This window comes from Myodes glareolus, chromosome 1, assembly GCF_982192425.1.
Source record: "Myodes glareolus chromosome 1, mMyoGla1.1, whole genome shotgun sequence".
Classification (NCBI taxonomy): domain Eukaryota; kingdom Metazoa; phylum Chordata; class Mammalia; order Rodentia; family Cricetidae; genus Myodes; species Myodes glareolus.
The window spans coordinates 111181854-111253942 of record NC_142026.1 but is presented as its reverse complement, the minus strand read 5'-3'; the positions used below and the strand labels follow the sequence as shown (position 1 = coordinate 111253942).

Here is a 72089-nt window from a genome sequence, read left to right as displayed (position 1 = left end):
TGTAATTCCTTGTCTAGGGTTGAGCCCCCGCGACATTTCTCCCTCCATGTTAGCCTGGCTTTTGGTATTGTCCTTGTTAGCTAGGCAGCCATGGTGATGACAGTTGATGAGTGTAGTTTCTCTGTCCTTTCTACAAGACACAATCTCACAGCAAACATTCTGTGCCTCTGGCTCTTACAATCTTTCCACCCGTCTTCTGCCATGATCCTTGAACCTTAGGTGCAGGAGTTGTGCTCTGGATATATCAGCTCAGAACGAACACCATCACTTCTCTATTTGTCAAGGCAACTTAGATATGGTTCCTTGTTGTAAAGAGCAAATAAAATTCACAGAGACCGTGCATGTTTCATCTTCAGGCAAGGCTACAGTAGGGCTCAGCCTTAACTCTTTCCTACCATCTAACCCCCTTTTACCTTTCCCAGGTTATAACAGAACTTGACTCTTTTTAGCTTTTTTTTTTTAATCAGACTGATGGCCTGTGCCAGGGTCCTAGGACTTCCCGTGCAAGGGAGAGATGAGGAGGAGGGGGGGGGGCACATGACTAGGAGGACTGGGAAAATTGTGGTTAGAGAGTTTGACATGAGCTAGACTATGTGAACCTCACGCCTTAGCAATAGAGTTAGAATTTGATTCTAAACATTATGGGACTTAGGTATTTAGGAACTAGTATGATGTGGCGGGAGTCATTTTGGAAGCACGAAGAATCTCAGCATCTTGACTCATACACGCTTGAGTCACCAAACCTAAGGCCACAGTCACCATATTTCAATGACATTGTTATTTAAATAACCGATAATTGTTTACCTCAGTCTCTGTCATTCTCAAAATTCTAAGTGATACACCTTCACACTGTCACCTGCCATTCATTTCATAAAGCAGGGATGGGGTGTGATGTGGTGTTCCACTTGCTCATTTCCTATACCTGGCCACTAGGTGGAGCAGTCCTCTTGACTTCTGACTGAAAGATAGCAGCGTGGCCTTTTCAGGCTGAAGCAAGAAGAAAGCCTCTGGTTAAAAGTCATGAAATCCAAGGAACCCGCAGTCGCAGGTGTGAGGCAGCTGCCCAGGATAGCGCTCCAGCATCACAGGGCTTCGTGTGAGCCAGAAATAAACCTTTCTATGCTAGGCTCTAGAGGTACTGTCTTTTTACTTCAGCAATGTATAACCTATTCCTGATTGGGGACCTGTAGCTGGTCTCAGGGCTTTGGGAAAACTTTGAAATAGGATGCCAAATACTGTGAACACATTATGTGTGTTTTGTGAGGGGAGTGGATACATATGTTCAATGTGAGTATGATGTAAAAATCATTTTAAAAATCATCGACAGGATAAACTTACATGTTCTCTTAAGTGTAGCATTTATTAATTGAATTCTTTTGTGATATTTCTTCTTGCTTGTCTTAAATTTCTTCTTGTTTTTAATTTATTTTTAACTTCTCATTAAATATTTGTTATATATCATAATAATTCTATAAAGACATTTCATTCAAATATATCACACATTTCAACCATATTAATCTTCTCACACCCTTCCCTTTACCCTCTTTCCATTAATACTCTAAACTCATTTCTATTTTTATGTTATATATATATGTAGTTAAGTGCGCATTATAAATGCACATGTGTGTATGATGCTCTATGTCTATGTAAAAGCTGGAATCCACAAATGAGAGGAAATATATGATATCTGTCTTTCTGAGTTTGAGTTATTTCCCTTAATATGAAGATCTGTAGTTGATGATGATCCAATTAAATTAAATTCTTCATTATGGCGAAATCAAACTCCATTGGGCATATGAAAAGTTATCTTTATCCATTCATTTGTTGGCAGAGGCTGAGTCCATGACTTGGTGATTGCAAACAAAACCACAAAAAACATGGATGTGCGATATTATCTTGTGTTCTGACTCAAAGTGCTTCGGGCGTGCACCTAGAAGTGGCATGGGAGACCTAGAAGGCCTAGAAGGCCAATGGGAGGTCTGCGCTCTCTCCCCTTCTTGAGAAACCACCATTCTAATTTCCAGTACGGCTAGAGTAGATAGTATTCCCGAAGCATTGTGTGAAGGGTTTCCCTTTCTCCACATCCTCACCCGCAACTAATGCTGTTTATGATCTTAGTTTTCATTATTCTGGATGGAATAAGACAGAATGAACCTCAACGTAGCTTAAACTTGAATTTCACAGATGGTTAAGGATGTTGAACTAATTTTCCATATATTCTAATTTTTCATATACTTATTGACCAATTTCACTTCATCTCTTGAGAATCATCTGTCTATTTCATTAGCCTATTTCTTGGCCGGTTGGTCTGTTTTGTTTCATTTTTTAGTATTTAGGTTATTTGTTTCTTTATATAGTCTAGGTTTTAGACCTGTGTCAGAGTGGAGAGATAGTAATGATTTTTCTCCTGTGCTGTAGACTGTTAAATTTTTATTTTATTTTACTTATTGATTCAGAGAAAAGAATTTGAGCTTATTTATTTAAGACATATTTGCAATGAGCAACATTGCTTCCTGCCAGAGATGTGGCTAACAAAAGTAGGAATGTTATTACCTGTTTCAGGGCATTCAGCACGAATTTCATGATGGTGCACGCATGAAGTTCATGTTTGGTCAAAAACAAAAAGGTAAAACAATGACTGTTTGAATGCTTGCTGTGAATTTATATCTTACATGGCTACTGAAACTCACAAAGTCCTCATTGCAGTTAAACTTCTTTAAAGAAAACTAGAGCCTTCACTTAGAGAGATTCTCATTAATGAACAAATCATAATCCATGCACCTAAGCAGACCAGTGTGACATAGGGTTCCATGTGTCACATGTATCCAACTTTCAGCCAGAAGAGCATCCACATAATCACAGCACCTCTACTCCAGGAAGTCTAGTGGCTTCTGTCTCTTACTTTAGGAGAGGAAATCATGGGCTAGGAGGACAATAACTTGCCGACAATCACTACAGCCTAATAAAGGCGATGCTATTTGTAGCTGTCTTCCTGTATTCTGCGACATCTCACAAAACTGAGTCAATTATATTGGGCAACAATGTCCCTTTTGTTTAAGTTGTAGTTGAAAGATCCAAAGAAAGCAAGAACTGGGGGAAGCCTATTCATGCATGAAATGAAATGTTTAGCAGGCTGCTAGGGTCAGCCTAGAAGCTTTGTAAAGAAAAGAGGAAACCATCAGAGGGAATCTTCGATGCTTTCAGAGAATATACCAGGATTAAGGGAAAATTATGGATTAAAAGAAGGAATGGATAGAGGAAATTAAATGTAAGGAGTGTTGCATGCTCAATTCTACAGTAAAAAGCTAATAAAAACTTAACATTTATTGGTCCAGTTAATATTTTCAGAGAAATGGCATGCAAGGTGCACATCCGAACAAGACTAGAAGATGCTAACTCACTCTGTCTAGTGTGAGGGCCATTATTCTTTCCCATTAAGGGTCTTCCTAGACTCTTTAAAGACTCAATCCATTAGAAAATTAAACGTACCTGTAAGTTCCTCAGTGCCTTTGTTTATATTTGCTCAGAGAACAAGTTCATAGTGGCTGAGCTGTTTCTGAACACCTGGCCACTCATAATAACCTTAATAGCTTTCTTAAACCATGGATAAAATAAAGCATAGATCAAAGGATTCATGGCTGAGTTGTAATAAGCACACCAGACACAGATCTCATATATGTAGGCAGGGGTGATGAATCCCATAAAAGCATCGATTAATGAATCAATGCTATATGGCAACCATGAGATCATGAATGCTATCACGGTAATTCCCAGTGTTTTGGCTGCTTTTCTCTCTCTCTTTGCAACTCTGGCTTTGTAATTCTCTGAGGATGATTCTGTTTTGCTACCAATATTTTCTATCTTTTTAGCCTGTTGCCTAGCTACCAGAAAAATATTACCATACAGAATTATCATAACAAGCGTTGGTATAAAAAAGGAAAGAAAATCTATTAGCACCCAGTTCTGATTTACAACTACCTGACACCCTCCTACACAGTTGAGGGCATTGGATAATTCTTCCAGGCCATTGTCATAGACGCCTGTGTAGAACACAGCACCACTGTACACCAGGGGCAGAATCCAGGAGATGCTGATGCAAATTCCGGACACAGACACCGTGAACTTGGTGGGATAGACCAGAGGGTCAGTGACAGCGATGTACCTGTCGATGGAGATGAAGCACAGGTGGAAGAGAGAAGCATAACAAAATGCCACATCACAGCAGGTGTGGAAAGTGCAGAAGCTTCTCCCAAAATACCAGCAGCTCTCGATGGATCTGACCATGCTGAAGGGCATCACAGAGACGCCCACCCAGAAGTCAGCGCAGGCCAGAGAGGCGATGAGGAAATTGGTAGGAGAGTGCAGCTGCTTGAAATGAAGGATGGAGATTATCACCAGGAGGTTTCCAAACACTGCCAACACAGCGCCAATGCCGAAGACGGCATAGAGGATGACCCGGGGCCCAGGCGAATAGGGAGTTTTCACACAGGACCCGTTTACGTTCTCATAGCAGAGCTGTAGGACTGCTGGCGCAGATGAGTTACTATCCATGCTGCCGCTGTCTGCATGGGCAGCAGGTCTGCATTCGATTCTCCGGAGTCAGGAATTCTGATTTTCACTACTGTAGAGGGAAGAAGTACGCATCAATCCAGTAGAATGACAGAGGCTATTATGAGATGCTAAGTCTAATAACATTTTTCATTTTTAATCCTCCTGGCAACTGTAAACATTCTTTGGAACAAAATAAGATCCAATAAATTAGATATGGTCGGAAATTGTTAAAGCTGAATTTCAATTAACAAATGATCCTTTTTTTCTTAACTGACTAAATTTTCTTTGATTCCTAAATGTTTTTATGTTTTATTTTTACCTCTAGTGTTTCTCTGGCAGCAGTCGTAACAGTGGATGCAGATGTAACTGGTGGATCGCCTGTAGATTTACTTCTATGTTACACGTCTTCAACTACTGCCTAAAGGATGTGGTCCTTCAGCTAAATAGACACCCCCCATCAAGGGGAAATCCCTTGATGGAATCCCAATAGGGCAAGGTGTGACCCAATAAGATTATATTCAACAGTGATTAATAGCAAAGTTGGTCTACAAAGCAAGTCTTTTCGACATTAATTATTATTATGTATGTTAGTTATAACTCTTTTTCCTTTGCTTACAGACTTGAACCATGACCTCCTTCTCAGTCATTACTTAGTCATGTTCCTGGGGTTTAAAAAAGATATGACGGGGCCACAAGGTTTAAAGGTCAACTTGGCTCTTTATAGCCTGATAAGAGTCATTTATGCATCTACCACGGCTACCAAGCAGCAAGATAACAAGCTATGGGGAAATAATAACGCTGAAGAGAGATGTATTATAAGAAGACTCAAAAAAAGACTGTAGAGCATTTAGACGCAGCAGCTTTTCTCAGGGATGACTGAGAAGATGAAGTCTGCGCTCAAGCCATTGCTACCCAGGATCTGTGTGCAAAGACTCTTCATGCATTCGATAGAACTGCAGCGAGAACTCTGGCTGTGTTGTCCTCTGTGGTCACTGCCCGTTCTGCCCATGTTCCTGGAGAGATTTCATTTTACAAAGAACAATGGACAGGGCGTGAGAACTCTGAAACAGGTTTTGTGCTCATAGTCTCCAGCATGGCCGAGCACTGCAGACTAAGGAAAAACATTTTTCAGCCTTCCTGATGAAGGGTTCAAGTCTCTAGCAGTAGAAAGATGGAGACATGCAGGCATTTATAAGCTTGCAGGGGACATTAGAAAGAGTGAGAGATATTTCTTATCCATCCTACTGGCTACCTGATCACAGATCAATAAAATCCATACTCTTACTCAGATATCTTTCAGGTTCCTCCTAACATCTTCTTAATGTCTGATTTTATAAAATAGTTTCAATTGTTTATGCCAGGTTTTCCCAATTTATGTTCTATAGACTTTGTAAACAATTCTATATGTTGTGTGGCACCAAGTGCCCAACCAGTAATAGCCACACCCACTGCCTGGTTGTGAATGTCTCTAAACATTGTTATATATCCTCATGAGGCAAACTGATCTCTTCTTTCCATTAAAATATATGTTCTAGTAAATAAAAGCCTTTCCATTGGCATCTTTGCCATTGCAAAGAGAAATAACTTTATAGCTCCTTCTATCATTCTGAGATTTATATTAATTAATTCATCGATTATGAAAATGGTATAAAGCATGGGTATAAAGTAGTGGAAAATGCATGCCCTTTCTATGATCAGAGAAACTGAGCTCTTGAAGATGAAACCACACTGAAACATACGTGGAGAGCTGGGCTTGTGAGGATCGCACCAGAAGGGAAAAGACAATGCATACAATATGGGAAGCATAAGGACAGGCAGATCCAGGCCCAGGAATCCTAAAAAAAAAGGGCTTGCAAAGACCTGCTCCAGTATTTGTATGATTCTAGCTATTCTATTTTTTTTAATGTAATCTAAGTTCAGCAGAGCAATCTAGCCTAACTTGTGCCTTCATGTTTACTAACTCAGTAACACGTCTCCCAATGCTGAGGTGAGATGTAGTTGGAGGTTTGTCCCAAGTCCTATAAAATTCTTGCACTAACATGACTTTTCTAATGTTGTCCTCCCCAAACCATCTTTAGTAAATAGTTGGGCAATGTTAGGAAGAAGTCCTGATTCTCATGGGTTTATGACTCTAATGCCCTAGAAAGGATGCTAAGGCAAACTTTTGGTTCTTACATCAGATGAAGTTTTCCTTCTCATTTCTGTACTTGATCTTTAGTTTGGTCCTCCAAGACATCCCTAATGAGAGCATCCCCCAGTGACTGAATGTGTGAACTCCTCCTCATTATGACCAAAGTAAGAGAAGGATGTGACAACGACGGCCTGTGGTCACGCAGAGCACAAAGTCGGAGGAGTGTTAATGAGACGTGGTGTTTTATTCTTGTCTCTGTGGATTAGAGGCTGGCGGTAACCAAACACCTGGCAGGCTGAAGTTTACTCTGTAACTGAAGAGCACTGGGCATTGACTACGTGCAGCCAGCTTGTCTGCTAATGGTCTCAGAAGCTCAAGATGTTAGTGCACTACTGAATCAACTTGGTTTTCTCCATCACCACCAAGGGTTGACGAGTGTTTCTCTAAGTGTGAGTTAACTGCTTGCGGGTAGGAGGAGGAGAGTGAGAAAGTGCAAGAAAACACTTTTTTTTTCTTCAAGTGCAGTTTAGCGAGTGTTTCCTTTTTCATCTGCTAGTCATACCTCAGGTGCCACACATGCTTGTCTAGTCACTCTGAGCAGTAAAAGTTTCAATTTTAGGACTTCCGCCAGGGCTTCAGCCCACACTTACTTGAGTGTGTCTTCCCTCAAAGGGCCTGGTTTTAGGCAAAGAATATAAAAAATAAATTCTTGTTACACAAAAATAGATAAATAAAAATAATAGAAAAACAAACAAACAAACCAAGGTCTCTGAGTATTTCTGACTGACCTAGTACTTCCCAAGTGCTGGGAAGGCATGGGCTACCACATTTGGCAAAAATTTCAATTATAGTTTAGCCGCAACATTACTTCTAAGCTTGAAATGTCTGTACTAGAAACAACATTTATGACTATTTTTATTTTATAGTGTTTGAAAAACTACATAAAAGTCAGTTATGTAATCATATACACATTATCTAAAATGCGTCATCCATCCCTGCCCCATCTGTTTGCCCTGAATACACTCTTACTCACTACACAAACTAAACTGGCCTCACACTCACAGAGACCTGTCCTTCTCCATCCAAGTGCTGAGGTTAAAGCAGGTACCACCACAACGAACAGCATACACACACACACACACACACACACTCACACACACGCTTGCATAGTACATTATAAAGTATGAGAGATATTTCTTATTCATCCTATTGGCTGCCTGATCACAAATCAATGAAATCAATACTCTTATTCAGGTATCTTTCAGTTTTTTCCTTCAAATCATTGGGCTTTATGTGGAGAACAATCTTCTTCCCTGCTTGATCTTCATCCATGGTGATATATGTGAGGTCTATGCTCTTAATACAGGTCTCAAGCAAATCAAGGACATTTTAAAAGTACCCCCCAAATCAAAGTAGTGAAAAGAGAGGGGAAAAGATTCAATGAATCTTGAATGAAGTCAGCTGTGTTTCTACCTTTCAGCTAAATCACACTGGTCTCATGGTACAAACATTAACTATTCAGTAAGCTCTGCCATAGGCACTCTACTGCCTTGATTTTGGGAGTATGGTTACTTTCATTTGAACCCTTCATATTTACTCCTCAGACCTTGCAGAATGTATCATGCACAGTTAAATGAAGAAGTTAGGGGAAGGGACAAGCCCGGATGCTCCTCCTTTTCAGGCCATTTAAAACTTAAGAACCATTGTCTTCTAGAGAGTGGCAGCATAAGGCTTCTCCCTCCATTATTCCACCTTTCCTACTACCAGTGTGCTCAGTTTCAACTTAATTGCCCAAAATGAGTAAAAAGTGGGTCATCAAGGCCATTGAATAAAGAAGCCTAAAGGAGAATGAGGCTTCAATCACTTTATACATATGTTCTTCAGTAGCGTGATGGACAGAATGAACTCGAGCGCACAAGTCCATGTGGTTTCTTTTCATGTTCAGACTCTAAATGAGAGGTCTGTTGGAATGTTCCATCCACACCGGGGATCTCTTGTGAACATACATTCTCCAGAGAAATCACACAGGAACCCAATGACAGAACCTCCAACTCTAGGTTTTTGCCACACTGGCGGCAGATCCCATCAAGAACACCATTTGACACAAAGAAAATCATTAATCCACTCTCAAAAATCTCTTTTAATTGATTTTCTATTCTGGGGTGTGAATGGGGCTGTATTAAAAAAGGGAGAGGGGAAGAAAGAAAGAATGAAAAACAAAACAAATGAACTTTACCTCTGCTATTGTGGACCACAAGAGGTTAGGAACAAGGGCAGAAAATAACAGTGTTTAATAAATATGCTATTAAAGTTATAATAACAATTAGAATGGACTTTGGAATGAACTTTTGAATCTACAAGTTGAGTATCAAGCTGTAGGACCTTTCCATATAGTCATAAAAACTGGGGGGAAAAGATTGACTGGAGCAACCTTCCACTTATGAATTGATGTAATGGTAATGATATTTTATATCCATAATGTATCAAGTTCAAACTGTCCCATAAGTAGAGATGTGTTCACACTTCCTAGTTAGAAGGAGGAAAGACTAGCTCTGAAGACTCAGAGATCATTCACTGTGGATTTCCTGAATATTAAAAAGAATGGCAGATTACATGCCAGGATAGCTCATTCAATTTTAAGATCAAACAGTGAACTATTGTATAATATTATTAAAGTCAGTCTCCAATTCCACTCTTAAATTTATCATGTGTTTGATCACCACACAATAAAAAATAAATAATGTGTTGATGCAATCATCCTTAAAATGTAACAGCTTTACTTCTGGGTCAGTATTCAGATTTGACGTTCACACACTAAGATACCCTTGTGCCAGGACGTAGACAAAGACTTGGTTTGAAAGGATACACTTTCACACTGTTCATTCGATTTCTGAATCACAGAGAAGTTTGGAGCACACACAGGGAGAATCTGGGTGAGTGTACCAAAGTCTTGTATGGGAATTCACAATAGTAGGTATTTATAAAGTAAATTACTCTGGCCATTTTCTGTTTAAACATTTCAACCTTTAGCATTTCCGGCAGTGGAAATGTTACACACCATCTGAAGATTGCCCGTCAATCCACTTGAGCACATGGTTTTACTGGTGTTATTTCTAAAATCTTCTCAGAATGCCCTCCCCAGTGTGTGTAGATGAGAGAAAGCGTATGAATCAAACCGATTGAAAAACCAAAGAAAAGAATCACACAGTCTAGCACACACAGCAGGAAGTGGTTCCAGGACCAAGAGCTATCTTTCCTCACCTCTCAGTGGAGCCAGAGAAAAATTCTACACCCTAGGAAGAGCCTTCAGAGAGAAGGATGGAGTGATTACAAGACAATCAATTCTACACAAAGCTTTATCTGGATTAAAGAAATGCTTGAGCATCAAAAAGTGTCTACCAATACAGAAGGATTAACATTATGCATTCTTTTTCGTTAGTAGAAGTTAAAATAAGGAGATTAGAATTTACTAGGGATTGGGATAGGTGCTGGGAGTTGTATCACTAAAATGATTTTATTTGATTAATGCATGCTTTGTAGATGTGCAGAAATATGACAGTGAATCTCCAATAGGCAGAACAAAAATATGTTAATAAAATCATTAGCATGTCTACCAGAAGAAAGACAACAAACAAATAGGTACTAATCACAGATAAGTATGAAATAAAATTGTGGGACCCAACCGTGATAAGCTTAATAGGAACAGACCACCCAAAGGAAGTTCTTAACTTCCAAACATTATTACCTGCCAGTGTAGGACCTTGCTAGCCAAGATAGAGGCCTGAGTCTCAGTAGTTTACCCTGAGGCAATACCTGGTTTCAGGAAAGGACCACAAACTGAGATTACCCAGACAGCAGTCAGGGACAGACCATTCAAAGGAAATTCTTAACATTCCAACCCTTGTAGATAGAATCAGCTGCCAGCACACATTCACCAGGGCACCCCTAAACAAATGTCAGCCAGTCAGGGATCCTAAACCTTAGAAATCCCTCATCCCCCACCTTTACTACTATAAAAATCCAAGTCTAACTGAGCTGGAGTCTCTCTGATCACTCTAATATGTTGGACACAGAGAGTCTGAGTTTGCAAACTTGTATAGAATAAATGCTCTTTGCTTTTACATATGGGACTAGGTGTCCTTGTTGGTTTTGGGGGATACTGATGGAGGAGGGTCATCTGTCAATGTGTTACTTTCATTGGTTAATAAAGAGACTGCCTTGGCCTTTTTGACAGAACAGCCCTTAGGTGGGTGGAGTAGACAGAACAGAATTGTGGGAGAAAGAAAGCAGAGGCAGGCAGACGCTATAGCTCTCCTCTCCAAGATGGACGCAGGTTAAGATCCTTCCCGGTAAGCCACCACCTCATGGTGCTACACAGATTATTAGAAATGGGTTAATCAAGATGTGAGAGTTAGCCAGTAGAGGCTACAGATAATGGGCCAGGCAGTGTTTAAAAGAATACAGTTTCCATGTAATTATTTTGGGTAAAGCTAGCCAGGAGCCAGGTGGCGGGATGCAGCCCAGTGTTCCTTCTACAAATGACACCCAGTGTCGTAATGAACTCCACATAAAACCTGAGACGGCTTAAAAAAAGGGAAAGTGAGTTTAACACAGCTTTTTGCTGTTTGTTAGGGTGTGCCCTAGAGAGATTTCCTGATTCAGCAACATCAGCAAAAAACAAAACAAAACAAAACAAAAAGCCTTGTCGTTTTAAAACACAGCTTCCTGGGTCCTGTTGCTGGTGCAAACTCCGGCTACAGAGCATTTCTGGACCCGGACGTTTGTGTACCCACTTGGGGTCAGGAATAAAGTAGCTGAGACCATGCTCATGGCTCGGCTCTTCCCGCCTGAGTAAGCAGTGGGATCAGGTCTTCTAGAACATGGTGGTTTTGAAATACCAGTTTCTGGGCTGTGACGCCATAGTGATCTCTGTCTGGCTCCTGTGGGAGACAGAGCTTTTGAATGGAACATTTGGAGTAAAGTGCTATGATTTGTTTGATGGCAATGTGTACTGCTGTGTTCCTGGAACTGTGCTCGGCTCAGGGGTACCAAATGGCTGAGGCAGGAGTGGCTCAGCTCAGCCGTGCTGAACTGTGCTGGTCTCAGGCAGAAACTATCGTAATTATCCTAATAACAGCGCAGTTAAGGTGTAGACTGGACAGGACGCAGGTGGTACCATATTACCTCTACATGGTGCAACTTAAGTTTTTAAGAAGTGCTTAGCATTTTAAGAAGTGCTCCTGGATAGTAAAGAATTACAGATACTCAATAGGACATATTCAGACATAAAAGACCTTTAAATGGGTCACAGTGTTGGATGATTGTACATAGGCTTAGGAGAGAGAAGAAAAAAAATATAGAGAATAAAGTTAATGCCTTAAAAAAAAGGTAAAGTCTTTAAAGAGACAGAGTACAGATAGTTATAGATTAAAATATATAAAGAAAAATAAGCCACGTAAAAATGGAAAATGCACAGAGAGTTTGGATTCTGTATATTGTGTTTTCTTTAAAATTTTTGACTGTGAAGGAGCTAAATACAGAGAGACATTTCATTATATGGGCTGCCAAGCTAAACCAGAATGGATATAAGGGTATTATGACTTCAGAATTTGGATCTAAGGATATGATGCTTTGGAAAGGAGGTTCTTCTTTTGTTTTCACAGAGGATGAGACCCTGTGGATTGCTTCTATCCCAATATGGTATAATAGACCACACCCTCCTGAAAGGTTGCTGTGAACACCCTCAAAAAATTACTTCACTCAACTGCTTACTGAGATGAACCTAGCACACAGGTTTTACCAGGAAAGACCTGAATAACAACACCCCTAAACAGCAGGAAGAAATTTGGAGAGAAATAACTTCGCCCATATTCCCAAATATTGTTTATAAATGTTCTTTTACATTTAAAGGGGGAGATGATATAGATATGAATAATTTCCAGTGGTATGGATGGGGAGGCAGAGACAGACAGATCTCTGTGAGTTCAAGGACAGCCTCATCTACAGAGTTATTCCAGGACAAAGATATACTGAGAACCTGTGCCAAAAAGTAAAAGTAAAAGTAAAAGAAATAGAGGTTAAAATAAAGCCACATAAAGATGGAAAATACACAGAGAATCTTGATACTGTATGCTATTCTGCTCTCTTTGAATTGTTTGAATGCTGAGGAAGGAGCAACAGCTGCTAAAAGATACTTGTTTATAAATGCTGCTGAACTAATCCAAGAGAGATATATTGAAAATACCTTGATTTCAAAATTTGGATCTAAGGTTATGATGCTTTGGAAAAGTTCTTCTTTTGTTTTCACAGAGGATGAGACCCTGTGGATTGCTTCTATCCCAATATGGTATGATAGACCCCGTCCTCCCGAAAGGTTGCTAAGAACTCCCTCAAGAAATTACTTTGCTCAACTGCCGACTGAGATGAACCTAGCACATAGTTTATACCATGAAAGACCTGATTAACAGCACCCCTATACAGCAGGACGAAGTTCGGAGAGAAATAACTACGTCCATATTCCCAAATATTGCTTATAAGTGTTCTTTTACATTTAAAGAGGGATATGATATAGATATAAATAATTTGCATTGGTATGGATTTTAAGGTCAATTTTGTTATATGTATATATATTTCTGATCTTGATTGAGGTATTGTGAGTGTATAGTTCATTTAAAAATGCAATGTATAATTAAAATATAGGTTGTTAATGGATAATCATCGATAATAGTCAAGCTTGTAGTAATGTTAGTTTGATTTTCTAGATGTGCATAGATATATTTAAGATGGGCATTCTTCATATCTTTCAAAGACTACAGAACATGGCATTTAATGTTTTAATAACTTAGGGCTTTTCATGACAATGAGACACGTCTGCTCCTGGCAGCACCAATCTACTTCAAGAGGAAGATGGGCATCGAAGAGGCTCCTTATAGAGTTGGTTAGCCATTTGGGCAAGAAACTGCTCTTGCCTGGACTGTTGTATAAACTGGACACAGAGAACCCGCAGAGAGAGGACTGCTGAACTTGCCTAAAGGTGAGATGATCTTTCGGGGTTCCTGATTCATGAAAGAGTCTGTGAGACATTCTGCAGGACACAGCAGATAGTGAGTGAACTGCCTTTGAAATTTCCTGCTTCATGGAAATGTCTGCTGGATACTATGGGCCTGTAGGCTGAAGATAGATGCCCCAACGGTACAGAGGAACTTTGGGTGACTGTCCAGGCAGCAAGATGTCTCTGTCATTTCTAGAGTTTTGGAAGTTGCTTATTTCTTGCTTACTTAGGTAGTATTATATCCTTCTGGAGTCTTTGATGGAGTTGAAGAATAAATAGATAGTTATAGTTTTCCTTAATTATGATAAAAGATAAATAGATATAAATATAACTGTAATTCTTGCTTGATAACTGTTTTGTTATATGTAATTTTACTATGTTAAAGTTAAAGCCTTTCATTTTTGTTTAAACAGAAAAAGGGGAAATGATGGAGGAGGGTCATCTGTCCATATGATACTTTCATTGGTTAATAGAGAGACTGCCTTGGCCTTTTTGATAGGACAGCAGCTTAGATAGGCAGAGTAAACAGAGCAGAATGCTGGGAGGAAGAAGGCAGTGAGGTAGTTGCTATGACTCTCCTCTCCAAGACAGATGCAGGTTAGGATCTTTCCTGGTAAGCCACGATCTCGTGGTGCTACACAGATTATTAGAAATGGGTTAATCAAGATGTGAGAGTTAGCCAATAAGAGGCTACAGATAATGGGCCAGGCAGTGTTTAAAAGAATACAGTTTCTGTGTAATTATTTCAGGTAAAGCTATCTGGGAGCCAGGAGGCAGGACGCAGCCCGCTGCTCCTTCTACAGGATACTTCGCAGATCTGGGCATAACAAAATCACATAGACTTCTTGGAAAAGAGATCAAACGATGAAATTCATCTTCATTATATCGGCTATTAGAAGGAAATAAAGAAATGTTTCCAGGCCAGGGAGAGAACCAGTAGACAGGAGCTCTTGCTCTGAGAGCTCGAGGACCTGACCTCAAACCTCCAGAACCCATGCAAAAGACCTTTTACATGGACATGCATGTCTTCAACACCAGTGTTGGGAAGCAATGACAGGTGAACCCTAAGAACAGGCACCTCAGCAAGATCAATCCAAATGGTGAGCTTCTAGTTCAGTGTGAGCTCTCATCTCAAGACAACACTGATAGAGACAAAGGAGAACACTGGGTTCCCTTTCCTGCCTTCTGAGTGTGTGCAGCTGTGTACTCCCATGCATACACCACTCACGTGCACACACACACACACACACACACACACACACACACACACACACTAAAAAACAGATATGTTTTCAAAATTCAGAGAGACTTGGTATAATTATTGTCAAGTTGGGAGCATAGGCCCCGGCTACTGGCATCTATCCCAGCCCCCGGCCTGGTCTGGACTCCAAATTCCAGCAGGCCAGGTCCTGACCCCTCCCTGGGGGTTGGGTCAGGACCACTCCCTAGGGTATTTAAGTGATCCCCCAAAAGAGGAACACATGGTCTCCCTTTCTTTCTTCTGGGAGGGGGTGTCTTGTTTCCATGGCTTCCTGTTTCCCCCTTGGGGCCACCCTAGAGTGCAGATCTCCCATTAAACCTGGATATTTTTAAATTTGGCTTGATTGGGAATTTTGCCTCAGTAGGGAGTTAATGTTAGGAAATATTCCTAACATTTTGGAGGTTCCGCTGAGCTAGGGCAGACCCTTTCCACTTGGCAGGCCACGTGTTGAAAGACCCCTAGTCTACAGTTTGAACTCTCTACGCCATGCTTAAAACTGGCTTCTGGGCTACAGCGGCTGCGTCTTGGTGAGTCCCTTTTTTTTGTATATGCTATAGGGTTTTGGGGGTACCCATTTGTACTTATTTTTGTTGTTTTCGGAGTCCTGCTGAAGTCATGAGCTCACGCCAGGAATTTGAGTCCGAGGCTGCAGTCAATTCCACGAGATTGGGCTTGGCTGAGGTGGAGATCTGTCTGTCCTGGGACACTGGGCATTCAATCTTTTGGACCTAAGAGCCAATTTGGAGGACGTGCTGAAATGGACTTAGGCCACGTGGTTGGACATAGACTCCAAATGGGCATTTACAGTTCAAAGCCTGGTCTGTTGTTGCCCCTATAAGCCTCTTACAAAAATCTTTTAAAATTGAGCCTGTCTGATACAAATAAACAGAGCTTACAAATATATGTCCATGGTTTTTGGCCACTGAGCTCTCGCCACCACCCCCCCCCCCCCCCGCCCCCTTCCCTTAGTAGCCAGTGTCTCACAGCACCAGAGGCACTGGCCCCTCCCCCACTCCCTCAAGCCCGTACTTCCCAATCCCCCTCCTGCAGAGCAACATTCTTTCCCCTCCCTTTCCCAATCTGGAGGTTCACGGTCAACTTCCACCTCCCCCTTTCTCTCCTACCTCACCGGTCTACTCCTGGACCCCCTCTGTGCACTGGGCTAGCCCCTCCCCTGCTCCCTTTTCTCTTCTAAATCTCTCTCAGGTAGAAAAGTGGCTAGGTTCCTTTTCTACTAATTATTCTGCTTCCTTAGTCAGTACCAGATATTAGGAAAGAGTTAACAAAAAGGTGAGGATGGTCCCCAAACTCCTATACGGGAATTGATGAAAATGGCCTTTAAAGTTTTTAATGTCCGAGAGGAATCAGCTGAGTCTTTCCGACAGACAAAGCTACAACAATCTACAGGCCCAGGCCTTAGCAACTGCCCTAAAGTCACAGGAAGGGGGACAAGGGAAGTCAACCACAGGGCTCTATCAAGTGCGGCCTAAATGGTCATGTGGCGCGATACTGTACTACACCTACTCTGAGGTTGTGCCCTATCTGCGTTTCCAGACTTCAGAAAAACAGCAGATGCGGTGGCTCAGGGTCATGGAGCTGGTGTCAGAAGCTCTCAACATCTCCTGGACAATGGGACCCATCAAACAACAACTAACCAAACTCTCCACTGAATTCAGGTTATCTTGACCCCTCACCTCAGGGCTACTGCATGTTCCCCTATGGGCCTGAGCCCTTTATGGCAGGTCCTTTCTCTTTAACCATCACCTACCAGTTCAAACTCCTCCACTGGCAGGGTACCTACCCTACCTCTCCCTTTTAAGGTCCCTTCTCCATTCACACGCTGACAGTTGTCTCCCTGCCCCAACACCTGTGGATCCTAATGCCCCTAAACCTGCCCCGCTCTCCCCAGAGGACAGAGTATTCCTCAAACAGTTAACTCCTAGGTCTCTTGAACCTCGATGGACAGGACCTCACCACCCCCTCAGCTGCCAAGCTCTTGGGACACCCATGCTGGTACCATTTCTCCAGGCTCAAACGGTCGCCTACTCAAGACACTTGGTCTGTCCAGCAGACAGGACCTTCCACCCTCTGGTTTTTCAGGATGCCACAATGAAGGGCCTACCTGCTCCTCATTCTGGCACACTCATCTTTAGTGATAATAATTTTTTCCACTAGACACCTGCCTTCTCACTCCCCATCCCCCAAGGAACAGCTGCCTGCCTTCTCCGGGATGACAGTTCATGGGATGCATTTCCAGCCACACCTCTTGCTAAACGTGGATACCTGGCTCTCCCCTTCCCCACGCCGCCCTGTGCCCGCAGGAATTAGCCAGAATTGAGTCTTCGCCCTTTGTTTCCAAAGAGCGCCTAAGTGCTTGTCATAATTACCATTCCAATTTTCTGTGACCCCTATATCTGAAAAGTCTGGAATGTCAAGTTGGAAGCATAGACCCCTGCCCCTCGCATCAATCCCAGCCCCCAGGCCTGGTCCTGACCCCTCCCTGGGGATAGGGTCAGGACCACTTCCTAGCGTCTTTAAGTGATACCCCAAAAGAGGAACATGTGGTCTCCCTTTCTTTCTTCCAGGGGTCATGTTTCCGCGGCTTCCCGGTTCCCCCTTGGGGCCACCCAAGAGCACAGAACTCCCATTAAACCTGGATATTTTTAAATTTGGCTTATTTTGATTTAGCTTGATTGGGAATTTTGCATCGACAGGGAGCTAATGTTAGGAAATATTCCTAACAATTATAACAGAAACACAATAAGTATTTTATAAGCAAATAAAGAATAAATATAATTATAATATTTTTTATATTTTATTAGAGTAGAGAATAGATAGCCATGGATCTATAGAACTAGGCTGGTACAATTTTATAATGCTAGCTAAGGAAATGCTTAGAAAGGAGAGGTTGTGCTGTGACCAGAGGGGAGCATTGGCTGTTGCTAAAGACTATTCTTGGCCTTGTGAGTGTCCAGAAGCATGTCTGACATACCATACACCTTTCCAAGACGGAATCTCAACATCAAAACCACATCCTATATGAAAAGGATGCCTCATATCCTCTTAAATAGGCTTTTGTGTCTAATATTTTGTGTTTGCCGTAGTGGCATGTTGATTGACAAGGAAAATGAATGTGGAAAGAAGTCTTGGTTTGCTAATGTTTTTGCCACCCTTGAATTAACAATACACAACCTACATTTACAAGGTCTAGGAAATTCATGTCCATGACGTTTCCAACTCAAATGTCAGGTTAATCTGCAGTACAACCACCCCAGTGTCTAACAGCCACCTCAGTGTATAAGGATCCTAGTCACTGAGTCATAGTCGCTTACTGTGAGCATGCACATTCTCATTCTTAAATACTTCTGGATTTCTGGATTTAAAAGATGGATATAAAAATATTCCTGAATTTAAAGGAAAAATATGTTTATTCAGGAAAAATCCATTGACTAATCCTTCCATTCCATACAGAGTGGAAGGTCCTTGCTGGAGGCATGCAGATGAACAGGGAAAGTAAGCAAATATGTGTGACTCATTTGAAAGCAGAATGTCACTCGATTGACAGGTCCTAAAACCTGGGCTACTATGCAAGAAGGCTCGCAGAATCGCTTTAGCCTTAAACTTTCCTACGTAGAAAGCTTGCCAAGGTGCTGTCAAATACATAAGCCACGGAAGGGGTATGCAATTCACAAACGTGACCACACTGTTCTTCCAAATAGCAAATAGCAAACTAGTACCAACGAGGAGTGTAGTTTCTGATTTGTTATCTCGTGTACTCTGAGGGTGAACCAATGAGCTTGAGTGTGCTAGTCTGGTTGGGAGGTAGAGAACATTTAGCAGTAACCTCACATCCTTTGACTCTGAGGATGTGAGCGCTTCTTTCCGGATTGAAGCTTTGTGAATGGAGGTTATTCGTTATGCAGTCAGTTTTCTTTATAATTGCCAGCAATTGAACTAGCATTATTAATAATAACTTTCATGACTGAGACTGCACTTTGTGACTTACAATTCTGAATAACACTGTGCATCTATGTTTTCATCTTATACTTACATTCCTCTTTTGCGTTTACATTTTATTTTAAATATACAGAAGAATGAAGATGTGCTATGCCCAGGGGTTGAACTAACATGAATGTAGAAATTCCATAGTTTAGAATACATACATATGTGTACATATTTGATTAAAAACATAGAGATATGATAGAAATAGAATATATCTTCATATATATGCACACACACAACATACATACACACATACACAAAGTTTTCTCAAGAATACTACAGGGAGAGGCTTACTAATCCATGAAATAGAGGGAAACTAAGAACTAAGCAGAGTAAAAACACAATGATAAAAGGCAGAATGTGCCAGAATCCCCTCATTTTTGGGATTCTGTCCTGTTAAAACCTTTACAATTGAAATTCAGGGTTATATTAATCAGGGAACAATTGTAGCTGAATTTATGTGTTCGTGCCCCAGCTGACATATAATTCATCACTTTACAGGAGCATTTCAGGGCACTCAGCTCCCCCATGATGCTTTTCTGTTAAACTCTTGTCAATCCCCAAATGAATCAAGAATCTACTCAGGAAACAAGTTGGTGGCTGAGGAATTCTCTCTCAAGATTCTGCCAGTGACAATCAGTTTGATGGCTTTTCGAAACCAAGGATAAAAGAAAGCATAAATCAAAGGGTTCATGGCTGAGTTGTAGTAAGCGATCCACACTAGGATTTCATACACATACGTGGGAGTGATGAACCCTAGGAAGGCATCAATGATGGAGTCAATGAAGTATGGCAGCCAAGACAGGAGAAAAGCTGCCACTGCGATCCCCAGGGTTTTGGCTGCTTTCCTCTCCCTCCTGGCCACTCTGTCTTTGTAGCTGTCTGATGCCTTGGCAGTCTGGTCGCTCATTCTCTCAATCTTCTGAGCCTGCTGTTTAGCAATGAGGAAGATCTTAGAGTAGACAGTTATCATTACAAGTGTGGGGATAAAAAATAATAGAAAATTGATGAAGACCCAGCTCTGATTCACTGCGATTTGACAGCCACCCACACAGGTGAGGGCAGTCACTAGATCCTCCAGGCCAGCTTCATTTGCCCCTGTGTAAAGGAGAGAAAAGCTATAGGTGATAGACAGGAGCCAGGAGAAGGCGATGCACTTGCCAGAAACAGAAGCCGTGAACCTGGTGGGGTAGGTGAGGGGGTCACTGACAGCAATATATCTATCCACAGAGATGAAGCACAAGTGGAAGATAGAAGAATAACAGAATGATCCTTCAAAACAAGAGTGAAATTTACAATAAGTGTCCCCAAAGTACCAGCAGCTCTCCACAGACCTCACTGTGCTGAAGGGCATCACGGTCAATCCCACCAAGAAGTCAGCACAGGCCAGGGATGCTATCAGAAAGTTGGCAGGGGAGTGCAGTTGCCTGAAATGGAGAATTGACATCATCACCAGGAGGTTTCCACACACAGCCAGCAGAGCTCCAAAGCCAAAGACTGCATAGAGGATGAGGCGAGGACCTGGGGAGTATGGGCTCCTGACACAGGATCCGTTCAGGTTCTCATAGCACAGCAGCACAGTTGTGGGAGGCACTGGAGCTTCACTCATGATTCTGACTTGATCCCAGTCAAAACTGTAATCATCTGTAGCCATTTATGCTATTCTAAAAATCCTCAGAAAAAATTCAGAGCTTATAGTTGTCACAGTTTCTGTTTTCCTGCACATATATGCACCAGGTTTTGACATCAATTCAGATTTTCATTCTCTAAAATTATCTCCTTCCTAATTCAGAGTCAACCTTCCCTATTACACGAATTCTCTTTAAGTCTATTTTAAATATTTTCTCTGCTTAATCTATTCTCACATCTCAAAGCATGAGTCTATTCTGTGACACACATTTAAATTCCACCTTTTATTAGCAATCCCATTGTTTTGATTAGCCTATGGCAATGCCCTTAGCACTTTTAACCCTCAGGAAAGCAGTCTAATGATGCCAAATAGAGCTTGTCCCATGTCCCTCGGATTGAATCCCCATGGTGTAAGGGTAGGCAGGTAGCAGCTTGTTAGTAAGTATGTTGTTTATGCCACAACCAAACTTTCGTCCTTTTAATTTGCTGGTGGCAGCTGACCTTTATGTATGATGTAGGTGAATGTGTTAGCTGCCGGAACAGAACTTTGCATGGAATTTGATGCTTTGTTCAATTATTTGAGCTCGCTTTTCCCCTCGTGAGAAATTTTATCAATAGACCTCATGTTGAAAGGTATAAAAATCCCTTCATAAAGGTTTTTTTTTTTTTTTCTCCCTTCAGGCATTGATCTGTCTTAGAGAAATGTGGTGCAGAATTTTGAAACCCCTAGTTGTTCTTCAGGTTAACTTTAATATTTCTGAATTGGGAAAGTGAGGTCAGGGAAAGCAGCAAAAGGCGATTACAACAAATAGAAGTTTCTTCTCCGTGTCCTTAGTTTGGTTTAATGGATTCTTTGGAAATGTAATGTATTAATCAAATGTGGAAGAAGTGGCAGGAAGTGGCCCAGTATACAAAGTGCTGGCAGTACACATGTCAGGGTGTGAGCTTGGATCCTCAGAAGCCTAATAAATGCCTGGTAGACATGGCTGCCCACCTGTAATTCCAGAGCTCAGAAGGAAGTCACAGTTGATTCCCATAGCAAGTGGGCTAGTAGAATGGTAGCATTGAAAACTATGGGTTCAACTGAAAGACGTCCCTCAAAGAAGAAAGAGAGAGGACCTGGAAAAGACTCTCAGTGTCACCTACAGGCTTCCACATGCACATGCATACATGTGGACATTCCTACAGGCTTCCACATGCACATGCATACATGTGGACATTCCTACAGGGTTCTACATGCACATGCACACATGTGGACATTCCTACAGGCTTCCACATGCACATGCACACATGTGGACATTCCTACAGGCTTCTACATGCACATGCACACATGTGGACATTCCTACAGGCTTCTACATGCACACATGTGGACATTCCACATTTACATGTGGACACCGTAAATATAATGATAAACAATTTTTCACTCTGTTTAGTTACAAACTCTCCATTTTATTATTGGAGATACTTTGCCTACAGATTAGGATTTTAGGAGCATTGTTTAGTTTTAACTTTATGAATTTTAGATGCCATAGCTTTTACTATACATCTCAGGGATGATGTGCAATTTATACAGGTCATAATTTTAAACAATTATTCATTTTCTTACTTTACATTTCTATGACAAGTACCCCAAAATCTGTTTATATTTTGTAATGTTAATATTTTGTTCGAGATTCGGTTTTCTTAAGCCAAGCTAAGCATAGGTGCAGTTTTTTTTAAATTTTTTTATTTATTAAAAATTTCCACCTCCTCTCCGCCTCCCTTTTCCCTCCCTCTCCCTCCCTCTCTAGTCTTAAGAGCAGTCAGGGTTCCCTGCCCCGTGGGAAGTCCAAGGTCCTCCCCCCTCCATCCAGGTCTATAAAGGTGAGCATCCAAACAAACCAGGCTCCCATGAAGTCAGTCCATGCAGTAGAATAAAAATCCAGTGCCATTGTCCTTGACTTCTCAGTCAGTCTTCATTGTCAGCCACGTTCAGAGTGTCCATTTTGAACACATGCTCCAACACTCCCAGTCCAGCTGGCTAGGTGTAGTATTTTTGACAGGTGCCTTAATATAATTTAGTAAGCTCTCAATTACTACTTGAAAGTGGACCATTAAAACACCATTTTCTGCTTAGTTTTTGTGGGTTCCAGGGAGAGCAGATGCTACAGAGTAAGAATCTTTGACGGCACCCCCACTCAGCTCAGCATGTCCCTTTCCTTGCTAATTCCCCAACTATCTCAGCCATTTTTGTTCTGTGTCCCTTGAGCTTCCCTTCTTTGCTGCCTGTGTCAGGGTTGGAGTGCAGACAAGCTATTGTTCATCACGTGCAGCCCCAGTCAGAAATTTTACCCTGCGTCACACAATTTTTATTTTGTTTTATTTTACAGATTGATTTTTTTCTCTTCATTTAGCCCATTAGACATTGTAACTTTGATTTTGATATCTCCTTTGTCTCATAGCTCCCTTCTTTAGGCCATCTTTTCAGAGCATTCAGATACACCAAAGGAAAACACACAAAACTAAAAATGAAATAAATCTTTAAAAGAAATGGTTTAAGCCAGATGTTGTGGCACATTTGGCTTAAAGGAAAGAAGGAAGGGAGGGAGGGAGCGAGGGAGGAAGGGAGGGAGAGAGGGAGAGAGAGAGAGAGAAAGAAAGAAAGAGAAACAAGTAATCAATCAATCAATGAGTGAACTGAACTGATATTTCTCAGAAGTTTAAATATAAATGGCTAATAATTACCCAAGAAAAGTGCACATTCTGAAACATCAGGGTAGTTCAAACCACAGCTAAATGAGAAACCTGTTACCCAAGGAGAATGGTTAGTACAAAAAAGAAAGAAAATAATAATAAAATAAAATAACTAATGCTGGAAAAACTGTAGAGAAAAGTGGATCCTTACAAACGCTTGGTGAGAAAATAGACTGTAAGAGTCATGGGAATCAGTGAGAAATCTCTTTAAAAGCTAATGAATGGGACTAAATGTGTTTAGCAAGCCAGACAGTTGAGAACGATGCCAGGGATCCGCACGGTGGAAGGAGAGAACTTCTCCTGAGGGTTGCCTCGGACTGCCATACACTCCACAGCAAATGCACAAGTCAGGCTCCCACCAAAAGAAACAGACAGACCAAAAAATATATGTGATTAAATAAAAGCTGAAAAAAAAAACCCTGAAGAATGGAACTAAGGTATGATCTGGCTATACAGAGCCTAGGAGTATGCCTTAGAAAATGAAGCCAACAAACAAAACAAACACCTGGGTTCCCATATTCTTTACAGCTCTATTCTCAAAAGCCATAATATTGAATTGACCAAAGTGTCTATTAACAAATGCACATCCACAGTGGTGTGCTGTTCAACTATTAAGAATGAGATTCTATCATTTGCAGGAAAATGGATGAAATGAAAGACAGCAAATTTGACAAAATAAACCAGGCATGAAAAGGCAAATGTGTTGTGCTCACACTTGCTGATGGGAGCTATAAACCTTCCCTGGTTATAAACCTTCCAGGTTAGGTCCTGGATCTCTGAGTGTGTCACTGTAGTCTGGAGGCTGAGCCCAGCAGCTGTCATCACACTGCTAATTGAGTATATTGAACACTATAGATACTGTTTAGCTTTACAGAAAAACAGAAAGTTGAGAAGCTCATGAATGTTCACAGAAAGAAAAAAATTAATCCTGACGGCTGAAATCTGTCCTGCATCTGCTCCTGGCAAGTGCATCTGCCAAGGCATCAAACAGCTACAAGGACAGAGTGGCCAAGAGGGAGAGGAAAGCAGCCAAAACCCTGGGGATCGCAGTGGCAGCCTTTTTCCTGTCTTGGCTGCCATACTTCATTGACTCCATCATTGATGCCTTCCTAGGGTTCATCACTCCCAAGTATGTGTATGAAATCCTAGTGTGGATCGCTTACTACAACTCAGCCATGAACCCTTTGATTTATGCTTTCTTTTATCCTTGGTTTCGAAAAGCCATCAAACTGATTGTCACTGGCAGAATCTTGAGAGAGAATTCCTCTGCCACCAACTTGTTTCCTGAGTAGATTCTTGGTTTATTGGGGATTGACAAGAGATTCATAGCAGAACATTACCGGGAAGATTGAAGGCCTAATCTGATTCTGTATAGTGAATTATGTTTCAGCTCTGACCGAAATATTTACATTTACCTATGATTTTTTTTCAATAAATGTAAACTTAGTCTTTATTTGTAATGGCATCAGATGACCGTAGATCTAACCATTTTCCCCTGTGTTTTGTGCTGATTCGCATTGCTTTGTTTACCGTAACCCCTTTTCCTGCCTTTCTAAAATTCTTGGCTTTTGTTAAACTTTTTAAGCCTCATTTTTTAATATATAGTCATCAAATATCTTAGTAGTATATTTCTAATACAACATAAATGAAATGAAGAGACCCTTATGGGCTGTATCTTCCTCAGAGAAGGAGTATGTGTCACTCTCTACTCACTGAGGCCCAGATTTATACTTTTAAAAATGTAATATTTGAGGTCAGGAAAAATAAAACAAGAAGTTTATGTATTAACTAACACCTGCTCCATTGTTTGCAGAGAGAAAAAGCCGTGTCACAAGTCGTAACTTCTGTCCAGTGATCTGCTTCTCGGGAACAAACCCATAGAGAAATGGTCACAGCCCAAAAGCTTTACAAGTTGTTATTTGTTGAATTCAAGGATTTGGTTATTCTTTTTGCTATGGGATTTATAAATTAACTTATTCTCCCCTTATCTTGTTAGATTGTTATAGATTTATAGAGGTGTTAAAAATATACATTAGTCAAATTAATAATGTATTCAGAAGAAGAAACCACTAAGATAAAGGGCAAACTATGTAGTCACCCTTGCGGGAGAATTTTCTGTAATCTGTCAATCATGTTTTAAATAAACACTGATTGGCCAGGCAGGAGGTATAGGCGGGAAAACCAGACAGGAAGTGGAAATGATGCAAAAGAGCAGGAGAATTCTGGGGAGGAGGAAGTTGATTTCTCCCACTCTTGCCCAGACCACTGAAGCTGCAGGATGTGAGCTGCCCAACTGAAAAAGTTACTGAGCCACATGGCTAAAATAGATCAGAATAATGGGTTAATCAAGATGTGAGAGTTAGTTAATAAGAAGCCTGACCTAAAAGGCCAATCAGCTTTGTAACTTACAGAGATTTCAGTGTGGTTGATTTTCTCTGGGGCCTGCCGGTTGTGGGGTACCAGGCGGGGACAGAAAAAACAAACAAGCAGGGACCTACATGTTACAGAATGGTGCCCACGTGGATAACTGCATCCACAGAAAGCCTGAGAGAGCTTGGGAAAGACTAGAGTAAAGCATTTCAGTTTTCAGCCGTAGCAGAAAAAAACGCTATGCTGTTTTAAAATGCCAGCTTTCTGGGTCGTGCTGCCAGGGAAAACTCTGACTCTTTCAAGCAGGCAGTCTGGACTGTGGGTACAATGTTGCAGCTTGCTTCCTGGCAAGGACCTTGAAAGCCTTAAGAGCTTTTGACTGTTGTTTTCTCCATATTCCTTAGCAAATTAAAGACCCACATGGTCAGAAAGAGAGAGAGAGAGATACAGTAAAGAGAGATTCAAAAAAAAAAACAAAAAAACCCCAAAAAACCAAAAACCTCTGAATGGTTTAAAGTCCTTAAAAATAAAAAAAGAAAGAGAGTAGTTGGGTGTGGTGATACACATCTTTAATCCCATCACTGGGGAGGCAGAGACAGACGGATCTCTGGGAGTTCAAAGATAGCCTGGTCTACAGAGTTATTACAGGACAAAGATATGCAGAGAACCTGTCTCAAAAAGCCAAAAGTTAAAAGTAAAAATAAAAGAAATAGAGGTTAAAATAAAGCTGCATAAAGATGGAAAATATACAGAGAATCTCGATACTGTATGCTATTATGCTCTCTTTAAATCGTTTGAATGCTGAGGAAGGAGCAACAGCTGCTAAAAGATATTTGCTTATAAATGCTGCAGAATTAATCCAAGATAGGTATTTTGAAAATACCTTGGCTTCAAAATTGAAGTCAAAAGGTATGTTACTTTGGAAAAAGGTATGTTTACTTTTGTTTCCACAGAAAATGAGAGGCTCTGGATTTATTCAGAGTTAAGAAAAATCATCTTTGACAAAGGGAGACCACCTGAGCAATCTCCGGTAGGAACAGATGGCCCGATATCAGAGTTCTTCATCCAGAACAGGTTCAAGACTGCTGCCTGAGATGATCAAGACTCACAGGATACTACGATCAGGACTTGATGATAATTTTTTATTTTAGGTCCCCATAAGATTATCAGCGCCCCCAACCAGCTGGAAGTAGCCTGGAATACTATGCCCACATTCCCTATTTTCCTTTGTTTTTTTAAAAAAAGAGGGGGAAGTGGGTGTGGGAGAATTGTCTGTAATCTGTCAATCATGTTTTAAATAAACACTGATTGGCCAGGCAGGAGGTGTAGGCGAGAAAACCAGACAGGAAGTGGAAATGATGCAAAGAGAGCAGGAGAATTCTGGGGAGGAGGAAGTTGATTTCTCCCACTCCTGCCCAGATCACTGAAGCAGCAGGATGTAAGCTGCCCCACTGAAAAAGGTACTGAGCCACATGGCTAAAATAGATCAGAATAATGGGTTAATCAAGATGTGAGAGTTAGTTAATAAGAAGCCTGACCTAAAAGGCCAGTCAGCATTATAACTTATAGAGATTGCAGTGTGATTTTTCTCTGGGACTGAACAGCTGGGGTTCAGGACGGGGCAGAAACCCCAACAAGCAGACCCAGCCTTCTCATGTTATAAACCCTGAGTCTGAAAAACACATTTTCATAAGGATCCACTGATGTATTTCTAAAGCCCACCAAAAGTCTGAATGTACCATAAAAAATATCCTGGATAATGTCAACTAGGTGTTTTACAGATGGCTAGGTTAATAATAATGTAGAGGGCACTGTACAGCAGAGGACAAACAAATTGCATACCTTATTCTAGAGTAGCATGTTTCAGACAAGAAATTATAAAATGCCAAGCCTTGGCACTGGGGCAAGAGTTCTGCAGTTCAGAGCACTGGCTGCCCTTCCTGAAGAAATTCCATGACATCTCACCGTTATTGATGACTCTAGCCCCATCTGTAACTCTGGCCTCTGCACGTATGGCAAGCACATGGTGTACAGACATATGTGCAAGAAAAAAGTCCATACAAATAATAGAAATGTAAGGTATTTGCCAAAGTTATGGATACATATTGAAATGTTCTTACTTGCTATTTTTTTCCTAATTTCTACATTGACTTTCACCATGGATACTTATTATTAATGATTACAGTCTTTTATTATATATATTTTAATTGATAAAGATTTCCATTGGAGATGGTACTATATCTGATCTTTATTTGAGACAATTTCTCTATAGTTCAGACTAACCTATATTGTAACTCTAAGTAATCTCCTTGCCTCTGCTTCCAGAACGTTGTGGTTACAGGCTAAGCTACCACACTTTTCTTTGTATTTGTTTCTTATTTTAATGTATTTGAGGAAGTCTGTCTTTGTGTTATTGACAGGTGACTAAAGGCTCCTCAGGCTCCTTAGTGTCCTCTGCTCATAGCTCTTCAGTTCAGATACTAAACATCAGCAGTTTTTTTTTTTTTTTAAACTTCAGTTGTTTCAGTAATGGTGACTTTCCCTGCAGCCTTAGAACAGGATTCCTTCTTTACTTGAGTGACTATGTACATAAACAAAAGCTTTACAGTAATTGATGCGTACTGTAAATGTCTGTGATGTGGGATTCCCCTCTGTGTGCTGCGATTACCATTAATAAGTAAAGATACTGCTTTGGACCTATAGCAAGACAGAACATAGGTAGATGGGGAAAGCTAGGCTGAATGCTGGGAGAAAGAAGGGTGGAGTCAGGGAGACACCATGGAACTGCTGCCAGAGTCAGACATGCTGAAACTTTACTGGTAAACCATTGTCCCGTGGCAATACACAGATTAGTGGAGATGGGTTAAATTAATATATAAGAATTAGCCAATAACAAGATAGAGCTAATGGGCCAATCAGTGATTTAAATAATATTGTTTCTGTGTGATTATTTTGGGGCTGAGCAGCTGGAAATGAAACAAGCGGCCTCCTCCAATATGTCTGCATTCAAGAGTAATTCTAATATTTAATTCAGTATTTTCAAAGAAACAACTCCTTTTTTAGTAACCCTTTGTGCTATCTAGTTTTTATGTCTAGAGTTATTTACAAGGATAGAACCTCATTTGAGAAAATGCCTCCATATGCTCTGACTGCAGGGCATTTTCTTAATTAGTAATTGATGGGGAATGGCCCAGCCCATTGTGAGTGGTTCTACCCATGGACTGGTGGTCCTGGGTTCTATAAGAAATCAGACTGAGCAAGCCATGTTGATCTAGCCAGTAAGCAGCACTCCTCCCTGGCCTCAGCATCACCTCTGACCTCTGGGTTCCTGCCTTGTTTGAATTCCTGTCCTGACTTCCCTCAGTGATGGGTTGCTACCTGGTAGTGTAATATAGGCTGAAATAAACCATTTCCTCCCAAAGTTGCTTTGGTTACGGTATTTTATCCCAGCAGATTGGATCCCTGCAAGTGTCATAGCAGACAGGGAAATGAAGAAGTGAGAATAAAAACTCAGTTCAGATTGACTGTGTCAACCTGCATCAATTTAGGGAGTTTGAAACATAGCATATTTAAACACAATAGAATTTGGGAAAAATTTTCCAAGCAGTAATCATTCCAATTCTAAGCACACAATAAAGCTTAAACTACATGTGACCATGAAGGTGTCTTCTATGGCTAAGCAGTCTAGATCTATTATGGTTTCTACACGAGACAGCTTGGAACCCAGTAGCAGACATGCTGACTCCAGAACTGGAAGCAGAAAGCAGGGAGAGAACGTACAGTTGCTGAAGTCTATGTGTGAGTTTATGGGACGTTTATTCTGTGCTGTGAACTGTTTTAATTACAACAACGCATTTATTCTTAAGTGTAATCTGGTAGAGCAAGTAAGACTTCCTTTGGTCTTGAGTGTACTTAGGTGAGAAGAGGTCAAGTCTCACGTCTAAAGTCATCATAACCAGATGTGAACATGCACCACCTAGGTTTCAGATGATGCGGGAGAATTGTCTGCATTCTGTCAATCATATTTTAATAAAACGCTGATTGGCTAGGCAGGCAGTATAGGCGGGAAAACCAGATAGGAAGTAGAGGTGATGCAATGAGAACAGGAGAATTCTGGGAAGCAGAGAGGTTCTTCTGTCACTCCTGCGCAGACCACCGAAGAGGCAGCATGTAAGCTGTCGCACTGAAAAAGGTACCAAGCCATTATGGCTAACATAGATAATGATAATGGATTAATATAAGTTACAAGGACTAATAAGAAGCCTGACCTAAGGGGCCAATCAGCTTTATAACTTATAGGGATCTCTGTGTGATTGATTTTCTTTGGGGTATGCCGGCTGTGGGGTACCGGGCGGGACAGAAACCCCAACAAGCCGGCCCTCATGCTACATTCAGAGAGCAAGTTGTGTGCTCCTAAATGTTACTCCCATCACAAAGAAGAAGTAGACCAAGTTGATTAGAGCAAAAATTATGAAACATGTAAGTTTCACATAATTATCAAGAGAAAATATGATTTTCCTCAAGAAAACTGTAATTAAAGCCCATATTTATACCTGTGCTCTTATGTACATATACATGTTCGTATTTATATGTGTGTAGAGTGATTCATATATATATGTATTATGTGTGTGGGAGTATGTATACATGTATGTGTGTGTGTGTGTGTTATTTCATTTTTCCCATTAATTTGACCACTTCTGACTTTCATGTTTTAAGTATGTCTTAGAGCATGTCAGTGAGAATTTAGGAATAATGTAAATGAAACTTTGCATTTGGTCATTGCAATGTTTAGGTAGTATACACGTGATTCAACCGTTCGATTACTGAAATGTGGAATTGCCCCATTACTTATTAGAAAACATCTATATCTTGGGTCCCCATGAGATCTTACTCCTTCTTCCGTACTTCTCATGGTGCCACGTGGTCTGGAAGCTGATGTCATTTCAGGACCTTGCTCCACCCTCAGAATAATGTAGATTCTGGTTGGTTACTGCCTGTGTCTTGCTCTTGTGGTTTTGGAATATGGACTCTGAATATGAACTCAGGAATCAAGTGATTACATGTTGTTGACTATTACACTACAATAAGGTTAAATTTCAATAATTAAGTCCAAATATAGGAATTTAGAATGTATCCAAGAAGCAATTTGCTTATCGGTTGTTATTTATATTCATTAAATAAATGAGATATCTCAAAACAAGTGATGGCATACTATGGAATATTTAAGTTATTCAAAAAAGGAACAGAATTTAATTACCAAATTCTTCTTACTTCTAGTTGTATCATGAAACCTGACAAGTCAAATGTGTCTCTAGTTTTATTTTAGTTTAAACTTGGTCTACGGAAAACACAAAGTGGCTTTATCATTTCGTCTGTTTGCTCTCCCAGCATCTTTGATAAATCCACTAGATAGGTTCTACAGTCTAATACTTAATCTATAGATTTAAAAGTTTATCCAAAATATAATTTAAAACTCATGTGCAATTAAGCACATTGTCTTTCCCACCCATACCACCAAGTTTAGACCAGAGAATGGTGTCGTTTATATTTCAGCCTCTCTACTCCCTCTCTTTATAAACCCACTCCCTGTCCAAAATCAAGAAAGATGAAACAAAGAGAATATTGGTGCTCGAAAAATAATATTCCCCATGTCTAGCAGTCATGTGGGGTGATGGTATCAGGGGTGGTATGAGTGTGGTCTCTACATGTGATATGGCTCGCACCCAATTGCATTGGGAGAATCCTGTGCCCCCAACCCCAACCCCAGGACGTGTGGTAAGATTTTCCAGTGGATCTCTCACAGTTCCTGCTGGTGGTCTTCTCATGACAGTAAACTTCACAGGATTTTCATTAGGTCGTGATGTCTACAGAACTGCTGTGTCTGAAGAGGGTACCGACGAGAGGGTTCAAGCTTTAGTTCCTACTTACGCCTCCTTATTTACTAATATTCCTTAACTAGCACTGTGTTTGCTTAGACTTAGAGCAGAAAGAAGAAAAAAATGGGGAGGTAATCTGAGTGATTGGGAGAAGTCTACACTAGCCCTCTCTGCCATGTAACAAGGAAGTGTGAGTTCCACATGGCACAGAGAGGTCACGGAAGGTGAAGAGCATCTTGCACAAATTCCACACGAGAACTGTAGCCAGGGAAGATAGCTTAATGCAAACCATTTGTAATTGGGGGTTATTATGCTTCACATAGAGTATTTAAGATTAGGCCATCATGATTAGAGGCTTGAAACACGGAGATGGGCTAGTGAAGGCTAAGAGCAGACGAAATTGCTTATAAAAGTAACTCATCCCTTTTAATCTACCCTTTGCTCCTCCCTTTGGGATGGAAACAGAAAAGGCTATAGTAGGCTGAACATGAAGAAAGACGTTTATCTTCCTCAAACCAAACACTATGTGCTGTTGCTTATCACCCATTGGAATAAAGAAAGGGTGGCGATACTCAGGGCCTGAAGTTTTAAACTGAAATTGAAAGAAATCCAAATTTACTTTCACGGAGAGTAACAGTTGAGGCTTTACCAAAAGGGGGAGAGAGAAGATTGGCTGCAGAAAACTTATAGTTGGAGCAAGCATAATTTCTTACAGTTTTACACCCATGTCTAAGAATTCCTTAGGCAGGAACTGCAAACAGAAACATTTATAAAGTACACATAGATTATGTGGTGAACTGGTAAATTACCCATGAGCTCAGGGAATTGCACAGGTAGTTGTGTGCTCAGTGCTTACTGCAGGTTGTATAAAGCTTGGTATTTTGATCTTTCAGGGGTTTGGTTGCCTCCAGCCTCTAATCCAGGGGTTTTCATCCTGTGAGTGTCGGCCCCTTTGGGATTCCAACTACCTTTTTACGGGAGTCACATATCAGATTTCCTGCATATCAAATATTTACATTAAAATTTGTACGAGTAGCAAAATTACAGTTCTGAAGTAGTAACAAAGTAATTTTAACACGGGGGAGTCTCCACACATGAGGAACTAGATTAAAGTGTCAAAACATTAGGAAGATTGAGAACCACTGCATTAGAATCTAATCCATAAAGATAGGGCATAAACCTTTCTATTTCCTCTCATTAAATGCCTTAATTTTGGCTATACTTTGGCCACGGACCATCAGTACTACATTCTTCTCTAATAAGGAATGGTTTGTACTTTCTGTCACTTGGATGATTATAAGTTATTGGAGGTTTATTTTTTATTTTTTGTTTTTTTGGTTTTTAGAGAAAGGGTTTTTCTGTAGCTTTGAAGCCTGTCCTGGAACTTGCTCTGTAGACCAGGCTGGTCTCAAACTCACCGAAATTGCCTGCCTCTGCCTCCTGAGTACTGGAATTAAAGGCATGTGCCGCCACCACCACCTGGCCAAGTTATTAGAGTTTTAATAATGGGTTTCAGGAGCCAATGACCTATAAACTAATGTTAAAGTGCAAAAATGAGAAGGAAAACTTATGTTCACCAAAAATCCCAAAGTTGGCATGAGAATTGTGCTCTTAGTATTTGAATGTTAAACCCCACAGAAGCGAAACTTCTCTCAAATCTTGATTTGACTTTTTGCAGACTTATTTATTGAAAATGTTTTTGCAAATAACAGAGGGACTCACATTTGGACAGGAATGTTACAGTCATTGAGGATATCTCTTAGTTATATCCTGCCTCAGCAATAGGCTTTCATTGAGTTAGTCTAAAGGCAAGGATCAAGTTAAACCTTTTTGAGTTTAGATTGTTTAGTGTAAGTGTAGAGGAGTATAAAAACATTGAAGAGACATTTTGCTGTGCCTGCACATGACCATCTCTGTGTTTGCTGTGCTGTCGAGCCCTGGCTTTCCCCTTTCTAGTACCTACTCATCTGTAGCCACTACCATGTGGCACAGTCGCATCATTCTTTACAGTGTACCCAAAGTCAGCATGCATACTCATGTCTGTGGCTGCTCTATTCACAACAGGCTAGTTTAGGATCAAGCTGCTTACCAAACAATAGAAGAATAAATTAAGAAAATATTATATCCCCACCAAGGGGAAATTATTAGGTCACAGAAAATAAAATTGCTTCTGATTCCATCTTTTGTGAGGTATAGACAGGAATATTAGACTTATTGTCAATTGCTGTCTTCAGTAAAGAGTGTTTGAAGTCAGATTAAGCAACATAAAGGTTTACATGAAAACAACAACTACTGAAAGCTTTATTTATTAAAACACAAATAAAATATCCCTCTAAACCCCCATTAGGTCAGAAAAGTAGAGAAGTTTCTTCCAAAGTACCAGCAACTCTCACTGGATGGGACCATGCTAAAGAACATCCCATGCAGAGTCAGAAGAAGTCGGAAATACAACGATGAAATCCAGTTGCTTAAAATGAATGGTGAACCTCAGGTTATTATACAGCCCATAAATATGCTGTTTTAACTTGAGGAGGGGAAATGACATGTAAAATTCATAGCATAGCCTTTATTTTAGTAGGTTCTTTGTTGCACGATCATCTTAAATTACTTTGATAAAAATATGGCTCAGAAATGTTAGTTTGTGCAGTATTTCCTAGATACCTCAACTCAAATCTGCCTGGATGCCTACTTCATCAGTGGCTAGTTATTGTCCTCAAAAAACCTCCAGTCCACATTCTACTATGAGGAAAAAATGCCTTCTCTACAATAGAACTTCCTTTTAAGCTTTAAAATGCTTTAATTATATTTATTCATTTTATGTGAGTGTTTTGCTTGCCTGTATGTCTTTCCACCACTTGCATATTTAGTATCCATGGAGATCAGAAGAAGGTACCAGATCCCCTGGAACTAGTCTTTATGAGAGCTGTGAACTACCATGTGGGTGATGGGATACACCACTCCTGCAGTGTGTAATAAAGAATGATACTGTGCAATCTAAAATACAAACAGTTAAAACTAAATAAAAACTCCTAAAATTATAAAGATTAGGCAAAATATATCCAATAACACAATGGACAGTTTACAATTAAATAGAAAACTTAAAATTTATTATCACTATATTTATTATGTTTATAAATGTTCATGTGTGTACATGTGCATATGATAGCCTGTAGGTGACAATGGAGGCTTCTCCAATTTCTCTCCTGTAGGGGACCAGCCTCAACAAAAATACCTTTCTCCAGAGTTGAGGCATGAGAATTTAGAAATTTAGAAAAGAATACAGAGACGCTAAACATATAGGATAGTATCAGGAGGGAATTTTTCAGTGAGTACTGAAAATTCGCCCATGTTTAATTTCCAACTGGTTATTATACCCCTGACCCCAAAAGGTAGGAGTAAAACAAAAGACTGCATTAACATACAAATTGAAAGTCAGGGGCTACATTCACCACTCATGCCCTTGACTCATGCCATAGACCAAACATTCCATAGGTAAATCACTCCCTGGATGAATGGAATCCCAAGTTATTTCGCAAAGGGAACTGGAACTTAGTTGGATCCTTAGACTTTGTTTTAGGTGAGGACCAACTGCTTTCCTATTTCAGGAGCAGGAGATCTGGCAGCTAGCCACACCTGCTGACAATAGCCTTGACAGAGCAGAATTCTGTTTTACAACGAGGTGAGACCTTTGAGTTAGAAGGTTATTGAGTTAATAACCTTGAATGAACTAGAAACAGTCCCAAACTCTCTGACCTTGGGCCTCTTTGAACCTCTACACTCTCCCTGCCTTTGAGGCAAGGTCTCTTAATAGAACCCATAGCTTGCCAATACCACTATTCTAGCTAGCCCACTTGCTGTGTGAATCACTGACTCTTCCTTCTGAGCACTGGAATGACAGGTGAGCTGCCATGTTTACCAGGTATTTATTAGTGTTCTGAGGATTCAAACTCCCATCCCTACATGTGTACTGCCAGCACTTTGTTTATCGCCCAACTCCCTGCCTTGAAAGTGTGGTCTTATTGTTAGTAGAACTATAAATGTAATTCAAGGTGTATTATAATTTTGTTGTTACAGTAGAAAAACAAGAAAAAGCTATTTTGTATAATATTATTGTTGCTATTAATATCATTATGATGAAAAAATATAATTCCAGATTGACTACCATTAAACTACAGGGAAAATTCATGTCTATATGTATTGATGAAAGCAGAAATTAGCTAAAAAAATCTTTACACAAATTTTAATGTGAAGTATTTAAAATATAATTTGCAGCTTAATTCCCCAACCCCTAAAAAACTCAGTATAGCAATGTCCAGACTTTGAACAGAAAAAGCTTTGCAGAGCTTAGGCAGATTCTGTATCACTGTTTTTGTTTGTTTGTTTTTGAGAAGAAACATTTCCAAAGTTAAACAGAAACATGCATTGTGACCCAACACTCTGAAGATTCTTTCCATATTTGAGTTTTACAGTATCTTTCTAATGATCCTGTTAAATCAAAGAACACAGAGAAGATACTTCTGTTTGGTCTACTACCCTCCTTGCTTAATTTCGTGAGTAAATACTTGAAGTCCATACCCTAACTTGACTCAATCAAAAATATTAAAGCTGATCATGGAGAAAAAGAATTGTTCTCATGACTCTGTCTCTTGTTTCTTCAACATGGACCAATGCCTGAGGGCAGAAAGAACCTTTGTCAGAAATTTTGATCACTTCCAATATAAGAATCATTGATAAAATTTCTCATGAAGGGGAAAGTTTATTTTTAATAAATGAATAAAGTTTAAACTTCTGGGCAAAGTTCTGTTGGGAAGAGAATCACATAGACATACATTAAACAGTAAGATCAACTCACTAGCAAGTTAGAAGGGGGGCTTGGTTGTGGCATAAACAACATCCTTACTGACAAGCTCTCCCTTACCTCACCTTACACCATGGGGATTCAGTCTAGGGACACACTGTTATGGGCATCATTAGGCCTCATCCTGAGGGTTAAAGGTGCTGGGAGCATAGTGTAGGTGAGTTAAATAAGAGTTGAATGCTAATGAAAGATGAGATTTAAACTGGCATCCCAGACCAAACCTCTGCTTTTGAGATGTGAAGAAATAGATAGAGCAGGGAAAAAAATTAAAATACACTTAAAAAGCATTCCTGTAATAAGAAAGTTTGACTATGAATTAGGAAGCAAATAATGTTAGGAAATGAAAACACATTAGCACATATACAATCTGTGGTTTTTGGCTTTGTTTTTTTCCCTGAGGACTTTTGGAATAGCATACATGGCTACAGATGATGAAAGTTTTCTGCGGGATCAAGACAGCATCCTTAGCAGAGAACAGTTCTCTGCCCCATCAGTCCTGCTGTGCTATGAGAACCTGAACGGATCCTGTGTCAGGAGCCCATACTCCCCAGGCCCTCGCCTCATCCTCTATGCAGTCTTTGGCTTTGGAGCTCTGCTGGCTGTGTGTGGAAACCTGCTGGTGATGATGTCAATTCTCCATTTCAGGCAGCTGCACTCCCCTGCCAACTTTCTGGTGGCTTCCCTGGCCTGTGCTGACTTCTTGGTGGGACTGACCGTGATGCCCTTCAGCACAGTGAGGTCTGTGGAGAGCTGCTGGTACTTTGGGGACACTTACTGTAAATTACATTCTTGCTTTGATGGTTCGTTCTGTTATTCTTCCATCTTCCACTTGTGCTTCGTCTCTGTGGATAGATATATTGCTGTCAGTGACCCCCTCACCTACCCCACCAGGTTCACGGCTTCTGTTTCTGGCAAGTGCATTGCCTTCTCCTGGCTCCTGTCTATCACCTATAGCTTTTCTCTCCTTTACACAGGGGCAAATGAAGCTGGACTGAAGGATCTAGTGACTGCCCTCACCTGTGTGGGTGGCTGTCAAGTCGCAGTCAATCAGAGCTGGGTCTTCATCAATTTTCTATTATTTTTTATCCCCACACTTGTAATGATAACTGTCTACTCTAAGATCTTCCTCATTGCTAAACAGCAGGCTCAGAAGATTGAGAGAATGAGCGACCAGACTGCCAAGGCATCAGACAGCTACAAAGACAGAGTGGCCAGGAGGGAGAGGAAAGCAGCCAAAACCCTGGGGATCGCAGTGGCAGCTTTTCTCCTGTCTTGGCTGCCATACTTCATTGACTCCATCATTGATGCCTTCCTAGGGTTCATCACTCCCACGTATGTGTATGAAATCCTAGTGTGGATTGCTTACTACAACTCAGCCATGAACCCTTTGATTTATGCTTTCTTTTATCCTTGGTTTCGAAAAGCCATCAAACTGATTGTCACTGGCAGAATCTTGAGAGAGAATTCCTCAGCCACCAACTTGTTTCCTGAGTAGATTCTTGATTCATTTGGAGATTGACAAGAGTTTAACAGAAGAACGTTACCAGAGTGCTACAGTCACATCTTGTAGAGTCATGAATTTTGTTTATCTCTGACCAGATACATAAATGCAGCTTTTGCTTTCTTCAAGAAATGTAGAATTAGTTTCTATCTGTGATGGAACTAGATGACCCTGGACCTAATCATTTTCCACTGTGTGTTGTACTGGTTAGTGCTACTTGGTTCTCTGTATCCCTTGTCCTGCCTTTCTAAAGTTCTAATTCTTGGCTTTTGTTCAACTTTTTAAGCCTCAGTTTTGAATATATAGTCATTAAATCCCTTAGTAGTATATTTGTAACACACTGTAAATGAAGCAAAGAGAATCGTATGGGTTGTCTCTTCCTCAGAGGAGTGTGTCTTGTTTTCTATTCATGAGTCCCAGATTTGCACTTACAAAAAATATGATTTTTAAGGTCTGGAAAAATAGACCGAGATATTTGTGTATTAACTAACACCTGCTCCATTGTTTACAGAGGAAAGAAAAATGACGTCACAAATAATAACACCTGTTCAGTGACCTGCTTTTGAGGTAACAAACCCACAGCAGAATGACCACAGCCCAAAAGCTTTACAAGTTGTTATTTGTTTAAATCAGGGATTCAAAATAGTTATTCTTTATTCGATGTGATTTGTAAGTCAGATGATCCTTCACTTATCTTGTAAAGAGTCTATAGATTTGTAGTTTTCAAAGATATGCACAAGAGCCAAATTAAAATGTATTCAGAAGAAGGAAGCACTAAGATAATGGGCAAATCTATACAGTCACCTCGAGGCTGGGAAACACACTTTTATTAGAACACGTATTTGTATTTTCATAGCTCCCCACCAAAAGTCTGTATTCATCATAGAAATTATCTGGGATAAAACCAACTATGTGTTTTAGACATGCCTCTCTCAATAGTAAATTAGACAGCAGTGTACAGTACTTGAATAAACAAACTCCACACTTTATTCCAAATTAGTTTTTTTCTAGAGAAGAAATTATAAAAGTCTAAGATTTGGGGCTGGAACGTCAACTCTGCAGTTAAGAGCACTGGCTATTCTTTCAGAGGACACTCCATGGTAGCATAGAGCCCTCCTTAGCTCTAGTTCCATCTATAACTTTGGTCATGGCAGCCACTTCATGCACACATTCCAAAGACAGACATACAAGCAAAACACCCATACATATAATAGAAAAATAAAGGTAAACATCTGAGCCTTCTACATTTGACAAAATTATGAATACATATTGAGATGTTCTTGCTTGCCATTTTCTTCTAATTTCTTTGTTGACATACACAATGGATATTTATTATTAATGATTGCTGTTTTTTATTATAAGATCTATTTAAGTTGGTAATGATTTCCTTTAGAGGTAATACAATATCTGATTTTATTTGGGACAGTTTCTCTGTAGTTCGGACTATCTATACAGAGTTGTAACTCCAGGCAATTCCCCTGCCTCTTCCTGAACATTGTGATTAGAGGATTAAGCTGCCACACTTGCCTTATTTCTTATTTTAATGTGTTTGAGGAAGTCTGTCTTTGTGTGATTGACAGATGATTAAAGGCACTCCAGACTCCTTAATGTCCTCTACTCAGTGTTTAACAAACAATGGACGCATGGATTAAGAAAACATTGTATACCTGCCAAGGGGGATGTTGCTAGACCACAGAAAATAAAATTGCTTGTGATCTATCTCTCATAAGGTAATACAGGAGTATTAGAGTTAAAAGTCATCTGTACTTGCTAAGAGTGAAGTCAGATTGTGCAATATGAAACTTTGCATCAAAAACAATAACTACTGAGAACTTTCAATAGTTAAAAATATGTACATCTCTATCAGAAGACCTGAGTTCACTGTTCAGGAGCCACATTAGGCAGCCTATAAGTACAACTGCCTGCAACTCCAAACCAGTGGATTCTGGCTATCTTTGGCACCTCCATGCACATTCACAAATCCACATAAAGACACATGTAAAGTTCATGTGTGTTACTGTGGACCTGACACTCCAGTACTATGGGACAGAGACAGGTAGAATTAATGGGCTTACTGGCCAGCCTGTCTAGTTCAGCAGGGAATGGCAAGCTCTTGGATTAGTTAGAGACTCTATCTCAAAATCAAGAGGAAGAGCAAAATGCCCACCATGAACCTCCATCCTTTATACCACACATGTCCACATAGACAGATTCTCCAACTATAATATACCACCTTTCTTTTTGGTGGGGTCTCTCTATGTATCCCCGACTGCCCTGGAATTTGCTCTGCAGAGCAGACCAATTATGAGCTTGAAGAGACTTACCTGACTTTGCCTCCACATTGCTGGGATTTAGGGTGGGTGCATGGCACCATGATTGGCTTTATTGGGTTATTTGTGAGGCTCTACATATGTTTGGTTTTGCATTTGTATTTGAAAATGTCTCTCATTTACCTTTCTCTATAGTCTCTACCACATTTTATCACTGAAACTAGTCTCTGTTAAACGTTACATCTTAAGAAGAACTTGAAGTGAGTTTCTTTTCATTGTTGATGCCACCCTTCAGGGACTCCTATAGTCGTTGTGTTTAAGACATGAGAGTTGACTGTGTTCCTGGGAGGTTTTCTCACTCATTACTCAGCATTAGGGGTGAAAGTTAATGTGAGTAACACACGTTAAAGCCTCATCAAATTCCAGGGATTTGATAATGAGGAGAGTTGTAGTCTTACAGACCCGGCACTGAAAGTGACTGGTTAAATTACAAAGTCGCAAACCACCTTTGGCAGCACAAAGTTTGCTGCATATTTTTGAATACTAATTGTTGCTAGAATAAAAATAATTTCTCTGGTTACACAGAGAAATAGGAACCATGATGTAACAATGACATTTATGGAACACACAAATTTAAGTAGAATTCGCAACTGCTTTATAGGCTGAAATATTGAAGCTGAAAGCAAGACGTTGACAGGGAGCAGGGAAGATGTTTGATGATGACACCATGGGTATGCAAGTTAATGAGATGTTTCTTCTGTCCCCTCAGCAAATAAAAACCTGTCTGTCATAAGAGGTGGATTAAAGTTCAGAACTTGTGTTCATGTGAACAGCAGCACCAAGAGAAGAAACCTGACGCCCATAGTCATGTGTTACTAGAACCCGATGGAATCCTCTGTGAAAACCTACTCACTGGGTCCTTGGTCATCCTCTGTATAATCATTGACTTCAGGGTTGTGCTGGCTGTATTTGGGCACCCCCTGAAAATGAGGCTAACTCTCTATTTCAAGCAACTGAATTTCAGTTTCATCATTGTATTTCTGTCTTACTCTGATTCTGGGTGGGACTCTGTATGGTGCTCTTCAGCATGGTCACATTGTGAACTGCTGGTTCCTTGGAGACACTTCTCTACTTTTCTCTCCTGCTGGGATTTGGCATTTTGATACTCTTCTCGTGTCTACCCCGGCTTCATCTCCATCCACAGGTACATCACTGTCACTGACCCTTTGGTCTACCCAGCCAAGTTCATGGTGTCTGAGTCGGTTATTTATATCAACATCTCCTGGATTCTGTCCTTGGTGTGCAACAGTACTGTGTTCGACATAGGGGTCTGTGACCTGGGGCTGTGATGTGGGATTCCCTTCTGAATGCTGTGAATATGTTTTATTGCCATTGGTTAATAAAGAAGCTGATTTGGGCCAGTTGCATAACAGAATATAGCCAGGCTGGAAAAGATATATTCAGAGAAAGTTGGCAGAATCAAGATGTCTTATAGCCACCAAAGGAGAAAGATTCCTGCTGGAGCCTGCAGGAAATTTGCCAGTAGGCCACAATCTCATGGAATATTAGAAATGGGTTAATTTAAGCTGTAAGATCTAACTAGGAATGCGTTTAAGCTATTGGTCAAAGAGTATTGTAATTAATACAGTTTTTGTGTGATTATTTTGGGTTTGGGCGGCCAGGAACGAATGAGCAGTATCCGCCAATAGGGCTGGAAGAATTATCCAGTGCTATGAACTTCATAGAAGGATGTCATTGTGTTCTAATCTAAGGCTGAGCATTCACAGGTTTTCTGTTATTTTTCATACCTGCCTCAATTTTGGCAATTCTATATTGCCATATTTTTATACTGACAAGAAAACAAGTTAAAAAGATAGAAAGCATCGGTCACAAGGACAGTAATTTTGAAGGGGGCATAAAGCCAGTGTGGCCCAACCATAGCTCAAAAGTAGCATTTGTGATGATTTATGACATATATGATCAGTTCTTTCATTGATTCCTTTAAGGAGTTCATAACACCTTTCTCCAGTTGTAAGATATTTTGGCAGCTTAGCTACTATAACTCGGCTCAAAACTCTTGATTTATGATTTGTTTTTTTCTTTGATTCATGAGAATATCAAAACATTCAGTAGCTTAACAGGTACCAAGGATTCATCACCTTGTAATGCAGCTCAAATTTGTAATTAAGGAATCTGTTGACAGAAAGGGACTTTTGTTGTTATTATGACAGCTATTGCATAGCCCATGAATATGTTCTTTTAAATGAGGAGGGAAAATGATATGCAAATTTCATGGCACAGCCTTTATTCTAGTAGGTTCTTGATTGCATGATCATCTTAAATAACTTGATAGAAGTATGGTTTAGTAAATATTAGTTCATGTGATATTTCCTAGGCACCTCAACTCAAATCTGCCTAGATGCCCAATTTGTCTGTATCTAATTATTACCTTCAAAAGGCCTCCCATCCATGCTTTTCTATGAGCAAAAATGCAGTTTCTAAAATAGAGATGTCTTTTTAAGTTTTAAAATACTCAATTAGATCATTCATTTATGTGTGAATGGTTTGCTTGCCTCAATGTCGGCAACACTTGCATATTTGTTGGGCATAGAGATCAGAAAAAGACACCAGATGCCCTGGAGCTGGTAGTAACGAAAGCTGTGACCCACTGTGCTGGTGACGAGAACTGAACTCAGGTCCTCTGCAAGAGCACAAGTGTTCTTAACCACTGAGCCATCTCTCCAGCCCATAGAGGTTATCCTTTATGGAATTCTATTACTCTTTACCTGAAATTTTATTTGACTAATGTTATAGTATATAGTAATTTTGTCATGATTTTCTATAAATACTCCTGTTTCTGTAATGTTTTTTTTAAATTATTTATTTATTTATTATGTATACAATATTTTGTCTGTGTGTATGCCTGCAGGCCAGAAGAGGGCACCAGACCTCATTACAGATGGTTGTGAGCCACCATGTGGTTGCTGGGAATTGAACTCAGGACCTTTGGAAGAGCAGGCAATGCTCTTAACCTCTGAGCCATCTCTCCAGCCCTCCTGTTTCTGTAATGTTAATAATAAAAAAACCATTAATGTAAAATAGTACCTGAAATAAAGAATAAACTATTTAAGAAATGGTAATGGATTGTAGGATTGTTTAAAAATGTTAATTGAGTTACTCATATGTTTCAGGAAATTATAATTAATTCATTTGGATTCTCAAGTATTAAAAGAAAAAATTGGTTTTATTCCTTGGACAAAATATTAATATTATTAAATATAAGCACAGATTGTGGTATATTTGTCAGAAAAATGGAAGCTAAGAAGATGAATAAATGTTTGAAATTATGACCAATAGATTGCATACCACCCTTGGAATGGCATATTAAATGTTGACTTGTGCCATCAAGTATTCAAACAATTAAAACCAAATAAATGGTCCTATAGTCATAAAGTATAGGCAAAAGTATCTTCAATAATAAAAGAGACATCTTGCAATTAAACAGAGAACTGGGGAATTGTTATCATTATATTTAGCATGTGTAAGACTGTCCTCATGTGTACACACCCATGTGGAAGCCTGTAGGTGACACTGGTAGTCTTCTCCAGTTGCTCTCCCTTTCTTCTTTGAGACAAGGTCTCTCATTTGAACCCACAGCTTGCCAATACTGCTATTCTAACTAGCCCACTTGCTGTGGAAATCAACTGTCTTTTTCTTTTGAGCACCAGAATTACAGGTGGGAAGCCATGCTCAGCAGGCCTTAATCAGGTTCTGAGAATTCAGATTTCCATCCCAACATGTGTACTGGCCAGCTCCCTGCCTTGTGGTTGTATTTTGAATAGAACCATAAATATAATTCAAAGTATATTGCCCTTTAGCTATTACACATGCAAATAAAAAACCCTACTTTCTGTATTATTATTATTGTTACGATTATCCTTATCATTGTTATGAAAAATGCAATTCCATGTTAACTACCATTAAACTACAGGTAAGGTTCATATCTATATGTACTGATAACACCAAAAATTGTTTAAAAATCTTTAGATAGATTTTAATGTGAAGTATTTAAAGTATAATTTACAGCTCAATACCAAAAAACAGTACTAACCCTGTCCAGACATTCAACAGAAAAAGCTTTTCAGAGCTGTGGCAGATTTTGTGACAGTGTTTTGTGGGGAGAAACATTTCCAAAGTAAAATAGAATCATACACTGGGACACCACACTCCAAGATTCCTCCCACATTTGAGTTTTGCAGTATCTTTCTAATGATTTTGTTAAATCAAAGAACACAGAGAAGAAACTGCTGTTTGTGACACTGGCCTCCTTGTTTCAGTCAATGAGCAAATACTTGCAATCCATAACCCAACTTTCCCAAATCAAAAACATTAAAGATGAGCCTGGAGAAGCAAGTTGCTCTCATGACTGCATCTTGTTTCTTTAACATGGACCAATGTCTGAGGGAAGAAAGAGCTTTCGTGCAGGAATTTTATTCATTTCAATAGAAGAGTCATTGATAAAATTTATCCTGAAAGGGAAAGTCATTTTTAATAAATGAACAAAGTTTCAAATTCTGGGTAAAGTCCTGTTAGGGCCGGAATCCCACACACATACATTGAACAGAAAGATCACTTGTCATCAACAAATGAGAAGGGGGACAATTTGGTTATGGCACAAACAACACGTCCACTCTCACTTACCTCACCTTACACCATGGGGATTCAGTCCTAGGGACCCACTGTACTTGGCATCATTAGGCCTCATCCTGAGAGTTAAAGGTGCTTGGGGCATAGTGGAGGTGAGTTAAATAAGGATGTGACTGCTAATAAAAGCTGGGATTTAAATGTGTATCACAGATTAGACTGCTTATTTGAGATGTGAAGAAATAGAGCAGAGAAAAAAATTAAAAAATACTTAAACAGCATTCCTACAATAAGAAAGGTTGACCGTGAATCAGGAAAAAAAATAATTTTACGAAATCCATTAGCAATTACATATTCTATATTTTTTCCTGAGAATTTTTGGAATGACATAAATGGCTACAGATGATGAAAGTTTTCTTTGGGATCAAGACAGCATCCTTAGCAGAGAACAGTTCTCTGCCCCATCTGCCCTGCTGTGCTATGAGAACCTGAATGGATCCTGTGTCAGGAGCCCATACTCCCCAGGCCCTCGCCTCATCCTCTATGCAGTCTTTGGCTTTGGGGCTGTGCTGGCTGTGTGTGGAAACCTCCTGGTGATGATGTCAATTCTCCATTTCAGGCAGCTGCACTCCCCTGCCAACTTTCTGGTGGCTTCCCTGGCCTGTGCTGACTTCTTGGTGGGATTGACCGTGATGCCCTTCAGTGCAGTGAGGTCTGTGGAGAGCTGCTGGTACTTTGGGGACACTTACTGTAAATTACACTCTTGTTTTAATGGGTCATTCTGTTATTCTTCCATCTTCCACTTGTGCTTCATCTCTGTGGATAGATATATTGCTGTCAGTGACCCCCTCACCTACCCCACCAGGTTCACAGCTTCTGTTTCTGGCAAGTGCATCGCCTTCTCCTGGCTCCTGCCCATCATCTATTGCTTTTCCCTCCTTTACACAGGAGCAAATGAAGCTGGGCTGGAGGATCTAGTGACTGCCCTCACCTGTGTGGGTGGCTGTCAAATCGCAGTCAATCAGAGCTGGGTCTTCATCAATTTTCTATTATTTTTTATCCCCACACTCATAATGATAACTGTCTACTCTAAGATCTTCCTCATTGCTAAACAGCAGGCTCAGAAGATTGAGAGAATGAGCGACCAGACTGCCAAGGCATCAGACAGCTACAAAGACAGAGTAGCCAGGAGGGAGAGGAAAGCAGCCAAAACCCTGGGAATTGCAGTGGCAGCCTTTTTCCTGTCTTGGCTGCCATACTTCATTGACTCCATCATTGATGCCTTCCTAGGGTTTATCACTCCCACGTATGTGTTTGAAATCCTAGTGTGGATTGCTTACTACAACTCAGCCATGAACCCTTTGATTTATGCTTTCTTTTATCCTTGGTTTCGAAAAGCCATCAAACTGATTGTCACTGGCCAAATCTTGAGGGAGAACTCCTCTGCCACCAACTTGTTTCCTGAGTAGAATCTTGGTTTAGTAGGGAATTGACAAGAAGTTCACAGCAGAATATTACCGGGGAAATTGAGTGCCACAATTTGAACTTGTAGAATGAATATTGCTTCAGCTCTCTGACAAAAAAGCTTAAATACAGCTTTTGTTTTCTTCAAGAAATTTAATATTAGTTTCCTGTTGTAGTAGAACTAGATGAATCTGAATCTAACCGTTTTCCATTGTGTTTTGTACTGGTTAATGTTACTTGGCTTCCTGTAGCCACTTTTTCGTGCTTTTATAAAATTCCAATTCTTGACTTTTGTTAAACTTCTTAAGCCTCAATTTTGAATATACACTATTTATGTATCAGATTTTTAAGGTCAGGAGAAATAAACTAATTAATTTATTTATTCACTAACACCTACTCCATTGTTTACAGTGTAAAGAAAAATGGTGCCACAAATAGTAGCATCTGTTCACTGATTTTCTTTTTTAGGGAACGAATGCACTGAGGAATGGTTCCACTCTAAAAGCTTTACAAGTTGATATTTATTTAAATCAGGGATTTAAATGTTGTTATTCTTTATTCAGTGGGGTTTTTAAATCAGCTGATCCTTCACATGTCTTGTGAAGTGTCTATAGATTTGTAGAAGTTTTTAAAGATATACGTAAGAGCCAAGGTAATAATGTGTTCAGGACAAGAAAACACTAAGACAAAAGACAAACCATGCAGTCGTTCTGAAGCTGGGAAACATTTTATTAGGATTTCTCCATGTTCTTTCTAATGCACCCCCACCCAAAAAGTATAGATTCTTTATGAAAATTATCCTGGATTAAGCCAACGTGGTGTTTTCCAAATGACACTCCATGGAAGCTCACAGTCCTTTGTAACTTTAATACCTTCTATAACTTTGACCTTTGTGAGCACTGCAGACACATGTTCCACAGACAGACATGCAAGCAAAACACCCATACATATAATAGAAAAATAAAGGTAAACATCTGAGTTTTCTACTTTTGGCGAACTTAGGGATACATACTGAGATGGTCTTGCTTGCCATTTTCTTCTAATTGCTGGGTTAATATACAAAATGGATATTAATGATAAATGATTGTAGTCTTCTATTATCAGATCTATTTTAAATTGGTAAAGATTTCCCTTAGATATATCTGACTTTTACTAGAGACAGTTTCTCTGTTTCTCATACTAACTTATATTGAGTTGCATCTCCTGGCAATGCCCCTGCCTCTTTTTCCTGACCATTGTGATTAGAAAATTAAGCTACCACTATTGCCTTATTTCTTATTTTGATATGTTTGAGGAAGTCTGTCTTTGTGTGATTGACAGATGAGTAAAGGCTCCTCAGGCTCCTTAATGTTTTCGGCTCATATTCAGTTCAGATACTAAACATCATCAGGTTTTTTTTTTTATTTCAGAAGTTTGGATAAGACTGACTTACCCTACATAGAACAAGATTTCTTCTTCACTTGATTGACTGTGTACATAAACAAAAGCATTACAGTAATTAATGCATACTGTAAACATCCGCATTAAAAAGTAACTCTAATATTTATTTCAGAATTCTCTAAGAAACAATTTTTGCTTTTCTAGTAGCCCTTTGTGCTCCCTAGTTTTTATGCCTAGAGTTATCTGCAAGGATGGAACCTCATTTGAGAAAATGCCTCCATATGCTCTTTCTAGCTGCTTGGTATTTTCTTAATTAGCAATTGATGGGGCATGTCCCAGCCCGTTGTGAGTGATGTCATCCCTAGGCTGGTGGTCCTGGCTTCTGCAAGAAAACAGAATGAGCAAGCTGTGTTGAGGTAGCCAGTAAGTAGCAATCCTCCATCACCTCTGCATCAGCTCTGGCCTCCAGGTACCTGCCTTGTTTGAATTCCAATCCTGAATTACCTCAGCGATGGGTTGTTATTAAGTAGTGTAATATAAGCTGAAATAAACCATTTCTTCCTGAAGTTGCTTTGGTTATGGTATTTTATCACAGCAGACAGAATCCCTGCAGGTGTCATAACAGGCAGGCAAATGAAGAAGTGAGAATAAAAACTCAGTTCAGATTAACTGTGTCAACTTGGATCAAACTTCAGGGAGTCTAATGCAAGGTGGTTTTTATCATATATAGATTTAAAGACAATAGAATTTGGGGAAAGTTTTCCAAGCAGTAATCATTCCAATTCTAAGCACACAATAAAGCTCAAGCTGGGACTACATAGAAATTCCTTTGCAAACTACCTGTGACCATGAAGGCATCTTCTATTGCTAATCTAGAATCTATTATGGTTTCTACATGAGACAGTTTGTAAACCTAGTAGCAGACATGCTGACTACAGAACTGGAAGCAGACAACAGGGAGGGAACTTACGATTTCTGAAGTCTGTCAATGAGTTTATGGGACGTTTATTTTGTGCTGTGGACTGTTTTAGTTACAACAACTTGTTTATTCTTCAGCACAATCTGGTGGAACTAGTAAGACTCCCTTTGTTATTGAGTGTACTTAGGTGAGAAGAGGTCAAGTGTCATGTCTAAAGTCATCACAACCAGATCTGAACATGCACCACCTGCTATAGTAGGAAGCTGCTTTTTATTCCCTTCTCATTAGCCTCAAGAAAATTCAAGGTTAATAAAGCACTATGTAATCTATTTCTGGAGGTATTTTCCATCCCTTTCTGTTTATTTAACATATCCTTTATAGATCGATTTGATCTTTCTATAACTGCCTGACCTGTAGGATTGTCTGGTATACCTGTAATATGCTTTATATTATAAGAAGCAAGAAACTGTTTTATTTTCTTAGACTTATGCTGGACCATTATCTGTCTTGATTTGTGCAGGTTTACCCATGATGGTCATAACTTCTAATAAATGTATGATTACTGAATCAGCCTTTTCTGAGCTCAAAGCAGTTGTCCATTGAAAACCTGAATAAGTGTCAATTGTGTGGTTAAATATTTTAATTTTCCAAAATCTGCAAAGCGGAGCACATCCATCTGCCAGCTTTTATTCCCATGAGTACCCTTTGGGTTATTCCCTGCAGGTAGCAGTGTTTGGTTATAGAAAGAGCAAGTAGGACATCTCTTTATAATATCCTTAGCTTGTTACCATGTAATAGGAAACTCTTTCTTTAAACCTTTGCTATTGACATACTGTTTCTTATGAAACCTGAGACCTTCCACACACTTCCAATCAATAATTGAACAATTTCTGCATTACCTTGTGCTAGAGGACCTGGCAGACCTGTATGGGATCAGATGTGTGTTATGTATATGGGACAGAGCCTATTCCTGATTGTATCTTGAACCTGTATGAATAATGAAGTCAATTATATATTAACTGGTCTAAATTCAGCAGTTTCAATATGCAAGATAACTCTTTCTGCATATTGTGAATCAGTAACCATACTAAGTGGTTCTTTAAAATTCCTTAGTACCATGAGAATAGCATATAATTTTTCTTAAATCTTCTGATTTGTAACTTCTCTTTCCTGATTTATTTGCATTTATATAGATTGTTCAGGCTCCAGTTATTAGTGTGTCCCATACAATGTGGAGAAGGATCCAAGTAGTTGGTCACCAATTTGTAGTAGGAGGACACTTGTTTGTTTCCTGGCTGCCCAGACTCCCAAAGTAATCACACAGAAACTATATTATTTAGATCACTGCTTGACCTATTAGCTCTAGACTCTTATTGGCTAACTTTTACATCTTAATTTAACCCATTTCTATTAATCTGTGTATCGCTACATGGCTGTGGCTTACTGGCAAAGTTCTGGCGTCTGTCTTTGGCAGCAGCTCCATGGCTTCTCCCTGACTCTGCCTCCTCCCCCGCCTACCTCGGTTCTGCCCTGCTCTGCTATAGGCTCAAAGCAGTTTCTTTATTCACCAGTGGTATTCACAGTATACAGAGGGGAATCCCACATCAACTTAGAATTCAGAGAGCAAGTAACGCCGCTCCTAAATGTTCCTCCCATCATGAAGTAGAATGCAGACAAGTTGTTGAAAGTTCAAATTGTGGAGTACATATGTTTCATATAACTATTTCAAGGGAAATAACTTTATCAATAAAATTATAATTAAATATATATTTTAATATATGTACATGTGTTTTATGTATATATGTACATGTATTTGTATATGTACAACTATCTGTGTATTTATATATGTGTGCTACATATATATGTGTGTGCTGCATATATATATGCTATTTTTTTCATCAAATTTGAGACCTCTGCTTTTTAAAAAATTATTAATCTATTTTATATCCTTTCCACAGTTTTCCCTTCTACTCTCTTCCCATTCCCTTTCTCACCTCTACTCTCCTCCATTCCACTCCTCCTCTGTTTCTATTCAGAAAGGGGCAGGCCTCCCATGGGTTTTAACAAAGCATGACCTATCAAATTGAGATAGAAATAAGCTCCTCCCCTTCTTTTAAGGCTGGGGAAGGCAACCAAGAGTGAGGAATAAGTTCCTAAAAAGCCATCCAAAATGTTAAGGAAATCCCCTGCTTCCACTGCTAGGAGTCCTACAAGTAGACTAACTTCACTACGGCCACTCACATGTAGAGGGCCTTTGTTGGTCCCATGCAGGCTCCCTGACTGTCAGTCCAGGCTCTGTGAGCAAAATTTCAGTATGTCTGTCTTTAGAGGCAGCTCCGTGGTGTCAATCTCTCTGCCTTTCTTCTCCCAGCATTCACTACAGTTTTCCCCACCTACCTAAGTTCTGCCCTATCAACAGGTTAAGGCAGTTTCTTTATTCATTAATGGTAATCACAGCACACAGAGGGAAATCCCACATCAAATAAGTACATGAGATATTTCAGAACAAGTGATAGTATACAAAGGAACATTTAAATTATTCTGAAAAAGAACAAGGAACAGAGTTTAACCACCGAATTGCTCCTTACCTCTTGTAACATGAAGTCTGATCAATCAAATGCATCACTAGTTTTATTTTGGTCTGCATTTGGCCTACTAAGAATGTAAATGGATTGATCATTTTGTCTGTCTGCTCTGTTTACTCTCTCTGCACCAATTCAGCATCCTTGGTAAATCTGTAGGTAGGTTCCACAGCCTAATACCTAATTTATGGATTTAAAAGTTTATTCAAAATGTAATTTAAATTAAAACTCCAAAATCATGTGCAGTTTAGTACATTATCTTTCTTGTCACAGAAGAAGCAAGATGTGACTGCTCCGCTGAGTAAGGTACCAAGCCACGTGGCTAACACAGATAAGAATAATGGGCTAATATAGGTTGTAAGGCTTAATAAGAAGCCTGAGATACTGGACAAATCAGTTTATAACTTAAAAAAAAGCGTTCCATCAATGTTTTACTATGAGAAACAAATACAGTTTCTACAATAGAGACGTCTCTTTAAGTCTTAAAATATTTTTATTGGATGTATTCCTTTTATGCGTGAGTGTTTTGTTTTCCAGTATGTCTGTGCACCACTTGCATATCAGGAGAAGGTATTAGATCCCCTGGAACTGGCATTAATGAGAGCTGTAACCACCATGGGGGTGATGGGAACCGAACCTGGGTTCTCTGCAAGAACTGCAAGAACACATTTTTTTTGTAAGTACAATTTATTTATTTTTTTAATTTTTTTTAATTTTTATTTTTCCATTCAATTATACATTTCCTTCCCTCCTCCCAATCCCCTCCCGCTCCCCCACACTCCCTTCTTCCTCTCCCACCCTGCTTGAGAGAGGGCAGGGAACCCCGCCCTGAAGGAAGTCCAAGGCCCTCCCCCCTACATCCAGGCCTAGGGAGCTGTGCATCCATATAGACTAGTGTCCCAAAAAGCCAGAACATGCCGTAAAAACAAGTCCCAGTGCCTTTATCAATTGTCAGCCACAATCAGAGAGTCCAGTTTGATCACATGCTCGTTCAGACTCGATCCAGCTGGATTTGGTGAGCTCAGTGTGCCACTGAGAACAGGCACACTGTCTCAGTGGGTGAACCAATCCCTCATGGTCCTGACTTCCTTGATCATATTCTCCCTCCTTTTGCCTTTCAACTGCACCTTGGGAGCTCAGTCCCGTCGTTACTCTGATGAGGGTCTCTGTCTCTATCTCCATCCGTAGCCAGACGAAGATTCTATGGTGATATTCGAGATAATCATCAGTGTGATAGTGGGGCAAGGATAGTTCAGGCACCCTCTACTCTGCTGTCCAAGGACCTAGCTGGGGACATCCCCGTGGACACTTGGGATCCCCTCTAGAGCCAAGTTTCTTGCCAACCCTAAAATGGATCCCTTAATGTAGGTATCTTCTTTCCTGCTCCTATATCCACCCTTCCTTCATCTCCCCCACTACCCCAAGGTGTTGCCAGTCCTCCCTTCTCCCTTCCCTCTCCCCCTCCCCCACCTCCCAACCTGAACCCCCACCCCTGCCCCCACCCAATTGTTTTTAACCACTGAGTCATCTCTCCAGCCCTTGGAGATTGCCTTTTGTGGGATTCTATTACTCTTTACCTCAAATTTTATGTCTAATGTCATAATATACAGTAATTTTATCATTATTTTCTATAAATACTCATATTTCTACAGTGTTGATAGTAAAAGAAACCCATAATGTAAAATAATATCTGAAGAAAAGAATAAATTGTTTAAGAAATGGCAATAGAGGGTAAGAAGGTTTAAAAGGGCTAAGTAAATTGCTCACATCTTTCAGGGAACTATAATTAATTCATCTAGACTTTCAAATATTAGAAGAAAATGTTGATTGTATTTTCTGGACAAAATGTTTACATTATTCAATATAAACATAGATTGTGGTATACCTGTCACAAAGATGGAAACTGAAAAGATGAATAAATGTTTGAGATTATGAGCAATAAAAATTGCACACCACCCAAGATGTATATTAAAAGATGACACTGTAGCATCTAAAATCCAAACAACTAAAACTAGATAAATCTTTCTAAAATCATGATTTCAGGCAAAAATATCCTCAATAGTTAAATGGACAACTTACAATTAGACAGAGAAGTGAAAATTAGTATCTTTATATTTAACATGTGCAAAAATGTCCACATGTGTGCACATTCATGTGGTAGCTTTTAGGTGACATTGGGAGTCTTCTCCAATTTCTCTCCCCTTGTTCTTTGAGGCAAGGTTTCTCAGTTAAACCCACAGTTTGCCAGTACTACTATCTAGCTAGCCAACTTGCTGTGGGAATCAACTGTCTTTTCATTTAGGGGTTGGTTATAATTAGTATATGGTTGAGGGTTGGGGGAGGAATTTTATAAGCACAGGAATCTTAAAAAAAAAAAAGAGGGATAATTGGATTATGGGATAAATAGATTTGTACTTGTGAGTTATTGCTTTTAGACAAACATATTGGTATCGATTCTTATATATTGATACAAAGTTAAATTATGTTGACTATTTTATGCATGCATGCTTCATGCTTCTACCTCTGTTTAAAACATTTTTATGTATTTGTATATATATATTGTATTGATATATGTATATTTACCATATTGCATTGTACACTTCTACCTCTGATTAAGATACTTATATATTGTTTATGTATTGATATATATATTTACCATATTGTAATGTATACTTGCACATTGTTTATATTTGGAGGTCACATTGTCCTCATTTATTACACAGTTGTTTATTATCTCAGTCTTTAAGTTAGACAGATATTGAAAATTATATAGATCAACAGTCATCTAAGTTTGTCATTTATAATTAGACTAATCAGGTTCTTTAGATATATAGAGATTATATTCAGTATAGATAGCTAATCTTCAACCTCTTCAAAGAGCTGTAGAAAATGGCCTTTAATCTAATTCAGAGTTCTATGGTAGGGAGACACAATCACTCCTGGCAACACTGATCTATGCCCGAGAAAATGTTGAGCACCAAAGACACTCCACCTGGAGCCTTTCTTCTTGGCAGAACTGGCCTTTGGGTAAAGAAATGCTCATACCTCAACTACTGACAGAGTTACAGAATATCCGTAAATGGATAAAACAAGACTGTCATATCCTGCCAAGACAGGGTAAGATAGTTTTGAAGTTTCTTGCCTTTGAAAATGGTATGTCAGTTACATCAGGCCTTAGCCAAAGTTGGTTGCTTCAACGCTGCAAATGTGACTTTGGGTGTTTGTCCAGGTAGCCAGTTGTCTCTGCGATTTGTTATATGTTCTGAAAGTTGTTTGATTGCACTTCCTAATTACTCAGATAACATTATTTCCCTTCTCAGATCTTCGATGGGATTGAAGATTATATAAATGTAGTTACTTTCCTTTCATGACTTGGCCAAGTTATTTGTTATACAAGACTTAAGCTAGTTAGAATAGGATATTTGTATTTATTGTATATAATTTCGTAGGTTTGTACTTATTGTATATAATTGCGTAGTAGGCTTAGAACTCTCTTACTTAAACAAAAGGGGGAGATGCTGTGGGAGTTCCTTCAGCTCCTTCAGCCAATCGCTGCTGAGTTACCAGCCCATTGGGGCGTGGTCTCTCTCCCTTTAAAAAAAGCAGCGGCTGTCCTCCACTCTGTCTTTGTCTTCCGGCTCCGTTTCCGGCCCCTGGACTCCTTTCCTGTTCGCACGGAGGGGCTGTTGTCTGGGACGGTAATCTGTAAGTTTTTTCCCCTTTGAATAAATAACCATTCTATTAATCATAATTCCAAACTGGTGTGGGATTGTCTGTGACTTACGCCTTCATGTGTGCACATTCATGTGGTAGCTTTTAGGTGACATTGGGAGTCTTCTCCAATTTCTCTCCCCTTGTTCTTTGAGGCAAGGTTTCTCAGTTAAACCCACAGTTTGCCAGTACTACTATCTAGCTAGCCAACTTGCTGTGGGAATCAACTGTCTTTTTTTTTTTCTTTCTGAGCACCAGAATAACAGATGGGGTAGTCGTGCTCACCAGGCATTTATTAGGGTTCTGAAGATCCAAACTCCCATCCCAACATGTGTACTGCTGGCACTTTGTTTACTGGTCAGCTCCCTGTCCTGAATGTATAGTTTTATTTAGAATAAATCCATGAATGTAATTGGAAGTGTATTACCCTTTTGTTGTTAGAGGAGGCAAATAAGAAAAAAACATTTCGTATATTAATATTATTATCACCACTATTATAAAAAATATGATTACACATTGACTACCATTAAACTACAGAGAAGGTTCATATGTATTGACGAAAGAAAAATATTTAAAAAAATCTTTAGATAGATTTTAATATGAAGTAGTTAAAGTATGATTTACAACTCAATATCTGAGAAACAGTACTAACACTGTCCAGGTTTTCAGCAGAAAAATCTTTTCAGAGCTGAGGCAGATTCTGTGACAGTGTTTTGTGGGGAGAAACATTTCCAAAGTAAAATAGAATCATACAATAGGATACCACACTCCAAAGATTCCTTCCGCATTTGAGTTTTACAGTATCTTTCTAATGATTTCATTAAATCAAAGAACACAGAGAAGAAACTGCTGTTTGTGACACTGGCCTCCTTGTTTCATTCCATGAGCAAATACTTGGAGTCCATATCCCAACTGTACCAAATAAAAAGCTTAAAGTTGAATCTGAAGAAAAGGAATTTCTCTCATGGCTGTATCTTGTTTCTTTAACATGGACCAATGCTTGAAGGAAGAAAGAGTTTTAACACAAGAATTTTATTCACTTTCAATATAAAAGTCATTGATAAAATTTCTCATGAAGGGGAAATTCATTTTTAATAAACACATTTTCAAATTCTGGGTAAAGTTCTATTGGTACAGGAATTACAATCAGATATATTGAACAGAAAGGTCATCTGTCACCAATAAGTTAGAAGGAGGACTTGGTTGTAGCATAAACAACTTTCCTACTGACAAGCTCTCACTTACTTCACCTTGCACCATGGGCATTCAATCCTAGGGACACCCTGTATTTGGCATCATTAGGCTGCTTCCCTGAGGTTAAAAGTTCTTGGGGTATTACCATAGGTGAGTTAAATAGAATGAGAATGCTAATAAAAGGTGGAATTTAAATGTGTGTCACAGAATAGATTGCTGCTTTTGAGATGTGAAGAGATAGAGTAGGGAAAAATTAAAAAAGACATAAAGAGCATTCATGTAATAAGGGAGTTCAACTGTGAATTAGGAAGGAGATAGTTTAGGAAATGAAAACCCATTAGCAATTACATATTCTATATTTTTTTTTCCTGAGGATTTTTGGAATGACATAAATGGCTACAGATGATGAAAGTTTTCTGCGGGATCAAGACAGCATCCTGAGCAGAGATCTATTCTCTGCCCCATCTGCCCTGCTGTGCTATGAGAACCTGAATGGATCCTGTGTCAGGAGCCCATACTCCCCAGGCCCTCGCCTCATCCTCTATGCAGTCTTTGGCTTTGGAGCTCTGCTGGCTGTGTGTGGAAACCTGCTGGTGATGATGTCAATTCTCCATTTCAGGCAGCTGCACTCCCCTGCCAACTTTCTGGTGGCTTCCCTGGCCTGTGCTGACTTCTTGGTGGGACTGACCGTGATGCCCTTCAGCACAGTGAGGTCTGTGGAGAGCTGCTGGTACTTTGGGGACACTTACTGTAAATTACATTCTTGCTTTGATGTGTCATTTTGTAGTGTGTCTATCTTCCACTTGTGCTTCATCTCTGTGGATAGATATATTGCTGTCAGTGACCCCCTCACCTACCCCACCAGGTTCTCTGTATCTGCTTCTGGCAAGTGCATCGCCTTCTCCTGGCTCCTGCCCATCATCTATAGCTTTTCTCTCCTGTACACAGGGGCAAATGAAGCTGGGCTGGAGGATCTAGTGACTGCCCTCACCTATGTGGGAGGCTGTCAAGTCGCAGTGAATCAGAGCTGGGTCTTCATCAATTTCCTGATATTTTTTATCCCCACACTCGTAATGATAAGTGTCTACTCTAAGATCTTCCTCATTGCTAAACAGCAGACTCAGAAGATTGAGAGAATGAGCGACCAGACTGCCAAGGCATCAAACAGCTACAAAGACAGAGTGGCCAGGAGGGAGAGGAAAGCAGCCAAAACCCTGGGGATCGCAGTGGCAGCCTTTCTCCTGTCTTGGCTGCCATACTTCATTGACTCCATCATTGATGCCTTCCTAGGGTTCATCACTCCCACGTATGTGTATGAAATCCTAGTGTGGATCGCTTACTACAACTCAGCCATGAACCCTTTGATTTATGCTTTCTTTTATCCTTGGTTTCGAAAAGCCATCAAACTGATTGTCACTGGCAGAATCTTGAGAGAGAACTCCTCTGCCACTAATTTGTTTCTTGAGTAGATTCTTGGGTTAGTTGGGGATTGACAAGAGATTAACAGAAGAATATCACCAGGATACTAAGTGTCACTTGTGATCCTTTAGAGTCATGAATTTTGTTTCAGCTCTGATCAAAATACTTAAATTCAGTTTTTATGTTCTTCTGTAAATGTAAAATTATTTTCTAGCTGTAACCTGAATTAAATTAAATGAGCCTGGATTTTGTGCTTTTTTTTTATTGTTATTTGGTATCCTGTAGCCCTTTCCCTGCTTTTCCAATTTTCTTATTCTTGACTTTTGTTAAATCTTTTAAGCCTCAGTTTTGAATATACAGACTTTTAATCCCTTAGTAATTAGTTTTTTGAATACAATATGAATGAATCAAAAAGACCCTTACCAGCTGACTGTTCTTCAGAGAAGTGGTGTGGTGTGTATGGTTCTCTATTTACTGTGGCCCAGATTTGTATATTTAAAATGTGATTTTTAAGGCCAAGAAAAGTAAACCAAGAAGTGAATACATTAACTAACACCTACTCCATTGTTTACAGAGGGAAAGAGCAGTGTCACAGAGTATAACCTCTGTCCAGTGGCCTACTTTCTAGGGAAAAAAACCCAAAAAGGAATTGCCACAGACATAAGCCTTACAAGTTGTTATTGGTTTAAATTAAGGATTTAAATGTGGTTATTCTTTATTCAATGAGATACATAAATCACCTGATACATCACTATTTTGTAAAGTTGATATGGAATTATAGAAGTTTTCTAAAATATACACAGCCAAATTAATAATGTATTCTGAAAAAGAAAACACTAATGTCCACCCATCCAGAATGTCTGAATTTGTCTTAAAAATAATCCTGGATGGAATCAACTTAGTGTTATACAGATGACTCTCTTAAATCATAAATCCGAAAGCAGTGTACAGTAGTGGAATAAACAAACTCCATGCTGTATTGAGACAAGAAGGGTCTAAACCGTGTGGCTGGCAGCACAGCTCCGCAGCTAAGAGCACTGGCTGCTCTTTCAGAGGACACTCCATGGTCACTCACAGGCCTTGCTAACTCTATCCCATCTGTAAGTATTGGACTTGGTGGGCATCGCAAGTACATGGTACACAGACATAGATGCAAGCGAAACACATATACATAGAAAAATAAAGGAAAAAATCTGAGCCTTTTCTATTTAGCAAAGTTATGGATATACATTGTGTTGTTCTTGTTTAGTATTTTTTCTAATTCTTGTTGATGTATACCATGAATTTTATTATTAATGATTGCCTTTTTTTATTATCGGATCTATTTTAAATCGGTAAACATTTCCCTTAGAAATGATACTGTATCCGATTTTTCTTACAGACAGTTTCTCTGTAGTTCAGAGTAATCTATATTGTTTTAAAACTCCAGGAAATCCTTATATCTCAGTTTTCAGGGGTGCCATCCCTAGGCTGGTGGTACTCAGTTATATACAAAAGCAGGCAGAGCAAGGCAGTTAGCGCCAAAGTTTCTGCAACAGCTCCTGCCTCTGGGAGGTTCCTGGACTGTTTAATTTCCTGCCCCAAATTCCTTCAGTGATGGGCTCTTACCCAGAAGTGTAAGCTCAAGTTAATGATTTCCTCCCTCACTTGCCTTGGTCATGTTGTTTCATCGCATAACAGTAATCCTAACTAAGACACTTTTCAAATTACACAAGTAATTTTCTCAAGCCCCTTCCTAGAGCAATATACTTTTCTGACTACTTTCATAAGCATTTGGAGACTCATTATAAATCTGAACATGTTAGTACATGATTAATAGCTAAGAATCTCTGTGCTTGTGGTGATTTATTGCATGTGCCCTTATTTCAGGGTCTGTTTATTGAAGGGACCCAGTAGTAAACACACCAACTCTGGAAATATTACATAGTTTATGAATTTAAAAATTTATTCAAAATATAATTTAAATTATAACTTCAAAATCATGTTCAATTTAGCACATTATCTTTCCTGCCCATTCCACCCACTTTTAGACCATTGAGTGATAGCTCTTATTTTTCGGTTTCTCCAGTCCCTCTTTAGAAACCCATTCATTGTCCAGAATCAAGAAAGATTAAAAAAAAAGTAGAATAGTGATACCAGGAAAATAAATACCCTGTGTGTAGTAGTCCTGTAACTTTAATGGCAAGCCACCAAGTGGTCATCAAACAAATGTAAGCTCTGATTCCCTTGGCAGAATCCTTCCCTACCAGGATGTGTGCTGAGATTTTCCACTGGATCTCTCCCAGTTTCTGCTGCAGTCTGTGCATGACAGGAAGCCTTATAGGATTTTCATAATGTCTTGTTTTTTAAGGACTATGACTTTGAAGAAGGCACAGATAAGATGGTTCAAGCTTTAGTCCCCAATCAAGTCTTTTTATTTATTGATATTCCTAAACTTGCCCATGTTTATTTGGAGAAAAGAAGGTGAACTTGGGAAGGTAATTTGAGTGATTGGAAGAAACCTATGCTAACTCTCTCTGCCATAAAACAAGGAAGTGTGAGTTCTCCATGATAGAGAGCACTCATAAAAGGTGAAGAGCCTAGACAGAGCTTGCCTGGATTTCATACAGGAGCTGAATTGGTAGAAAGGGGCCAGTTTGACGCAAGCCCTTTGTAATTGTGGATTGTTATGCTTCCCACAGAATACTTATGATTAGGCCATCATGATCAGAGGCTTGATGCACAGAAATGTAGCCCACCTAGTGATCTCTTAACAGAGCAGATGAAATTAGTTACAGAATTATTTCATCCGTTTTAGTCTACCCTTTGCTTCTCCTTTGGGGATGGAAACAGAAATGGCTGTAGTATACTGAACATGAAGAAAGACATTTATCTTCCTCAAACCAAACATTATTCACTATCGCTTGTCCTCCGCTGGAAGAAAGGGGGACAATGCTCAGATATGGACTGAGTGTGTGGAACTAAAGTTGGAAGAAATTCACATTTTCAGTGCTCATGGAGAATGACAATTGAGGATTTATCAAAAGAGGAAAAAGCAAGATTGGTTGCAGACCATTTTCATTCTATGGTTAAACAAGCATAATTTCATACAATTTCACACTCATATTTAAGCATTCCTTAGGCAATTAACAGTATCTATAAAAAATGTTTGTGAAATACACATAGATTATGTGGTGAATCAAACTGAACTGGTACAATTATTCATCAGCTCAAAGAATTACCTAGATCCATTAGTAGACAATTTGTTGCCTGTGTTCAGTGCTCACTGCTGTTTATATACAGGCTTTTATTTTGATCTTTCTTATGTCTGCTTGTTGCTATCTGAGTCCCAACCTGTGGGGTCTCAATCTCTCTGGAGGGATGAACTATCCTTTCAGTGGGATCAAATAGCAGAGGTCCTGCATATCAAATATTTTCATTATTATTCACAACAGTCTCAAAATTGCAGTCATGAAGTAGCAAGGAAATATTTTTATGGTTAGGGGCAGGTCTCCACAATGTGGAGAACTGAATTAAAGGATTACAGCATTAGGAAGATTGGGAACCACTGCATTAGAGTCTAACGCATAAAGATGGGGCATGAAATCATGATCTCTTTTTTCTTTCACTAAATGTCTTCTTAATTTTGGCTGTGCTATGACTATAGACCATCATTACAAAATCCTTCTCTAATAAAGAATGTTTCACACTCTTTATCACGTGGATAATTACAAGTTAGTGGGTTTTTAGTAAAGTGTTCAGGAACCAACAGCTTGTAAACTAATGCTAATGCAGAAGTGAGAAGGAAAACTTATATTCACCAAATAACCAAAGTTGGCATGAAAATCATGCTCCCAGTATTAGAATCTTTAACCCCATGGCAACAAAACTACTGTCTAATCTTGATCTGACTTTTAGCAGACCCATTTAGTGAAAACAATTTTGCAAACAACAGCGGTATTTGCATTTGTATAGGAATGTTACAGGCATTGGGAATATCTCCTAATTATATCTTACCTCAGCACTAAGTTTTCATTTAGTTTAAAGGTAAAAGTCAGATTAGCTTGGGTGCCTTTATTGAGTTTGGATTGTCTAGTATAAGTGTAGAAGAGTTACAGTATAAAAACATTGAAATGACATCTTGCTTTGCCTGTACCTGACCCTGTTTTCCCTTCACTGTTGGGCAGTGGCTTTCCCCTTTCTAGTACTTACTGCTTCTCTAGTCTCTACCATGTGATGAAGCTACATCATTCTTTAAAGTGTATGCAAGTGAATCAAAGTCAGTATGCAGTGTATCTATCTTCATATTCCTGGTGATGGCTGCATTATTCACAAGTTAGTCTAGAATCAGCCTGCTTGCATAATAATGGAAGAAAGAATTAAGGAAATGTTGTATACATATCAAGTGGGATATTATTCAGTCAGAGAAAATAAAATTGATTATGATTCCATCTCTTGTCAGATGGAGAAAGGAGTATTAGAGTTCAAAGTCATCCTCAGTATTTAAGAGTGTTTTAGGGTAAATTATGCAGTATGACGTTTTGAATCAAGAACTACAACTACTTAGAATTTACATTAGTTACAAGGACGTACAGCTCTTGTGGAAGACCCAAGTCGAGTTTCCAGCACCCACACTAGGCAACTTCCAACTGTGTGTAACACAAGATTCAGTGGATCTTGCTTCCTTTGGTACCTACAGGCACATGAACAAACCCATTTACAGACACATATGTAAAGGTCAGATACGGCAATATGTGCTTGTCGCCCAACATTGTAGGACAAAAACAGGCAGATCTAGGGGATTCACTGGCCAGCCTGTCTAGTTCAGTAGGGATTGGAGAGTTCCACATTTAGTCATAGACTTTATCTCAAAACTAAGAGGAAGCCCACCATCTACCTGTAACCCTCCACGCAACACACATCAACACTGACAGAGACTCCAATTATGATATATGACCATTCTTTTTGGTAGGATCTCATTATGTAGCCCTGGTTGGCCAGGAACTTACTCAGTAGACCAGGTCTGTCTCAAACATGTAGAGATTCACTTGCCTTTGCCTCCTAATTGATGGGATTTAAGGTGTGTGTCACCATGCTTGACTGTATTGAGTTATTCATTACTGTGTATGTGTGTTTGGTTTTAACATTTTATATTGTAATTAAGAGTGAGAATTTGTCTCATTTTTCTTTTTCTACTGTCTCTGCCATTTTTATTTTATGTTAAACACCAAATATTAAGAAGTGACTTTTGATCACAATTCCAGAGAACCTAGACAACAATGAGGACCCTAAGAGAGACATACATGGACTAATCTACATGGGAAGTAGAAAAAGACAAGATCTCCTGAGTAATTTTGGGAGCATGGGGACCAAGAGAGAGGGTTAAAGGGGAGAGAAGAGGCAGGGAGGGGAGCAGAGAAAAAAGTAGAGCTCAATAAAATGAATAAAAAAATACCAGTGAGAAAAACAAAAAAAAATGACTTATGTAGTTTCTTCTCATTTTTTTTTCTTTTTTTTTTAAAGATTTTGTTTATTATGTATACAACATTCTGCCTTCACATATGCCTGCACACCAGAAGAGGGCGCCAATCTCATTACAGATGGTTGTGAGCCACCATGTGGTTGCTGGAAATTGAACTCAGATCCTCTGGAATAACAGTCAGTGCTCTTAACCTCTGAGCCATCTCTCCAGCCCCTCTTCTCATTTTTCATATCGCACCCTTTGGGGATTCCTATTGTCATTGTTTCTGACATGCAAATTGAATTTGTTTTCTAGGAATTTTGACTCACTCATCAGTCAGCATAAGGGATAGAAGTTGTGAAAACTGAGTAACATATGTTAAAATCTCATGAAATTTCAGGGCTTTGAAAATGAGGACAGGACTAGTCAAAAAGACCAGCTACTGAAAGTGATTGACTCAATTACACAGTCAGAAACCACTTTGGGCAGGAGAAGACTTTTTGCATGCTTTTTGAAGCCTACTTGCTGCTGAATTTAAAATATATTTCTCAGATTATACTGAGAAGTAAGAATAATGATCATAACGATGACATTTATGGAACACACAAATTTAAGGAGAATTTACACCTGTTTTATAGGTTGAAAGATTAAAGCTGAAATTGAGATGTGATAGGGAATGTCAAAAGTGTTTGATAATGACACCTTATATTTACAAATTAATGATGTTTTTCTCACCCCTCAGCAAATAAAATCTGTCTTCTTATGTGACTGATCAAAGTTCAGAACTTGTACCCATATAAACAACAATGCCAAGAGCCCATAGCCCTCTGCTACAAGAACCTGATGGAGTCTTCTGTGTAAACCTATTCACCTGGGTCCTTGGTCATCCTCTACATAGTCTTTGATTTTGGAATTGTGTTGACTGTGTTTGGGAATTTCCTGAAGTTTATGTTCACCCTCTATTTACAGCAACTGGATTTCATCATTGTATTTCTGGCTCATTCTGACTCTGTATGAGATCTTCTTCAGCAGGTCACATCCAAGAGTTGCTAGTACATTGGGAGAAACTTCTCTACTTTTTTGACCTGCTATGATATGGCATATTGATACTCTTTTCTCTTCCACCTTTGCTTCATCTCCATCAACAGGTACATCACTATCACTGAGTTGAAAAATTGAAAAATTTTCAATTGAAAAAAATTGAAAAAAGAATAAATTATTTAGAAAATGGTAATGGATTTTAGGACTGTTTAAAAATGATAAGTAAGTTACTCATATCCTTCAGGAAATTATAATTAATTCATTTGGATTCTGAAGTATTAGAAGAAAAAGTTGGTTTTAATTACTTGGACAAAGTATTAATACTATGAAATATAAACATAGATTGTGACATGTTTGTCACAAAGATTGAAACTAAGAAGTTGAATAAATGTTTGAAATTATGACCAATATATTGAAACCCACCCCAGGAATGTATATTAAAAGATGGTACTGTGCCATCAAATATCCAAACAATTAAAACTAAATAAATGTTCCTACAATCATAAAGTGTAGGCAAAAATATCTCCAATAATAAAAAGAACAGCTTGCAATTAAACAGAGAACTAAAAAAATATTATATTTAGCATTTGTAAGAATGTCCACATGTCTGCACGTGTATGTGGAAGCCTGTAGGTGACATTGGGAGTTGCTCTCCCCTTATTCTTTGAGCCAAGGTCTCTCTTTTGAACCCAGAGCTTGACAATTCTACTACTCTAGCTAGCCAACTTGCTATGTCTTTTTTCTTCGAGCACCAGAATTACAGGTGGGCAGCCATGCTCAACAGACATTTATTAGGGTTCTGAGGATCCAAACTCCTATCTGCACATGGGTACTGATGGCAGCTACTGTCTGTGTACTGGGAAGCTCCCTGTCCTGAAAGTGTGGCTTTATTTGAATAGAACCATAAATATAATTCAAAGTGTTTTACCCTTTTGTTGTTACAGTAGGCAAATAAGAAAAAATATATTTAGTATACTATTATTATGTTACTATTTTGTTATTGTTATAAAAAATACAATTCTATGTTGACTATCATTAAGCTACAGAAAACGTTCATATTCACATGCATTGATGAAAGCAAAACATTGCTTGGGAATCTTTAGATAGATTTTAATGTGAAGTATTTAAAGTAGAATTACTTTAATACCAACCCTCCCCCCAAACAAAACAAAAACAGTACTAACAATGTCCGTATTTATAAGAGAATAAGTTTTTCAGAGCTGAGGCAGATTCCGTAAAAGTGTTCTGTGAGGAGAACCATTTCAAAAGTTAAATAGAATCAAGGACTATTACCCAACACTCTGAAGATTCCTTCCACACTTGTATTTTACAATATCTTTCTAATGATTCTGATAAATCAAAGAACACAGAGAATACACTCCTGTTTGGGATACTTGCCTCCTTGCTTCATCCCACAAGGAAATACTTGCAGTCCATATTCCAACTTTACCAAATAAAAAAATATTAAAGCTAAACTAGGAGAAAGGGAATTGTTCTCACGACTGCATCTTGTTTCTTTAACACAGACCAATGCCTGAAGGAAGAAAGATTTTTAAGGCAAAATTTTATTCACTAGTAATATAAGAGTTATTGATAAACTTTCTCATGAAGGGAAAAGGTTATTTTTACTGAATGGATGAAGTTTGAAATTCTGTGTGATGTTCTCTTAGGGCGGGAATCACATACAAGTGCTTTGAACAGAAAAGTTAGCTATCCCCAAGTTAGAAGGGGGACTTGGTTGTGGCACAAACAACATACCATAGTGATAAGCTCTCACTTACCTCACCCTACACCAGGGGGATTCAGTCTAGGGACACACTGTTATGGGCATCATTAGGCCTCATCCTGAGGGTTAACCGTGCGCGGGGCATAGTGTAGGTGAGTTAAATATGAGTTGAATGTTAATGAAAGATGAGATTTAAACTGGCATCCCAGACCAAACCTCTGCTTTTGAGATGTGAAGAAATAGATAGAGCAGGGAAAAAAAATTAAAACACACTTAAAAAGCATTCCTGTAATAAGAAAGTTTGACTATGAATTAGGAAGCAAATAATGTTAGGAAATGAAAACACATTAGCACATATACAATCTGTGGTTTTTGGCTTTGTTTTTTTCCCTGAGGACTTTTGGAATAGCACACATGGCTACAGATGATGAAAGTTTTCTTTGGGATCAAGACAGCATCCTGAGCAGAGAACAGTTCTCTGCCCCATCTGCCCTGCTGTGCTATGAGAACCTGAATGGATCCTGTGTCAGGAGCCCATACTCCCCAGGCCCTCGCCTCATCCTCTATGCAGTCTTTGGCTTTGGGGCTCTGCTGGCTGTGTGTGGAAACCTGCTGGTGATGATGTCAATTCTCCATTTCAGGCAGCTGCACTCCCCTGCCAACTTTCTGGTGGCTTCCCTGGCCTGTGCTGACTTCTTGGTGGGATTGACCGTGATGCCCTTCAGCACAGTGAGGTCTGTGGAGAGCTGCTGGTACTTTGGGGACACTTACTGCAAATTACACACTTGCTTTGATGTGTCATTTTGTAGTGTGTCTATCTTCCACTTGTGCTTCATCTCTGTGGATAGATATATTGCTGTCAGTGACCCCCTCACCTACCCCACCAGGTTCACAGCTTCTGCTTCTGGCAAGTGCATCGCCTTCTCCTGGCTCCTGTCTATCACCTATAGCTTTTCTCTCCTTTACACAGGGGCAAATGAAGCTGGCCTGGAGGATCTAGTGACTGCCCTCACCTGTGTGGGTGGCTGTCAACTTGCAGTGAATCAGAGCTGGGTCTTCATCAATTTCCTGATATTTTTTATCCCCACACTTGTAATGATAACTGTTTACTCTAAGATCTTCCTCATTGCTAAACAGCAGGCTCAGAAGATTGAGAGAATGAGCGACCAGACTGCCAAGGCATCAAACAGCTACAAAGACAGAGTGGCCAGGAGGGAGAGGAAAGCAGCCAAAACCCTGAGAATTGCAGTGGCAGCTTTTCTCCTGTCTTGGCTGCCATACTTCATTGACTCCATCATTGATACCTTCCTAGGGTTCATCACTCCCACGCATGTGTATGAAATCCTAGTGTGGATCGCTTACTACAACTCAGCCATGAATCCTTTGATTTATGCTTTCTTTTATCCTTGGTTTCGAAAAGCCATCAAACTGATTGCCACTGGCAGAATCTTGAGGGAGAATTCCTCAGCCACCAACTTGTTTCTTGAGTAGAATCTTGGGTTAGTTGAGAATTGACAAGTGATTAACAGAAGAATATCACCGGGAGACTGAATGCCACCTCTGAATCTTTAGAGGCATGAATTATGCTTTAGCTCTGATGAAAATATTTAAATCCAGCTTCTTTTTTCTTCAAGAAATGTAAAATTAGTTTCTATCTGCAATGAAATCAGATGACTCCAGACCTAATCATTTTCCACTGTGCTTTGTGCTAGTTAGTACTATTTGTTTTCCCTGTTCCCCCTTTCCTTCCTTTCTAAAGTTCTAGTTCTTTGCTTTCGTTAGTCTTTTGTAGCCTCATTTTTTTTTTTAAATATTTAGCCTTTTAGTCCCTTAGTTGTGTTTCTCTAATTCAATGTAAATGAAATGAAGTGACCCTTATGGGCTGTCTCTTGCTCAGAAAAGGGGGATGTGTGGGTCTCTACTCTCTGAGACCCACTACTTGCTCGTTTAAAAATTTAAATTTTAAGGCCAGCAAAAATAAACCAAGTAGTTTATGTACTAGATAACACCTACACAGTTGTTTACAGAGGAAAGGAAAACGGTGTCACAAATAGTTATATATCTGCAGTGACCTACTTTCTAGGGAGTAACTACATAGAAATGGTCACAGTCTAGAAGCCTTACAAGTTGTTATTTGTTTTAATCTAGAATTTGAGGATTTTTTTCTTTATTCAATGCAATGTACAATTTTTTTGATCCACCAGTATTTTATAAAGTTTATAAAAATTTATTGATATACACAAGAGCCAATTAATAATGTGTTCAGAAGAAGAAATCACCAAGGTAAAGGAAAATGTATGCAGCCACCCTGAGTCTGAAAAACACATTTTTATTAGGATACAGAGATGTATTTGTAAATTCTCATGCTTTAATACTCTGAATTTCTGTACAATTAATTCTGGACAATACAGTTGTGTGTATTTGAGATGACTATCTTAATAATGATATAGAGGGCCGTGTACAGCAGAGTAATAAACCAGCTGTGTAAACTATTCACATAGATAAGAAATTATAAAACTGTAAGCTTTGCGTCTGGAGCAACAGCTCTCCAGTTCAAAGCACTGGTTGCTCTTCTAGGAGAAAACTCCATGACAGCTCACAACCGGTGACTCCAGTCCCATCTGGATCTCTGGCCTGTAAAGGCATGGCAAACACATGGTGCACAGATATACATGGAAAAAAATAAACCCATACATATAATAGACAAATAAAGGAAATTTTTAAGCCTTATATATTTGGCAAAGTTATCAAGACATATTGAAGTGTTCTTGTTTCTTATTTTTCTAATTTCTATGGTGACATACACTGAATCTATTTATTATTAATGCATTCAGTCTTTTATTGTCGGGCTTCTTTAAAACTTTCCCTTAGGTGAGATCCTAATTCTGATTTTTATTTAAGATAGAGTCTTTCTCTGTAGCTCAGACTCAATATTGTGTTGGAACTCCAGGAAATCCCTTGCCTTAGCTTTCTTGATGTTCTGATTAGAGGCTTAATCTACAACACTTGGTTTATTTTTTATTTTAGTATGTTTGAGGAAGTCTGTCTTTGTGTGATTGACAGACGACTAACAGCTCCTCAGACTCTTTAATGTTCTCTGCTCACAGCTCTTCAGTTCAGATATTAAACGTCACCAGTTTCTTTTGACTTCAGTTGTTTCAACACGAGTCTTGTCCTGCAGCCATAGAACAGGAATCCTTCTTCACTTGACTGACAGTATACATAAACAAAAGCTCTACAGTAATTGATGCGTACTGTAAATGTCTGCATTCAAAAGTAGCTCTCATATTCAGCTCAGTATACTCAAAGTAGCAATTCCCTTTTAGTAGCCTGTTTGATAACAACTTGACACAAGCTAAAGTTATCTTAAAGGAAAGAATCTCAATTGGGAAAATGCCTCCATATGTTCTAGCTGTAACAAATTTTCTCAATTAGGGATGAAGAGGGAGTATCCAGCCCACTGAGAGGGGTGCCATTCCTGGGCTGTTGGTCCAGAAAGCAGGTTGAGCAAGTCATGTTGAGCAAGGCAATAAGTATCAAAGTCTCTGTAACAGTTCCTGCCTCTGGGAGGTTCCTGGTGTGTTTGAGTTCCTGCCTTCACTTCCCTCAGTGGGGATTTGATGGACTGTTACCTAGAGGTGTAGCTCAAGTAAACACTTCCCTCTATCTATTTCCTTGGACATGGTGTTTCATCATAGCAATAGTAACCCAGACTAAGACACCTTTCAATAAATTAGACAAGTGATTTTTACCATTTACCAAGATCAACAAACTTTTCTAGCTATTTTCATAAGCATTGGAAGACTGATTACAAATCTGAACATGTTAGAGCATGATTAATCTCTAAGAATCTCTCTGCTTGTGGTGGTTTATTGCATGAGCCCTTATTTCAGTGACTTTTTATTGAAGAGACCCAGTAGAAAACACACCAACTCTTGAAATACTACATAGCATATGAATTTAAAAGTTTATTCAAAATACAATTTAAATTAAAACTTCAAAATCATGTACAATTTAGCACATTTTTATCTTTCCTGCCCATGCCACCCAGATGCAGACCACTGAATGATATCTCTTATTTTTTGGTCTCTCCATTCCCTCTTTATACACCCACTCATTGTCCAGAATTGAAAAAGATAAAACAAAGAGAATACTGATACCAGGAAAACAACTTTCTCCGAGCGTAAGAGTCATGTTGCTTCCTTGATGGACAATGTCCATGAGGAGATCACCAAAGCAAAGTAAGCTTTGTGATATTAAACAAACCCAAATTCATAGGAGGAATCCAGCCCTGCTGAGACATGTGGGTGAGATTTTTTTCAGCAGATCTTTCTCCGTCTCTGGAAGTCTATCCATGATAGGAAACTTTATGGGATTTTTAATACAGTCATATTGTCTAGGGACAATGACTTTGAAGAAGGTACTGACAAAAAGGTTCAAGCTTTAGTTCCTACTTGTCTCCTTATGTAGTAATATTCCTGAATTCACCAGTGTTTATTTGGAGCAGTAAAAAGGTAAAACTGGGAAGGATATTTGAGTGATTGGAAGAAACCTACACTAGCTCTCTCTGCCATGTAACAAGCACATGTGGGTTTCACATGGCGCAGAGCACTCATGGAAGGTGAAGAGCCTAGACAGAGCTTGCCTGGATTCAATACAGGAGCTGAATTGATAGAAAGAGGTCAGCTTGGTGCAAGCCCTTTGTAATTGTGGATTGTTATGCTTTCCATGGAGTACTGAAGATGAGACTAACATGATTAGAGGCTTGATACACAGAGATGGAGCCCACCAAGTCAACTACAAGAAAGTAGTTACAAAAAAGCAATTATATACACACACAAAATCTCATAATGAGATCTATTACTTTATACATATGTATATAGTTCTACAAGATACGTATGTTTTTCAAGATGGGGTTTATCTATGTAACAGTCCTAGCTGTCCTGGAACTCTCCTCCCTGGCTAATTTGGCCTCAAATTCACAGAAATCTTCCTGCTTTCTGCTTCCTGAGGGCTGGGATGAAAAGCGTGTAACTCCATTCCAAACTCAACAATTTTTAATAAATAAAAATTTTAAAAGTTCTATAAAACCAATCAAGGTAGTGTGGAATACAATTAATTAAGAATTTGTACAGAAGGCAACATCACCATGAGTAATTATGTAGGTGATAAACCAAATGACTGTTTGCCTGAGATATTTTTCAATACTTGCTTTCCTACTATTATTTCCTACTATTATTTCAAAGTGTTTTTTAAATGTTTTTATCCTAGGTGGAAAGTTGATTTTTTATTTCAATCTTTAACAAGTTGTAGTGGGGGGAAAAAGCAAGATTTATTACCTTCCAGTTGAGAGTTGGTTTATGAGATTTTTCTCAAACAGTACAGCTCTAGATCTTCATTTTCCTCCCTGACCTCCCATACTCCTGATAAATTGTTGGTGCAAGACTCTAGGTCAGAAAAGGTGCTCATGTTGTCGTTGTCGGGCCCTCACCTCCCACACCCCTCTACCTGGCTGCCACTCTACAAAAGCACCGTGTAAGTTGTCCTTGTCTATGTTGATGTGGGATGTTTCTCTGTATGCTGTGAATACATTTGATAAATATGCATAGGCTTGGGAGAGAAAGGATAAAGGGTAGATAGAATCATTGATCAAAAGAATAATATAAAGATAATAAACTGAGGTTCTTAGAAAGGAAACAGAGTAACCGAAATTATAATAAGCCATTTAAATGGAAAATACACAGAGTCTGGATTAAGTGTATTATTGTGTTTCCTTGAATTTTTTTCACTGCTAATGAGCTAACTGCAGAAAGACATTAGATTGTGGGGGCTGCTAAGCTAAATGAACATAAAGGTAACCTAACTTAAAAATTTGGATCTAAGCATATGTTGCTTTGGAAAAGGGGTTCTGTTTTTGTTTCCACAGAAGATGAGAAACTATAGATTCCTTCTAGGCTAATATTGTTTCATCAAGTAATACCCCCTGACAGATCTCCATGGGAGCTCTGGTCCAGGTGATCCAACATCCAAAACAGCTTCAATGCCAACTGGCTGAGACTATGTAGTCTCACAAACCACTACAGCCAAGATTTAACCATAATTCTAAATTTTCTCAAGATCCCCATGAAATTGCTAGTGCCCCCAATCAGCCAGAAGTGTATAAAAAACTACACCCAAATACCCAAAATATTGTTTATAAATATATGTATTCATTGAAAGGGGATTGGTTATAAATGGTTAATAGTCATAGTCAATCTTTTCCTAGAGGAAAATGGGGATACGATATAGAAATGATAAAATGGTAGATTATTAAATTGGCTTTAATAAAATGTGATT

The 72089-nt window shown here is 39.3% G+C and overlaps 6 protein-coding genes across 6 annotated transcripts; 4 read left to right on the top strand and 2 right to left on the bottom strand.

The window, feature by feature from the left end:
- Nucleotides 1–3276: 3276 nt before the first annotated feature.
- On the bottom strand, nucleotides 3277–4551 carry LOC125394491 (trace amine-associated receptor 6). Its single transcript, XM_048425369.3, has one exon. It carries the CDS (start codon nucleotides 4549–4551, stop codon nucleotides 3514–3516), a length of 1038 nt encoding a protein of 345 aa, XP_048281326.1. The 3' UTR covers nucleotides 3277–3513.
- Nucleotides 4552–19573: 15022 nt separating this feature from the next.
- LOC148123552 (trace amine-associated receptor 7a-like) lies at nucleotides 19574–20650 on the bottom strand. The gene has a single exon (XM_087911409.1). The coding sequence runs from the start codon at nucleotides 20648–20650 to the stop codon at nucleotides 19574–19576; it is 1077 nt and encodes a 358-aa protein (XP_087767535.1).
- Nucleotides 20651–36880: 16230 nt separating this feature from the next.
- LOC148123551 (trace amine-associated receptor 7b) lies at nucleotides 36881–37957 on the top strand. The gene has a single exon (XM_087901838.1). The coding sequence runs from the start codon at nucleotides 36881–36883 to the stop codon at nucleotides 37955–37957; it is 1077 nt and encodes a 358-aa protein (XP_087757964.1).
- Nucleotides 37958–45269: 7312 nt separating this feature from the next.
- Nucleotides 45270–46346, top strand: LOC148123550 (trace amine-associated receptor 7e-like). Its single transcript, XM_087901803.1, has one exon. The coding sequence runs from the start codon at nucleotides 45270–45272 to the stop codon at nucleotides 46344–46346; it is 1077 nt and encodes a 358-aa protein (XP_087757929.1).
- Nucleotides 46347–56519: 10173 nt separating this feature from the next.
- On the top strand, nucleotides 56520–57620 carry LOC148123549 (trace amine-associated receptor 7e-like). The gene has a single exon (XM_087901766.1). It carries the CDS (start codon nucleotides 56520–56522, stop codon nucleotides 57594–57596), a length of 1077 nt encoding a protein of 358 aa, XP_087757892.1. The 3' UTR covers nucleotides 57597–57620.
- Nucleotides 57621–66167: 8547 nt separating this feature from the next.
- Nucleotides 66168–67244, top strand: LOC148123548 (trace amine-associated receptor 7e-like). The gene has a single exon (XM_087901717.1). It carries the CDS (start codon nucleotides 66168–66170, stop codon nucleotides 67242–67244), a length of 1077 nt encoding a protein of 358 aa, XP_087757843.1.
- The last annotated feature ends 4845 nt before the right edge of the window (nucleotides 67245–72089 follow it).

Bases quoted from the DNA above. Each gene is read 5' to 3' on its own strand.
- LOC125394491 (XM_048425369.3), bottom strand. From the start codon at position 4,551: ATGGATAGTAACTCATCTGCGCCAGCAGTCCTACAGCTCTGCTATGAG.
- LOC148123552 (XM_087911409.1), bottom strand. From the start codon at position 20,650: ATGGCTACAGATGATTACAGTTTTGACTGGGATCAAGTCAGAATCATG.
- LOC148123551 (XM_087901838.1), top strand. From the start codon at position 36,881: ATGGCTACAGATGATGAAAGTTTTCTGCGGGATCAAGACAGCATCCTT.
- LOC148123550 (XM_087901803.1), top strand. From the start codon at position 45,270: ATGGCTACAGATGATGAAAGTTTTCTTTGGGATCAAGACAGCATCCTT.
- LOC148123549 (XM_087901766.1), top strand. From the start codon at position 56,520: ATGGCTACAGATGATGAAAGTTTTCTGCGGGATCAAGACAGCATCCTG.
- LOC148123548 (XM_087901717.1), top strand. From the start codon at position 66,168: ATGGCTACAGATGATGAAAGTTTTCTTTGGGATCAAGACAGCATCCTG.